The 70407-nt window shown below is 43.7% G+C and overlaps 4 protein-coding genes across 6 annotated transcripts; 3 read left to right on the top strand and 1 right to left on the bottom strand.

The window, feature by feature from the left end:
- Positions 1-441: 441 nt before the first annotated feature.
- On the top strand, positions 442-7887 carry C20H5orf52 (chromosome 20 C5orf52 homolog). The gene is made up of 3 exons (XM_039460681.2): positions 442-845; positions 3876-3984; positions 7505-7887. Exons 1-3 carry the CDS (start codon positions 580-582, stop codon positions 7694-7696), a joined length of 567 nt encoding a protein of 188 aa, XP_039316615.1. The 5' UTR covers positions 442-579; the 3' UTR covers positions 7697-7887.
- Positions 7888-15209: 7322 nt separating this feature from the next.
- LOC120360361 (transcription factor SOX-30-like) lies at positions 15210-16693 on the bottom strand. The gene has a single exon (XM_039460412.2). The coding sequence runs from the start codon at positions 16639-16641 to the stop codon at positions 15649-15651; it is 993 nt and encodes a 330-aa protein (XP_039316346.2). The 5' UTR covers positions 16642-16693; the 3' UTR covers positions 15210-15648.
- Positions 16694-36216: 19523 nt separating this feature from the next.
- On the top strand, positions 36217-45482 carry THG1L (tRNA-histidine guanylyltransferase 1 like). Of its 3 annotated transcripts, none has more exons than XM_010345337.2 (6): positions 36217-36350; positions 38049-38225; positions 39769-39938; positions 41041-41129; positions 43609-43716; positions 45036-45482. In XM_010345337.2, the coding sequence occupies exons 1-6, from the start codon at positions 36244-36246 to the stop codon at positions 45195-45197; spliced, it is 813 nt and encodes a 270-aa protein (XP_010343639.1). In that variant the 5' UTR covers positions 36217-36243; the 3' UTR covers positions 45198-45482. The 3 variants fall into 3 exon arrangements, with proteins under 3 accessions (XP_010343639.1, XP_003934817.1, XP_074246408.1); XM_003934768.3 differs by having other exon boundaries at positions 36217-36434; XM_074390307.1 differs by lacking the exon at positions 43609-43716 and having other exon boundaries at positions 36217-36434.
- Positions 45483-49154: 3672 nt separating this feature from the next.
- On the top strand, positions 49155-66728 carry LSM11 (LSM11, U7 small nuclear RNA associated). Its single transcript, XM_039460502.2, has 4 exons — positions 49155-49625; positions 56799-56938; positions 59726-59809; positions 60547-66728. The coding sequence occupies exons 1-4, from the start codon at positions 49172-49174 to the stop codon at positions 60955-60957; spliced, it is 1089 nt and encodes a 362-aa protein (XP_039316436.1). The 5' UTR covers positions 49155-49171; the 3' UTR covers positions 60958-66728.
- The last annotated feature ends 3679 nt before the right edge of the window (positions 66729-70407 follow it).

Genomic DNA, 70407 nt, shown 5'->3' with positions numbered 1-70407 from the left:
CAGGTAGGTTTCTTGGGGGAGCTGGCATTGGATTAGGCTTCTTCACCTGCTCGGTGTCAAGACCGCGCAGGAGGGTGGCGGATTTGTTCAGGAAGCAGCCGCTCCGCGAAGGCGAGGAGCTTGGGGAGAGAGACCGGTCAAGATGCCGGAGCCTCAATCCCCGCAGGCCTAGCGCTTTGGTTTCCATAGCAATGGTCGCTCATAGCAGAAAGAAATCGCCTGCGGCAGGTCTTCAGAGAAGTCACGCCCCTGAGCAGCCCCACCCAGGCTCAACCCGTTACCCGCCCCGCGAGGAAGCCGGGGTCACTGCCATCCCCGCGGCGAAGCGGGGTCAGCTCCGCTCACCGCACCCCATTACATCCAGCAACGTCCGTCTCCACGGCAAGGCACCTGGTATTACCACGGCGGCCACGGAGGGACAACATTACCGCGTCCGTAGCCGCCGCCGGGCTCCGCGCGCACGTCTGACACCCGGCATCCGGGTCTCCCGGGCCATTATGTGTCTCCCAGGCAACGCGCCGCGCTTGTTCCAGCGCCTCGCCCAGAGACTCACTCCGCTTCAGCTCGCGCCCACTGAGCATGGCTGACAACCAGGCTCCAGTTTCCAACTCTTTTTCCAACAGGGAAGCCGCAATCACACAGCCGACTAAGCCCTTAGTTTCCTGGGACCTGGGATCCTCCAAGATTTACCCGACCGCCTCCCAGGCGACCACCAGTTGCGGCGCCACCTTGGGCTTGAACCGCCTGCGGGAAAGACTCGGCCGCCGCCAAGAAATCGGCCTAGGGAGTCAGCCGCGGATCTGCTTCCCGCGGCCGCGGTCTGCGCAGCCGCCGGTGCTCTTCAGGTGCGGCCCGCAGGCCCAGGGCGTTCGTCAGACCTTCCGACCCGCTAGGCAGCCCAAACTCTTTCGGACTGGCTCCCCTCAGCCGGACCCTGGCCCTTTTTCACACACCAGAGGAGTCGATTTATCGTAGCCCCAGGCCCCAGCTCCTTCTTAGTCTAGCTCTTCGGACTCCCTGGAGCCCGAACTCCCTGACCCTGGAATCCCCATCAGACGTTCTGAGTCGGTCTGGGCCCTCCAGTCCCCTGGCATGACCTCGTGAGGCCGCAGTGCCCGAGGGGGTGAGCCCTGACTCTCCTTAGAGCCTGGAGATGCCCAAGCTCGAACCTATCTCATAAGCTCCTTCTTAGCCTCTGTGTTCCCCAGAGGTCCTGGGGAAAAAAAACCAGTTCCCTCTGCCTCGCCCCGATCCTCACAAACCCTAATTACCCGCTCTCCTTTCCATTCCACAACCCCCTCACTGCATCCTCCAGGCTCAGTCCATGGAGGAATTGAGGTGGAAAGCAATTAGGTTCAAAATAACCCTTTTTACTTGGAATATTTTCAGTCGTTGTCGCCCTCTTTCCCTTCTAGTGTTTTAGGGATTTTTGTGTGTGTGTTACAATTTTGCTTTTGTTGCCCAGGCTGGGGTGCAATGGCGCGATCTAGGCTCACCGCAACCTCCACCCCCAAAGTTCGAGCAATTCTCCTGCCTCAGCCTCCCCTGTAGCCGGGATTACAGGCATGCGCCACCATGCCCAGCTAATTTTGTATTTTTAGTAGAGACGGGGTTTCTCCATGTTGGTCAGACTAGTCTCGAACTTCCGATCTCAGGTGATCCGACCACCTCGGCCTCCCAAAGTGGTGGGATTAGAGGCATGAGCCACCGCATCCAGCATGAATCAGAAAAAAATTCTAGTCCTTCAGAATGTTTTACCCTTCCACAGTTGTCTTTTTTGTCCTCATTATAAAAGTAGCATACACTTATGGATAAATAAGGCCAGGTGCGGTGGCTCACGCCTGTAATCCCACCACGTTGGGAGGCTGAGGCGGGTGGATCGCCTGAGCTCAGGAGTTTGAGACCAGCCTAGGCAACATGTTGAAACCCTGTCTCTAGCAAAAATTAAAAAAAAAAATTAGCCAGGCGTGGTGGCTGGTGACCCCAGTTACTCAGGAGGCTGAGGTGGGAGGATCGCTTGAGCCTGGGAGGCGGAGGTTGCAGTGAGCTGAGATTGTGCCACTGCACTCCAACCTGAGCGACAGAGTGAGACCCCGTCTCAAAAAAATACAAATAAAAGAAAGAAAAATAAGGCAGACCAGCAGCATGAATGTCTAGGGACAATCACTGTTAACATTTTGGTGTATTTTGTTCATGATCCATTCATATATATGTATATGTGTATATATATATATATATATATCAACATGCTTAAAAAACAATACATCACAAAAAAAGTTCACTTTCTAGTAACCTGCTTTCTTCTCCCATCTAATATACCACCTGTGTCTATGTTTCATACACAATTACATGTATTTTATGATATACCAAAATTTATTCAGTTGCTTCCATATTATACATTTTGTTTCCACATTTTAGAAAGAAAATATGAACAGTTTTGTTTTTTTTTTTTTGGAGACCAAGTCTTGCTCTGTTGCCCAGGCTGGAGTACAGTGGCACAATACTCACTGCAAACTCCACCTCCGGGGTTCAAGCAATTCTCCTGCCCCAATCTCCTAAGTAGCTGGGATTATACATGCTCACCACCACACCCAGCAAATTTTTGTATTTTTAGTAGAGATGGGGTTTCACCATGTTGGCCAGGCTGGTCTGGAACTCCTGACCTCAAGTGATTCACCTGCTTCGGCCTCTCCAAGTGTTGGGATTATAGACGTGAACCACCGCGCCGGTCCTGAAGAATTATTTTTAAATGGACAAAACCATTTAAAAGTATATGTTCATAAGACTACTTCATGGTGTAACCAAATTATCAAAAAGTGAAAACTCAGTGCCTAGAAGTATATTAACTTTTCATTGTTTTCCCATTTTGACCAAATTGTATTTTTACCTGGAGTACTCAGCTCCATTCTACCCCACTCCACTCCATCTTTCACCTCTCACCTTTCAGAGTCTCCTAAAACCCTGGTCCATTCCATACCTCCCTCATTTTTCTAAACTCCCCAAACTTTCTTTCAGAATTTCCCTGTTAACCAGCCTAGCATCTGTCCAACCTCTTCATTGTCATTTCTCCCTGCTCTGATCTATACTCCCCTAACCCCCCACCACCCGGATCCCCTTGAGGCATATGCTCTAGAGCAAGTACCCCCCAAGCTAAACACCTCTCAGATTCTTCTGAATCCAACCCTACAACTTTTTACTCCTCTCCTCTAAGACCCCTCTCACCCATTTCATCTTTAAGAAGGATCATCAAAGTGACTGCTTTTGACCAGGTGGGCGTGGTAGTGGCTCATGCCTGTAATCCCAGCACTTCGGGAGGCCTAGGTGGGTATATCTCTTGAGGTCAGGAGTTCGAAATCAGCCTGTCCAACATGGTGAAACCCCATCTCTACTAAAAATACAAAAATTAGCCAGGCATGGTGATGAGTGCCTGTAGTCCCAGCTACTCAGGAGGCTGAAGCAGGAGAATCGTTTGAACCAGAGGCAGATGTTGCAGAGAGCCAAGATTGTGCCACCACACTCCAGCCTAGGAGACAGGGCAAAACTCCGTCTCAAAAAAAAAAAACAAACAAAAAAGATGACTACTTCTGAGGATGGTTCTGAGTTTCTGATAACCCATCCCTTGTGGACTGCACTGGGCCCTTTTACGTTCTCAGAATGGCTTTTCTTCTGTGTATCCGTGAAATACCCCTTTAGAGTACCTTTTCCACCACGAGAAACTGGTTACTCCCTTGCTCCTCCAAAAATTATGGCAGAGCTGCACTTGTCCTAAGACACCTGGGGAAGCCTCAGCCACTCCCCGCAGAACCCCATCAAATCTGCTGTGGCTCTGGCCCCAGCCATCTGTAACCTGTACCACCTTTCCCTCCCTACTCCAGCGTAATGAATTCCAGTGAAGCAGCAGTGAAAAAATTTTTACCCAAGAGCAATTTATCTCGGGTGATTATTCATGATAACCGCATTGCACAACGAATCTATGAGATGGAGGTAAAGTAGCCACAAGCTTTTGCATTAGAGGGTGTTAGTAGCTGGACCCATATTGATTCCATTCTCCCTATATCCAGAGGGATCATAGAGGTGATAGGGAATTATCAAGGTGTTCCAAGGCAGGCCCCATTTGCAGAGAAGTCAACTGAATCTTGGGGTTACTGACTTGCTCAAGGTGTCACACCTGTTTCTGTGCTAAGGGAGCCAGAGAGAAAGACTCCATGTCTCTCGGGTCTTTTTTTTCTGAAAGCACATTATTTCTCTATTTAGGGAGTCCATGAATGGATTCTTATTTTCTCCCATACAAAGTCTTGGAACCTAGGCTGGACGCAGTGGCTTATATCTCTAATCCCAGAACTTTGGGAGTTTGAGGCAGGAGGATCACGTGAGGTAAGGAGTTTGAGACCAGCTTGGCCAACATGGCAAAATCCTGTCTGTACTAAAATAGAAAAATTATCCAGGTGTGGTGGCACATGCCTGTAATCCTAGCTATATGAGAGGCTGAGCCATGAGAATTGCTTGAACCTGGGCAGTGGAGGTTGCAGTAAGCTGAGATTGTGGCACTGCACTCCAGCCTGGTCAACATAGCAAGACTCTGCCTCAAAATAAAAATTAAAAATGTTTTAAAAACACACAAAAAAGAAAATCTTCAGTCCTAGAGTTTGAAGAGGTCTCAACACCATCTTATCAGTTTTTTTCTTTCGGGGATTATCCCCATTTTCCAGATGAGAACTGAGGCTCTTCTCCCACTTTTTGCTTATGTACAGGTAGAGTTTGACCTGCTTACTTGAAAGTCTGAGTGCTATCACCCCGCTGTTCCCACAGATCCTGACTGATGAATTTATTAAACCTGTCCTTATGGCCTGCTTGGGACAGGTACTGTGTTGGGCACTAGGAAGAGACGAACAACATAGACTCCAAGAACATACTCAATTTTTCAAGCAGAGCAGAGTACCCAGGGTTGAGCTGCCGACCCCTTCTTTTCTTTTTTGAGACAGAATTTCATCTTGTTGCCCAGGCTGGAGTACAGTGGCACAATTTCAACTCACTGCAACCTTCACCACCCAGGTTCAAGCGATTCTCTGCCTCAGCCTCCCAAGTAGCTGGGATTACAGGTACCTTTCCACAGCCTACACCTGGATAATTTTGTATTTTTAGTAGAGATGAGTTTCACCATGTTGGCCAGGCTGGTCTCTAACTCCTTAACCATGATCCGCCCACCTTGGCCTCCCAAAGTGCTGGGATTACAGGCGTGAGCCACCGCGCCTGCCCCTATTATTATTATTTCTTTTTTGAAACGGGGTCTCTTTCTGTCACCCAGGCTGGAGTGCAGTGGCACAATCTCAGCTCACCTCAACCTCCACCTCCCAGGTTCAAGCAATTGTTCTGCCTCAGACTCTCAAGTAGCTGGGACTACAAGCATGCGCCACCACGCCCAGCTAATTTTCGTATTTTTAGTAGAGACAGGGTTTCACCGTGTTAGCAGTCTGGTCTCAAACTTCTGACCTCAGGTGATCTGCCCACCTCAGCCCCTTAAAGTGCTAGGATTACAGGCGTGACCCACCGTGCCTGGCCTCGGAAGCTTCCTTTTAAAGCTATATGGAGCCCTTATATATTTTAGGTATCTGACACCTATTATGTATTATTACCCCCATTTAATAGTTCAAAAACGGAGACTCAGAGATGGAGGAACTTCACTAAGATCACACAGCGAGTCACTGCAGAGTTGCAAACCCCAGTCTGGCTGACCATCAAGCAGGATATTCTCCCTAAGGCCAGAGACTGGCATCTCTAGTTTATAGACCCGGTGACTAGCAGAGAGGCCAGCGTGTAGGAACTCAGAGCATTTGAAGGCCTCTGTGACAATGTGGCAGTGTTTCTGTCTCTCTAAAAATGTGATCACATTAGGGGAAGAGGCTGCTTTGGCTAGCTACTGATTTGAAGGAAGACAGTTAGGTTCTAGCATCCCCTGACTATGCTCTGAGAATAGTGAATGAGGGCTGGTATTCCCTCATCTGTGGCTGCGGTCCTCAAGAGGGTTTGCCCCTTGAGGGATATTGGCAACACCTGGAGTCATTTTTGATTATTACAAGTGGGAGAGGGGTGGTGCTACTATTTAGTAGGTAGAGGCCAGGTATGCTGCTGAATATCACACAGTGTACAGGACAGCCCTCCACCACACAGAACTGCCCAGCTCAAAATGTCAGTAGTGTCAAGGTTGAGAAACCCTCAGACTGTCCTGTACACTGTGTGATATTCAGCAGCAGGTAAGAGTCATGCTCAACGTAAAATCACTAGTTGAGAGAAGTCAAAAAACCTGCTGTCATAGGGTGGACTAGAAAATGGTGGTAATAAGGTTGGGCGCGATGGCTCATATCTGTAATCTGAACGCTTTGGGAGGCCAAAGCAGGTGGCTCACTTGAAGTCAGGAGTTTGAGACCAGCCTGGCCAACATGGTGAAACCCTGTCTCTGCTAAAAATATAAAAATTAACTGGGTGTGGGGCTTGTGCCTGTAATCTCAGATACTTGGAAGCCTGAGGCACAAGAATCGCTTAAACCCAGGTGGTGGAGGTTGCAGTGAACCGAGACTGTGCCACTGAACTCTCTCTAGCCTGGGCAATAGCAGCCTGGTAATAGCAGCTGGATCGGGTACATCTCAGGTACATCCAAACCATACTAAGCAAGAATCCTTGGGGCCTATGTTTGTATCAAGCATCTGAAACACCTCTGATGCTCAGCCAGGTTTGGCAAACACGGACTTGAACTATGTCATTTAGTACCCACCCTACCTCTTTAATTCCTCATGTCAAGTAATCACGTCAACACTGGCCATTATGCAGAAGTCCTTTGCTTAACCTCCTGCTAGGTCTTCAGATAAAGTTAGTGCGTATCAGAATCCCCTGGAGGGCTTGTTAAAAATGTACATTTCCAGGATCACCACCCTCCACATTGTTTCTATATGCCCCAAACCACCCCATCCTTCAAAACCCAGCCTCAGTTTATAAGCTGACCTCTCTGTGTAGCTTTCTTCTTTTTTGAGACACTCTCCCTCTGTCAGCCAGGCTGGAGCACAGTGGCACGATCTCGGCTCGGCTCAGTGCAACCTCCGCCTCCTGGGTTCAAATGATTCTCGTGCCTCAGCCTCCTGAGTAACTGGGATTACAGGTGTATGCCATCACACCCAGCTAGGTTTTTTTTGTATTTTTAGTAGAGACAGGGTTTCACCATGTTGGCCAGGCCTCGCCTCAAGTGAGCCACCTGCCTCAGCCTCCCAAAGTTCTGGGATTACAGGTGTAAGGCACTACGTGCAGCCTTGAAGTTATCTAGCTTAATGCCCACTTTTTACAAATAGAGAAATAGGCTCCCTGTGAGGCAAAGTATATGGAATGAATATAGGGTCCAGCTGACACTTTTCCCACCCCCACATTCAGCAGCACAGATGCCTGCCCTGCTGTAAAGTGATCCTAACCTCAGCTCTATTAGGATCTTGATCCTAACCTCACCTCTGTTTTTTGTAAGGTGAGCGCTTTAGAGAAGACCAAGAAAAAGATCAGTCACTACTATGAACACCTGAAAAAAAAGTTCATGACAGAGCAGCTCAGAAAGCTCGGTCGCTGGAGACAGGAATCCACGACCATCAACCAGTACTTAACCTTCGGGTATACCAGGGACAATTTTAAAACTCCAGTCTCCCAAGACCAACCACCCTAGTTCTGGAAAAGAGATCTGCCCCAAGGCCACAATGACACTAGTGTGACCAGAGGAGAACTAGAAACCAGCCAGCCTGCGCAACTGTAGAACAATAAACGGAGACCAGCAGACAGCGGAGCATTAACAAATCCTCAGCAATCCTCATATTCCTTGCCCCATGCATCCCTCTATTCTGGTGATGGAGGTCCTGATAGTCTCGTAGATGCTCAATTCAAAAAGGTGGGATCAAGCCAGCTTCCATGCTAAAGGCAAAGATTGACCTCTCAGTGCCCACATGTCTGAGTGACATGCCAGGCCAGGTGTACTGGGACAGTGGTATCTTAGATGGGAAAGCCTCATTAATGCCACTGCCTCACATTCCAGTGGTAAGGAGGTCGGGGGAGGCATCAGAAGGACCTAGCTTAAGTGCTATTTCTACCACCAGTCAGCTGTGTGACCTTGCCACCTACTTGAACCTCCGTTTCCTTATCTGAAAGAGGCTGGTAGTAGTAAGGGAACCTACCTCCAAGGTCTGACATGAGGATATAAAGTGCTAAGCCCAGGGCTCATCATTTTCAGTGGTTCTCACCATGATGGCTCCAGTAGCCTTCCAGTGGTCCCCACTCCCTGTTCTGCCTGCTCTCTAGGCTACATCCAAATAGTCCCCACATTGTACCTTTATTTATGAAGGCCCTTCATCTGGAATGCCCCTTTAGTCCTCTCTTCATCCTTCAAGGCTTATCCCAATGCCACAGCATTTTCTTTTTTTTTTTTTGAGATGGAGTCTCACTCTATCGCCCAGGCTGGAGTACAATGGCATGATCTCAACTCACTGCAACCTCCATCTCTCAGGTTCAAGTGATTTTCATGCCCCAGCTTCCTGAGTAGCTGGGATTATAAGCATGCACCTCCACATCTGGCTATTTTTTGTACGTTCAGTAGAGAAGGGATCTTCGCAATGTTGGCCATGCTGGTCTTGAACTCCTGACCCCAGGTAATCCTCCCTCCTTGACCTCCCAAAGTGCTGGGATTTCAGGCATGAGCCACTGTGCCTGAATTTCCTTGCCTCCTTGCCCTGCGTTATGGTAAACAACCTTCCAGCCATTCCCAATCTATAACCCACATCCATTCCCAATCTAATCTACATTCGTTCTCAATCTGTAAACTATATCCATTCCCAATCTGTAACCCACATCTGTTCCTTACTTGGTACCCTTAGAAACTGTTCTTCCTGCCACTGCTCTGTTTGAAGTAGCCAACTGGGATCAACTTAGTGTGTGTGGTCAGACCCCAGGCAACAGGGACTGACCGAATTAGGGACAAAAACCCCTTCCCTCCTTTGTTTTGTATGCTCTTATGGTGACCAGAAAAATGAGCAGCACTCTTCTGCAGAAGTAAATTTGCCTTGCTCAGAAATCCTTTATTTGAGTGCTCATTTTATCTGTGACTCTGAGCTCTTATTTCCAAAAGATGGTTGGTTACTGGAGTTCCAATCAAGCCCTCCCCAGTACTTCTGGGGGGCTGAGTACACTCACTCCACAAGAATGAAATGGTCACCAAGAAGAATTGTTCCTTAGCTTTGTCATATTAGAGGGCTGGGAGGACCTGATCCTCTAGAACCTGCCTTTTCAACTTGATTTCCCATACTCCTTCCTATGAGCCAAATTCCATGAATTCTCTCACTTCTAAAAACAGGCTCCTTGATTTTCCACCTTAAAATGCACTTTCTTCCTCCCTTCCTACCTTTCTTCCTTTTGTTCCTTTCTTCCATTCTTCCTTCCTTCTCCTCTCCCATCCTCTTCCTCTCATTGACCAGCACAGAGTACAGTGGCGTGACCATAGCTCCCCAGTTTTGAACTCTTGGCCTCAAGTGACCCTCCCACCTCAGTCTCCTGAGTAGCTAGAACTATAGGCATGTGCCACCATGCCCTACTAATTTTTTTATTTCTTGTAGAGACAGGGCTCTTGCTGTGCTGCCCAGGCTGGTCTTGAACTCCTGGCCTGAAGTGATCCTCTGGCGTGGGCCTCCCAAAGTGCTGGGAATACAAGTGTGAACTGCTATGCCTGGCCCATCTCAGAATTTTTTCTTCTACTTTCACTCTGCAAGAAATACAGACTTCCCGGCCGGGCGCGGTGGCTCAAGCCTGTAATCCCAGCACTTTGGGAGGCCGAGGCGGGTGGATCACGAGGTCGAAAGATCGAGACCATCCTGGTCAACATGGTGAAACCCCGTCTCTACTAAAAATACAAAAAACTAGCTGGGCGTGGTGGTGCATGCCTGTAATCCCAGCTACTTAGGAGGCTGAGGCAGGAGAATTGCCTGAGCCCAGGAGGCAGAGGTTGCAGTGAGCCGAGAACGCGCCATTGCACTCCAGCCTGGGTAACAAGAGCGAAACTCCGTCTCAAAAAAAAAAAAAAAAAGAAATACAGACTTCCCATAATTTCTAACTGAGGAAATTCAGCTCAGACCCTTCAGGGCCTGCCCTGACATGAGCTCTGCCTTCCAAGACTAGACTCTGTCAATCTCCATCAGACTAGGAACTTCCACCAGTCATGAGCTGGACACATCAAGAAAAGAGGGGCTTGGATGGATAACCCTTTCTTTGTAAAAATTGCATTATGCAGAACCAACCATATTTTCTGGAGCTCTCAGGTAATTTCCATGGTGGTCCCCCCAACCCCACACTGAGATTCCGCGTACTTTACTAAGGAATCATTGACTTCTCTGAGAGGTTTTCAGAAAAAACCTGTCACTATCACTCTAAGCCAGGCGTCCCCAAACTACGGCCTGGCCCACGGGCCACATGCGGCCCCCTGAGGCCATTTACCCGGCCCCCTGCCGTACTTCAGGAAGGGGCACCTCTTTCATTGGTGGTCAGTGAGAGGAGCACAGTATGTGGCGGCCCTCCAATGGTCTGAGGGACAGTGAACTGGCCCCCTGTGTAAAAAGTTTGGGGACGCCTGCTCTAAGCAGAGGTCACTAATTAATAGTCCTCCTGGGGCCAATAGCAGGGCATTGATTTGATCAAACACCATGCTTCTTATGGTATGGAATTTAAGTACTTTGGATGTGGGATGCAAGCTGCAGTCAGCTGCAGCTCCCACCACTGCCATCTCCCTAAACCCAAGTGCATTTAATCTCCCTGACCCCTGAAGGCATTTGAGTTTGTGATCACTCCAAAGTGTTAGAACAGCAGTTTATTTAAAATAACTGATTTTTAACAAGTTTAAAATCATAATACATGTGCTATCTATAAAATTCAGGTTAAAAGATATTTAATAAAGAAAAACTCCCCTCCTCCTCTCCAGGGCTACAGCAATAACCATTTCTGTGTATCCTTCCAGAAATGTTCTAAGAGCACAGGCCTTATGAGCTTCATAAATTATATGCAAAACTTTATTTTTTAAATTTAATTTTTTGAGACAGAGCTTCACTCTTGTTGCTAAAAAGAATTGGCCAAGTGTGGTGGCACATGCTTGTAGTCCCAGCTACTTGGGAGGCTGAGGTGGGAGGCTGCAGTGAGCTCTAACTACACCACTGCCCTCCAGTCTGGGTAACAGAGTGAGATCCTATCTCAAAAACAAAACAAAACAAAAAACCACTCACAAAAAAGGAAAAAAAGAAGCCACCCGCAAACATTTTTTTTTTTCTCCAGGAAAAGTCATTGTAAGTGTTTGGCCAAGGGCAAGACCAGCATGTCTTCCAGAAATGACCCTGCTTTAGTATCCCTTCTATACCCAGGAACTAGTGAGAAGGGGCCTGAAGGAAATCTAGTCTTAGCAAAAACATGATGATGGATTTCACAGTGCCAAAGCTGGGAGCCTTCAGTCAATTCTGCTTTCTGTAATTAGAGGTATGTCGAATGCATTCTTATCCACAGAGGGCATTGTGATTCCCATTTTACAGAGTAGTCAAAGCCCAGTGGTCAGGATGAGAATCCACACCTCTCAATACTCATCCCAAGCTCCTTCCTAGGTGATATCGGGCCGAAATCCAGAGGTGGAGGGTAATGGATTCTTAGAACTTCCCCCCCCCCCCATTTTTATTTATTTACTGTAATGAGATCACCATCTCAACAGAGGTCATTCTGAGAAATCCTCAGGGCCAACAGCATGTCCCTGTTTATCTGACAGAGTATTTTAAATATCACAGAAACTTCTAAAACTAAATTTAATTGACTTTGGAAATAAAGTGATTCCTCATTTTTGGAGTGGAAAAGTTAAAGGTTCATGAAATCAAACACAGGCCTAGAATCCCTGTTCCAAGCCAGGCTGTTAGGCTATGGGGGCATTTCATTCTCCCCTACTATAGTACCACATTGAAACCTCAACATGACCTTCTTCCTGGGTTGTCTGAGTAAAAGGCTGCTCTACTCTGAGTCCAAAAGACCAGAATGAACTGTTTAGGAAAAGGACGTGGACCCTCTCAAAAGCCCTCAATCTTAGCCTCTCCCACTTAGGATATGAAATCCTGGTTGCATCATGTCCAATTCTCAATATTTAAAAAGGAACAATGGCCAGGCCCAGTGGCTCACGCCTGTAATCTCAACACTTTGGGAGGCTGAAGTAGGTAGATTATCTGAGGTCAGGAGTTTGAGACCAGCCTAACCAACATGGTAACTGAAACCCCATCTCTACCAAAAATACAGAATTAGCTGGGTGTGGTGGCACATGCCTGTAATCCAGCTACTTGGGAGGCTGAGACAGGAGAATCCCTTGAACCAGGGAGGCAGTGGTTATGGTGAGCCGAGATCATGCCATTGCACTCTAGCCTGAGCAATGAGTAAAACTCCATCTCGGAAAACAAACAAACAAACAAACAAAAAAGGAACAATGGCTGGGCCCAGTGGCTCACGCCTGTAATCCCAACACATTGGGAGGCCAAGGTGGAAGGACCATTTGAGCCCAGGAACTGGAGACGAGCCTGGCCAACATAGCAAAACCCCATCTCTATTTTATATAAAAATATAAATAAAAAGTAACTAAAACTTTAAAAAGGAGGAATGAAAATTGTTTTCTCAACTATGAAAAAAATGCTCAAGAGGAAGGAAATATATCACAATTCTAAGATGTTGACTTGGTTAGGAGGATGGGTATATTGTGCTAGACCATATTTGCTTTCCTTTTTCTACAAATGAGCATGTCAAATAAATTTCTGTCCAAGCATGATGGGTCACCCCTATAATTCCAGCATTTTGGGAGGCTGAGGCAGGTGGATCATTGAGAAATCTGAGACCAGCCTAGGCAACATGGTGAGACATTGTCTCTGCAAAAAATTTTAAAATATATTAAAAATAATAATTAGCTGGGCATGGTGGCTAGTGCCTTTAAGTTCCACCTACTCAGGAGGCAGAGATGGGAGGATCACTTGAGCCTAGGAGGTTGAGGCTGCAGTGGGCAGTGATCACACCACAACATTCTAGCTAGGACGACAGGGTAAGACTATCTTTAAAAAATTGTTTTTTCATTAAAAAAAATACATTTGGGGTCAGGCACGGTGACTCATGCCTGTAATCCCAGCATTTTGGGAGGCTGTGGTGGGTGGATCACCTGAGGTCAGGAGTTCAAGACCAGCCTGACCAACATGACAAAACCCTGTCTCTACTAAATACAAAAAAAAATTAGCAGGGCTTGGTGGTGCATGCCTGTAATCCCAGCTACTTGGGAGGCTGAGGTGGGAGAATCACTTGTGCCTGGGAGGCAGAGCATGCAGTGAGTCCAGAGTGCACTATTGCACTCCAGCCTGGGCAACAGTGAAACTCCATCTCAAAAAAAAAATGTTTTTTTGGTTGATGGTGGTGGCTCCTGCCTGTAATCCGAGAACTTTAGGAGGTCAAGGCGGGCAGATCCCCTGAGGGCAGAAGTTCCAGACCAGCCTGGCCAACATGGTGAAACCTTGTCTCTACTAAAAATACAAAATTAGCCGGGCATGGTGGCGAGCGTCTATAATCCCAGCTACTCGGGAGGCTGAGGCAGGAGAATCGCTTGAACTCAGGAGGCGGAGGTTGCAGTGAGCCAAGATCACACCACTGCACTACAGCCTGGGCAAAAAGAGCAAAATTCTGTCTCTAAATAAATAAATAAATAAATAAATAAATTTCTTGGGGTTCCAGTTCTAAGTAACACAGAGTAAGCATAGTCTGTCTTTCCCACTGGCTGCAACTAAAAGCTGTGAACACAATGCATGAAGCAGCCATCTGAAGACTCTAAAAAAGAAATATTAACAAGGCTGGTGCGGTTCCTCACGTCTGTAATCCCAACACTTTGGGAGGCTGAAGTAGGAGGATCACTTGAGGCCAGGGGTTTGAGATCAGCCTGGGCAACAAAGTGAGATGCTGTCTCTAGAAAAAATATATATATTATTTTGGCTGTGTGCAGTGGCTCAGGCCTGTAATCCCAGCACTTTGGGAGGCAAGGCGGGCGGACACAATGTCAAGAGATCGAGACCATCCTAGCACACTTAGTGAAACTATGTCTCTACTCAAAATACAAAAATTAGCTGGGCATGGTGGCGTGTGCTTGTAATCCCAGCTATCTGGGAGACTGAGGCAGGAGAATTGCTTGAACAAGGGAGCCGAGGATGCAGTGAGCCGAGATCGCGCCACTGCACTCTAGTCTGGAAACAGAGCGAAACTCCGTTTCAAAAAAAAATTTTTTTTGGTAGTAGCAGTGGCAGTCAGAAAAGCACCTAAAACTCTGACAGACCTGCTTTTATCTGACCAAAGATCTGTGATCTGAAAAATGGAAGGAGAATCTCCATTAGCCTTTTTTCTCTCTTCATCCTATCACTTGGCCCAAGAGTACACCACGCCATGGAAACCAGTAACAGAGCAGGGAGACTAAAAGCCCCAATTTCTAGCCAGAGGACCAGGAAACTGTCTTACCAAGAACAGTTCTATTTTTCTGCACAAAAATTAGTCCTATCTAAATACTAGGCCTTAAAATCGATTAAAAAAAAAAAAAAAAAAAACAGAGAATCTTGAAGGTGCTCGTGTATTTTACTGCTATATGTACGAGTCAATCAGAAGTGATACCTGTACTGACTCTGCCCTGAAAACAATCAGTTCCATGACTTTACTTTGTAGTTTAGACTTGGGAACTGCTGACATATTAGCTATGGGGCAACACAGGTGCAGTTTTGAAAACCAGACTCCCCTGCTGTCTAATATCTGCATCTGAGGGTATGTGGGAAGTAGAAAAGTTCCTTTTTAGGCCGGGCGCGGTGGCTCAAGCCTGTAATCCCAGCACTTTGGGAGGCTGAGGCGAGTGGATCACGAGGTCAAGAGATCAAGACCATCCTGGTCAACATGGTGAAACCCTGTCTCTACTAAAAATACAAAAAAGTAGCTGGGCATGGTGGTGCATGCCTGTAATCCCAGCTACTCAGGAGGCTGAGGCAGGAGAATTGCCTGAACCCAGGAGGCGGAGGTTGCGGGAGACTGTGCCATTGCACTCCAGCTTGGGTAACAAGAGTGAAACTCTGTCTTCAAAAAAAAAAAAAGAAAAAAGAAAAGTTCCTTTTTAAAGTTCCCTTTCTTATTAAAAAATAAGTGTGCTAACAACTTTGTTAAGCACTATCCTATATTGCTGTTAAACATGCCATGCTTACAAGCACATAGTGCATTCTATGTCCGTGTACTTTCAATGTCCGTGTACTTTCACCAAGATATCTGTGTTGGACGTGCTCAACAGGCATATCCTAGCTCTCCATTGCTTTTACTTGTTTAGAAAAGTTTTAAGTTGTTAGCTAATCGGGCTTTAAATTGTGAGGTCTGGCTCCAGCCAACGAAGATCAGACACAGCAGTAAGTGTGACCCCAAGTGCCTAAGGGATACATTTGTGTGTTTTCCTTTGTTCATTGTACTCTTGTGGCAAGATCGCTAGCAAGAGTACCCTTCCTGCAGTCCAGAAATAAAAACTGCATTGCTAAAAGATTTTGTCTCCGTGTTAATTTTCTTTCCAGCACAGACCATCTATTTCCAACAGGGCAACACGGTGAGCGAGACATCTTTAGTTTCAATTTTTACGGAAGGCTCCAGTAGGGACTGCATTTTAATAGGCACTGGTGTCAGGGGGACCTTGGTCAATCTTATGAGCTCTGAAGGCGGAGCTCCCTGAAACTGGATCCGGGCCCCAGGGGAAACGGTGTGGAGAGTCAAAGGGATCCTGAGGTCTTGCTGGTGCGGCCCAAAGGCACCGGACGGCGGGGCCAGGATGACCTCCGCGCTGCCGTGAACCAGGCCATTGGACGCGGGCTCGGCGCGGAGCCTGCAGTCCTCCAGGAGTCTCTCGGGTTCCTCGGTTTTGATCCCTCCTTCTAGGGTGGCCGCCGGGCTTTTGCCTTCCCCGCCTTGCATCGCGTCCCGCATGACCTCCTCCGCCTCCAGCTTGCCCTTCTCGTTCCCTCGGAAGTAGTCGAGGGCGGGCCCGGGGCCTTTCACCTTGACTGCCCTGGAGGCTCTCGGGCCGGTCTCCACCGCCCCCTGAGGCCCCACGGACGGGTCCAGGCCAGGCCCCAGCTCCTGCTTCTCAGCCGTGACATGCAGCACCCGCGGCTGCACCGGGTGCAAGTCGGGCCTGAACGGGGCGCCCTCGGACGCGGCCGGCGACGGCAGGAGCAGCAGGTCGGGCCTGAACTGCAGCAGCCGCGCCTGCGCGGGCGAGGTAGCGATGCACTTCTCCCGAGCCTGGGGCTGTGGTAGCAGCAACACCTGCTCCGGGTTCACCTGCAGCAGCCCCCGCGCCGCTGGCTGTAAACCGAACGACGCGGCCTCCCCGCACGCAGAAACCACAGTCGCAATGGCGGCCGCGTATGGCGTAGCCGGCGACAGAGGGGTTTCCACGGCCGCTGCCCAAAAGGAAGTGGCCTCGACCGGCGGTGGCGACGAAGCGGGACACAAAGGGCGCGGCTGAGGCGGCCGCTCTGGGCTGGCTCTCTCCACGGTGGAGGGGAACGCCCGGCCCATCCCGGACTGTGAGCTCAGCCGTTTGTTGGCGCCCTTCTCCTCCCGCTTTCGGTAAGACCTTTCGAAGGCCTTTGCTACCCAGAACCCTACGCGGTTCAAAACGCGGCTCTCAGTCGCGGCTTCACCCAATCACAAGCGACTGATAGTCCCGGCCCGCCAATCACAGCAGCTTTCCCGGCTCTTCTCTCTCTCTCTCTCTACTCTGGCCTCGTGCTGAGTCCTCCGATCAGCCGCGATGGCTCACCCGCGGTGGCAGGAGCTGCGGTAGGTGTTGCCCATTCCCTGCCCTCCCCCAGACACTCTTACTTTTTTCCAGCGTTCTCTTCCGGCCATTGTTCTTAGTTACTGTTCTCCTGACGGGAGCTGCGACAATGGCGTTGCCCAGGAAACGTTGCACTTCCATTCCGCTGACCTCCAGGGAATGAAGTACACTGTCTGCCCTAAGTATCACCAGGGCTTTTGAATTTTTGCCAAGGGACTATAGGGGAGCTTTTCAACTTACCAGTAACCCATTAGGCTGATCTTGCTGAAAAGGGTCTTTGGCTTTGTGTGGTTCTTGTGCCAGTAAAGCTTTCAATTAAACACCAAGCCCCGTGGCCTTCCAAAATATACATCCCGAATTGATTCACTTCTTTGGGTTTCTACTGCCATGACCCCGTTCCAGGCTCCCACCGTGTTCACTTGGTTACTGCCATAGCGTTGCAGATAGTCTGTCAGCCTTCCCCTCTACACTCTGGCTACCAGTGATCTTTTGAAAATACAAATCTAAGGTTGTCACACTTTTCCTAAAGCTTTCCATGGCTCCCCACTCATCATGTGATAAAAGTTTAAAATTCTTGGCAAAGCCTTAAAAATCCCCCAATGGCCTGGGCTCTAACCTACCACTACTAGTAGTACTACTGCTACTATTAGGTTGATGTAAAAGTAATTGCGGTTTTTGCCGTTAAACGGTTGTCACTCTGGCCCTGACTCTTTGGGTTTCAGCCACATTGGCCCCTGCATCATTCTCTTTCTACTACAGTGTGTTTAAACATGCTCAACCTGCTACTCTTTCCTTTGTGTCTCTTTAATTCCTCCTGCCCATTTTTCAAATTGCAGCTCCACTGAGACTTCTTCAGAGGAGCTTTTACTGACTGAAAATTGGGTCAAATCTTGGTCTACTTACACGTCTGTCACTTCTCTTGCTTACCAAAGTTTATAATTAGAATTTTTATGTCATGATTCTGCTGCCTCTCCCATTTGACTATAAAGTCTTTCAAGGCAGAATTGTTTGTGTTTTACCCATCATTAAGTCCCCAGTTCAGACCATTGAGCCTGGCATATAGCACTCAATAAATGCTTGTTGAATAAATAAATGAATAGCACTGTAATAGGGTCATAATGAAGTGGTAGTAATCACTGCCTATGTTAAGGGCTTACTCTTATGCTACACTCTGTTCCAAATCCTTTCCGTGTTTATGCCTCTCCTTTTAGCTAGGATTTTGCTTATTTCCATTACACATCACCAAGAAGAACAAAAATCCTGTATTAACATTTGCTGCATTTCTAAATGATATTCTGGCCCAAAGCTGTAGTTTATCTTAAGGTAGATGATTTTTGCAATCAAGACAAGTTATCACTCAGAAAAGACCAACTCCAATTCATTGTCTAATACTGTGATATCAAATGTAGTCAATAGGAGTTCTTATACCCGGCAGATAGACAAGGGCAATGGTTTTCAAACTCTTTTTATCTCAAAAACTCTTGGCCAGTGCAGTGGCTCATGCCTGTAATCCCAGCTCTTTCCAAGGCCGATGCAGGCGGATCATCTGAGGTCAGTAGTTTGAGACCAGCCTGACCAACGTGCAGAATCCCCTTCTCTACTAAAAAAATACAAAAAATTAGCCAGGCGTGGTGGGGCATGCCTGTAATCTTAGCTACTCAGGAGGCTGAGGCAGGAGACTCGCTTGAACCTGGGTAGTAGAGGTTGTGGTGAGCCAAGATCGTGCCATTGTACTCCAGCCTGGGCAACAGAAAGTGAAACTTTGTCTCAAAAAAAAACCCCTTCATACCCGTAAAAAGTACTGAAGATCCCAAAAGAGCTTTTGTTCATGTGGATTTTATCTATCAATATTTACCATGTTATAAATAAAAACTGAAGTTTTAAAAATAGTTATCAATTCATTTAAAAGATCAATAATAAACCATTATGTGGTAATGCATTTTCATGGGGAAAAAAACTATATTTTCCTCCACATTACACTCATGAGAGAATAAAGTGAAAGAGCAAATATTGCGTTAGGATTATTATGAAAATGGTTTTAACCTAGCCGACTCAGAGTGTCAGTCCTTGTACCATACTTTACGAACCACTGTATTAAGGTTTAAATTGAAGAGGCAACTGTGTGCACAAGTAAAAGATGATAAAAGAGGCAGACAAATAAGTCAAGTCGTCAGAGGTTTATGAACCAGAGCAATTCCATCAGAGTAGGGGCTGGGTAAAATGAGGCTTACAACCTACTGGGCTGCACTCTCAGAAGGTTAAGGCATTCTAAGTCACAGAATGAGATAGGAGGCTGGCACAAATACATGTAAAATCCTTGCTGTTAAAACGGGTTGCAATGAAGCCGGCTAAAACCCACTAAAACCAAGATGGTGACTAGAGTGACCTCTTGTCATCGTCGCTGCTACACTCCCACCAGTGCCATGACAGTTTACAGATGCCATGGCAATGTCAGGGAGTTATCCTATGTGGTCTAGAAAGGGGATGCACGAATAATTCTCCCCCTTGATTAGCATATCAATGAGCAATAACCATAAAAATGGGCAACCAGCAGCCCTTGGGACTGCTCTGTCTGTGGAGTAGCCATTATTTTATTCCTTTACTAATAAACTTGCTTTCACTTTGCGGACTTGCCCTGAATTTTTTTTTTTTTTTTTTTTTTTTTTTTTTTTGAGATGGATTTTCGTACTTGTTACCCAGGCTGGAGTGCAATGATGCAATTTTAGCTCACTACAACCTCTGCCTCCTGGGTTCAAGCAATTCTCTTGCCTCACCCTCCTAAGGAGCTGGGATTACAGGCATCCACCACCATGCCCAGCTCATTTTTGTATTTTTGGTAGAGATGGGTTTCACCATGTTGGCCAGACTGGTCTCGAAATACTGACCTGAGGCTATCCACCTGCCTTGGCCTCCCAAAATGCTGAGATTACATGTGTGAGCCACCTTGCCCAGCCCTTTCTATGTATTTACATGTTTATATATAAAAGAGCTTTGATTCATTGGCTTCAAAAAAATTAAGTGCACCAGGCGCCATGGCTCATGCCTGCAATCCCAGCACTTTGGGAGGCCGAGGTGGCTGGATTAAGAGGTCAGGAGTTTGAGACCAGCCTGGCCAACATGATAAAACCTCATCTCTACTAAAAATACAAAAAATTAGCCGGGCATGGTGGTGCCCACTTATAATCTCAGCTACTCAGTAGGCTGAGGCAGGAGAATCACTTCAACCCAGGAAGTGGAGGTTGTGGTGAGCACAGATCAAGCCATTGCTTTCCAGCCTGGGTGACAGAGCAAGACTCTGTCTGAAAAAATAATAATTATTATTAAGTGCTTACATCAAATATTTTGTGAGAAAAGTAAAAAGTGTAATGACTTTTATTTAGTTCATATGACTTAAGTAATCTTTCAGAAATAAATACAGCTTTAAAGATTATTAGTAAAATAAAAATATCTTCAAAAATGTAAACAGTTGGTCTAAATTATGCAGGTCAGATATTATTAGCTTTGCTAAATGCTTTAAGGTCATAAATTGCTTCGACTTTTGAAAACTGTTCAATTTACCTACCTTAGAGACATTATATTCTAGATAAGGCCTAGGGCTATGTAATGTTAGCCATATCCCCAGCAATGCTAGAAAAAGTCAGACCTTATCTGCACTTCTGTGTCAGTCCTAGGTTCCACACCTAGTACATGATTGAAAGTGCTTACTAACCATGGGTTTCACCAAAAGTCAAAATTACTAAAAGTTGTCATTGTAACATGTAATTAGGACACGAAAGAAACAGTGCTACATGTAAGGTGTGTAGGGAAAGTGAAATTTTTTTAAGACTTGTTTGTTTTTTTCTCAAGACAAAGTCTTACCTGTCCACCCAGGCTGGAGTGCAATGGTTCGATCTCAGCTGAACTGCATCCTCCACTTCCTGGCTTCAAGTGGTTCTTCCACCTCAGCCTCCAGAGTAGCTGGGATGTCAGGCATGTGCCACCATGCCTGGCTAATTTTTTATATTTTTAATAGAAACAGGGTTTCACCCCGTCGGCCAGGCTGGTCTTGAACTCCTGACCTTGTGTTAAACCCAACTTAGCCTCCCAAAGTACTGGGATTACAGGCGTGAGCCACCGCGCTTGGCCTGAAATATGTATTTTGGGTAAAAGATTATAAGAAGTCCTGAGACTTCTTATAATTTTCTTGCCTAGATTAAAGGGTTAAAGGATTGTTTTAAGTTAGAATAATGCCGAAGGTTTAAGTGAGTTGTGAAAGATTGTGGAAAATTAATTGTAATAGATTCTATGTGTGAACATATTGGTTAAAGTTAAAGGGGTATTCAGTTTTTCTGTAAATTAAACATTGGAATAAAAGCACAACAGATTTTTTTTTTTTGGAGACTGAGTCTCTCTGTGTCACCAGGCTGGAGTGCAGTGACATTATCTCGGCTTACTGTAACGTCTGCCTCCCGGGTTCAAGTGATTCTAGTGTCTCAGCCTCCTGAGTAGCTGAAACTATAGACGCATGCCACCACGGCCAGCTAATTTTTTTGTATTTTTAGTAGAGACTGAGTTTCACTATGTTCTTAGAACAAAAATCTGCTTATGATCTGCTCTTTAGTAAAAATTTGTAAAGGGTTATAAAAGGTTTGTGAGAATCTTACTTTGTGGTCGAACTGATTAAGATTGAATACATTTGTCTATAAGGTTTTATAAAGAATCGGATTTGACATCAAAAATGCACTAATGCAACAGTGACTTTTGTCTTCTTTGATATAAAAATCATTAAGGAAGCATTATCAAATATAAAATCATGTTTGGATTTCTTTGGACTGTGTTTATGTAAATGTGTTATTGGGTGTGTTCCATAATTATAAAAAAACTCATAATTCTGATATGACAGTATATGTTATGAATAATTATAATTATTATATAAAATCATTATTTGCTGCAGAAGGAACCAAATTTCCTTATCAATTGTGACTTTAATAGTGGCTATCCTAGGACTTTTTGTCATCCACACGCAATTGTTGTCTTGTTTTAATCCTCTTCAAAAGATAGTTTGTTATCAACTCTAGAACTCTAACAGGTGTTCTTAAATTCAGGTTTCTGATAACTTTGGAAATTGTGACAGTAAAATAAAAGAAAACAATTTTAGAACTCTTATGGAGAGCTGAAATGTTCATGAATATCAAGCAGAACAGGGGTTTCACCGTGTTCCCCAGGCTGGTCTCAAACTCCTGAGCTCACTTGAGGTCAGGAGTTCAAGACCAGGCTGGCTAACATGGTGAAACCCTGTCTCTACTAGAAATACAAAATTTAGCCAGGCCTTGTAGTGGACACCTATAATCCCATCTACTTGGGAGGCTGAGGCAGGACAATCACTTGAACCTGTGAGGCAGAGGTTGCAGTGAACTGAGATCAATCCACTGCACTTGTACACTTCAGGCTAGGTGACAGCAAGACTCTTTCTCAAAAAAAAAAAAAAAAAAAAGACAACAGGCCAGTTCTCTATGAAATGTGCACACTGTGCCTTCACAGGTCCAGGGAGTGTAACCTGTCCCTAGGTAGACAACTCTTTATCAGAAAGGCAATTAGTTGGCTAGTCTCAATTTTTATTTCTGGTTTGTATTTGGTATAGAACTTTGGGCCTCAGATGTTCCAGAGGACGTAGTTCAGGGTCTCAAGCTTATATTGAAGTGGGGAGCATCCCCTTTTAAGGGAGAAAGGTGGAAATTGCAAGGGTCTTGAGCACCTCTCCAAAGAAAATTTTTCTTTCTTTGACTCTTTGAGAACCTTGAGGGGCTGAGCATGGTGGCTCATGCCTGTAATCCCAGCACTTTGGGAGGCCAAGGTGGGTGGATCACTTGAGGTCCAGAGTTTGAGACCAGCCTGACCAACATGGTGAAACCCCATCTCTACTAAAAAAAAAAATACAAAAATTAGCTGGGCGTGGTGGCATATGCCTGTAATCACAGCTACTTGGGAGGCTGTGGCAGGAGAATTGCTTAAATCCAGGAGGCTGAGGTTGCGGTGAGCCAAGATCACGCCATTGCACTCCAGCCTGGGTAACAAGAGCAAAACTCCGTCTCAAAAAAATTGTATTTGCAAAAAGAAGAGTCATGCCAGATTTGGTCTAGGGACTATAGTTTGTTGACCACTTCTTTATTCTATTAATACGTGTATTATACTAATTGATATTCAGACGTTAAGCTAAAGTGTCTTCCTGTAATAAACCGACTGCATTTGGTAATAGTGTGTAATCCTTTTTGTACATTGCTAGATCTAATTTGCTGTTACTTAAAGAATTTTAGCATTTACATTCATGGGCAGTATTGGCCTATAGTTTTCTTGTGATATCTTTGTGGCTTCCAGTAGGGTAAAATGAGGTGTAAAGTGTTCCTTTCTATTCTATTTATGAAAAGAATTGTGTTGGATTGGTATTATTAATTAGTTAGATGTTGATAGCATTCTCAGTAAAACCATCTAGGCCAGGACTTTGTAGAATATTTTAAAATAATTTATTAAATATTTTAATGGTTTTCATTTATATATATGTATGCAAATTTTATAGTTTCATTTGAGTCTACTTTGATCATTTCTGTTTATGAATTTGCCCATTTCATCTAAGTTGACAAATTGTTGGCATAAGGTTGTTTTCAAAATACTCATTTATAAGCCTTTTACTTTCTCTAGGGCTCAGAATGCTTCCTCTTTTATTCCCAATTTTGGTAATTTCTTTTTTTTTTTTAAAGGCGGGATTTCACCATGTTGGCCAGGCTGGTCTCGAACTCTTGACCTCAGGTGATCTGCATGCCTTGGCCTCCAAAGTGCTTGGATTACTGGTGTGAGCCACCACACCCAGCCTCTAAATAAAACGTATCTAATGAGAATTTATGATTTGTAGGGAATGACTCCTCAGAACCTTTGGATAGGAATTTAAACAAGATGAAAAAAATCAGAGTTTAGCCCTCATTAGCCACAAATTTGCCATTTCCCACATTGTTCTTTCCTCCTTTTATATCCAAGTTACTGTCCAGTGTCATTTCTTTAATATTTCTTGGAAGACAGTTCTCCTAGCAGCAAATTATCTCATTTTTTATCTGCACGTATCTTTATTTTACCTTCATTATCAAAGGCTTAGCTTTACTCGATATAAAATTCATGGTTGACTTATTTTTCTTTTTTCTTACAGCATGTTAAATGTTATTCCACTACCCTCTTTTCTTTCTGAGGATACCTCAGCCATAATTGTACTATCATTTCTTTCATACATAATGAATCATGTTATATTTATAGCCTTCAGAATTTTCTCTTTGTTTTTGTCTTTTAGCAGTTTGGTTATGATGTGTCCAGGTATAATTCTCTTTATGTTTATCCTACCAGGGGTTTGTTGAGGTTCTTGCATCTGTGAATTGTACTTTAGCTTGATTGTTTTGATTTTGCTTTGTGTTTTTCGGGGGGTGTGTGTGTGTGTGTGTGTGCACGCGTGCACACGTGTGTGTGTGTGTGAGAGAGAGAGAGTGTGAGAATGAGTCTTACTCTGTTACTCAGGCTGGAGTTTAGTGGGGCATAATCCAGCTCACTGCAGCCTCGACTTCTTTGGCTTTGGGGATCCTCCCACGTCAGCCACCAGAGCAGCTGGAACTACAGGTGCATGTCACCATTCCTAGCGAATTATTAATTTTTTTGTAGAGACAGGTTATCCCTATGTTGCCCAGGCTGGTCTTGAACTCCTGGTCTCAAACAATCTGCCCACCTCAGCCTCCCAAAATCTTGCAGTTACAGGCATGAGCTTCCACACCTGGCCACTTTGTGGTTTTTAAATCAAATTTGAAAAGTTTTCAGCCATTATTTCTTCAAATATTTTTTCCATCCACTTTTCTTTCTCTTCTTATGGGACTCTCATTAACATTTGTTGGAATCCTTGTCATTGCTTTGCAAGTCTCTGATGCTCTGTTCATTTTTCTTTGATCCTTTTTAACCTCTGCTCTTTTGATTAGAGGCTTTCTACTGATAACTCTTTAAGCTTGCTTATTCTCTCACTATCTCAATTCTGCTATTGAGTTTATCTAGTGAAATTTTCATTTCAGTTATTTACTTTTCAACTCTAGAATTTCAACTTTGAATATTTCTACTTATTAAGATTTGCTATTTTAATTTTTTGTTATATTTTCCTTAATTCTTTGAACATATTTATAATAGTTTCTTAAAGTTTTTGCATTGTAAATCCAACATCAGGGCCCCATTCAGAATAAATTTCTATTCACAGAAGGCTGTATCTTTTGATGGATTTTTTTTTTTTTTTTTTTTTGAGACAGAGTCTTACTCTGTCACTCAGGCTGGGGTGCAGTGGTGTAATCTCAGCTAACTGCAACCTCCGACTCCCAGGCTCAAGCGATTCTTCTGCCTCAGCCTCCCAAGTAGATGGGACTACAGGTGCCCATCACCACACCTGGCTAATTTTTGTATTTTTAGTAGAGATGGGGTTTCACCATATTGGCCAGGCTGGTCTCGAACTCCTGACCTCATGATCCACCCACCTCAGCCTCCCAAAGTGCTGGGATTACAGGTGTGAGTCATCACACCCAGCCAGATTTTTGCTCTCTTCTTTCATCCCTAATGGAAGGGCATCAATGATAATTGTTGAATAACATAAGGTATATATTTCAGTATTTGCTTCCTTGGTAATTTACATAAATAAGAGCAAGAGTTGTTATTAATTTGTTTCTGTGCTTAAGATGAAAACCTGCCTGCAATCATCATTTTCGTCAGATTCCTTGTAGTGCGTTGAGTAGTGTCCCCAGAAATTCATACTCAGAACATTAGAATGTGACCTTGTTTTTAAATAGGATCTCTGAAGATGTAATTATTTAAGAATCCCAGTGGGATCATACTGGATTTGAACAGACACTAAAGCCAATGATGAGTGCCCTTATAAGAAGAAGAGAGGATACAGCAGAAAAGATGACGTAAAGATGGAAGCAGAGATTGGAGTGATGTGTCTACTATGAGCCAAGGAATGCCAAGAATTTCAAGAGTCACCAGAAGTTAGGAAAGAAGCAATGAAGACATTTTTCCTCAGAGCCTCCAGAAAGAGCCAACCTGCCTACACCTTGATTTCAAACTGCTGGTCTCGGTCAGGCCTCCATGTGCAAGCCCGTACCCAGAAAGTCTAAAGCCCTGCCTGCCTCGGCTGATTACCCGCAACTCCTCCACCTGCCTTCGCCATTATCCCTGATCACCCAGCTGAGCTTCCCCTAGATATAAACTTTCCCTCCCCCACCCTGCCATCTTAACTGTTAAAATGTGAGTACTCCTCACCCCACCCTGCCATTTCAACTACTCTTATGCCTTACCCCACCTGCCATTGTAACTGAGCTTATGGTAATGCATACTCCTTGCCCCTACCCCCACCACTGTAACTGACCTTACTCCATAACACCCCTGCCCCCTCCCCAAAAGATTTGCCCCAACCTATAAAACCAACTCCTATCCCAGCGCCTTTCACTAACACCCTTTTTGGCCTTAGCCCACCTGCACCCAGGTGAATAAAACAGCTATGTTGCTCGCACAAAGCCTGTTTGGGGAGTCTCTTCATTCAAAGTGCATGTTTTTAACAGTCTCCAGAACTTTGGGAGAGTGAATTTCTGTCATTTTAGGCCCTCCAGTTTGTGGTACTTTGTTACAGAAGCCCTAGGAAATGAATACATTCTGTTTTCTCTCACTCTTTAATAGAAATATGCAGCAAAGAGTTCTGGGATTATTAGTTCTTTCTATGACTGCACAATGTCGTTTACCAAGGCCTGGAAGAGAGTTCTCATTCACTGATTTATTCATTTACTCATTCAGTAAATGTTTACTGAACCCTTAAAATGTGTCAAGCCTTGTACTAGGCTCTAGGAATACAACGGTCACTAGGATAAATGAGGCCTCTTTTCTTTTATTTGAGACAGAGTTTCACTCTTGTTACCAGGCTGGAGTGCAATGGCGCGATCTCGGCTCACCACAACCTCCGCCTCCTGGGTTCAGGCAATTCTCCTGCCTCAGCCTCCTGAGTAGCTGGAATTACAGGCACACGCCACCATGCCCAGCTAATTTTTTTGTATTTTAAGTAGAGACGGGGTTTCACCATGTTGAACAGGATGGTCTCGATCTCTTGACCTCGTGATCCACCCGCCTCAGCCTCCCAAAGTGCTGGGATTACAGGCTTGAGCCACCATGCCCGGCCCCCTAAATACTTCTTAATGGATCTCCTAAGATTAGGCTTTTACACACGACATTAACATTATTGTACCTGTAAAATTAACAATTCCCTAGTATCAACTAATAAACAGTTGCAGTAGATTGTATTATTACTCAAAATTTTTCACTTTTCTCTTCCCTATAGGAAGATAATACACTATACACTCCTGCCCAATAATCTTAGCGCTTGGCCATATTGCTTCAGTAAACATATGGTGAGCAGCAAGATGCACACTGCAGAGTACAGAAGCTTTTCTAATTATTTCCTGGGTGTTGGAATGAGAAGACACAGGGATCAAAAGAGCTCTCTGGAATATAACCGAAGTCACCTGGCAGTACAAATGACTTGAAAAAGAAATAAACTTCTGTTTTACAAACCACTAAAACCTAGGGTTGTTTGTAACTGCAGATTTCCCCAGTGAATTTGGAGCTGATTTTAATGGTTTTTAGTCCAGTATCCAGTCAAGAGTCTACGTCGTATTTGGTTAAATCTTAAATCTCTTAAATCTCTTATTCTGGGCCGGGCGTTGTGGCTCACGCCTGTAATCCAAGCACTTTGGAGGCCAAGGCGGGCAGATCACCTGAGGTCAGGAGTTCAAGACTAGCCTGACCAACATGGTGAAACCCTGTCTTTAAAAATAAATAAATAAATAAATAAATCTCTTATTCTGGAACAGTGCCTTTTCTTTCTTTTGTTTTTTGTTGTTGTTATTGTTTGTTTGTTTGTTTTTTGTTTTGTTTTAAGACAGAGTCTTGCTCTGTTGCCCAGGCTGGAGTGCAGTGTCACGATCTCGGGTCACTGCAACCTGTGAGTCCCAGGTTCAACTGATTCTCCTGCCTCAGCCTCCAGAGTAGCTGGGATTACAGACGTGATCCACCATGCTGGCTAATTTTTGTATTTTTAGTGGAGATGGGGTTTCACCACGATGGCCAGGCTTGCCTCGAACTCCTGACCTCAAGTGATCTGCTCACCTTGGCCTCCCAAAGTGCTGGAATTACAGACATGGTGGCTCATGCCCAGCCTCCCACTTAACTTTTCTTTCCTTCCTTGTTTCTTCTCCTTTTTCATTTTCTTACTTTTTTTCTCCTAGGAAACATGTTCAAAGATATTGTTCTTCTTGATAAAATTTACTTTTTAAAGAAGCCAAGTCAGTAATCATATATAATATCCCATATTCTGAATATATCTGATTATGTTCTTTTGTCGTGTTTTAACATTTTCCTCTAAGCCAATACTCAATCTTGGTTGCACCTTGACATCACTTTGGGAGCTTGAAAAAACACAAATGCCTAGATCCCACCTGAAGAGGTTCTAATGTAATTAGTCTGGGAATGGGGAGCTTTAAAAGGCCCTGAGTTGATTTTGATGTGAGGGGAAGGTTGTGACTCATGGATCTAACGGTTAGATCAGTCTTAACCCAGGATTCTGTACATGCCAAACTGCAGTACATCAGGTGCTCTGTAGACTTAGGTTCTATCACTGTTCATGATGCTAAATTTGATGACTAGCTGAAAGTGGTGACAGAGCTCTCCTTGTAACTGTATGTTTTTCTCTCCGTAAATTAGCAAATAATCTGTGGCGCAATGTCATAACATTTTGGGAATATCCTGTTTCCCATAAATTTTTAAGTACAGTTTTTGGCATCCATTAGTGATCCTTGCTAGAATCGATTATTTCATATTTACAACAAGCTGACTTTCTATCATTCTACATTTTCAAGCAGCCAGCATTCTTTTTTGTTTTGTTTTTGTTTGTCTTCGAGACTGCGTTTTGCTCTTTCACCCAGGCTGAAGGGCAGTGGTGCGATCAGGGATAACTGCAACTTCCACTTCCCAGGTTCAAGCAATTCTCCTGCCTCAGTCTCCCTAGTAGCTATGATTGTGGGTGCCTGCCACCACACCCTGCTAATTTTTGTATTTTTAGTAGAGATGGGGTTTCGCCATGTTGGCCAGAGTGGTCTTGAACTCCTGACCTCATGTGATTCACCCACCTTAGCCTCCCAAAGTGCTGAGATTACAGGCATGAGCCACCACACCTGGCTGCCAGCATGCTTGTGTACAGAGTTTCCTTAATTAATTGACAACTATAGTTCTCCATAAAAAGTTAAGGTGTGCCAAGCATGCTGGGTGGCTCACACCTGTAATATCAGCACTTTGGGAGGCGGAAGCGAGTGAATCACTTGACGTCAGGAGTTTGAGACCAGCCTCACTAATGTGGTGAAACCCTTGTCTTTACTAAAAACACATAAAAAATCAGTCAGGTGTGGTGGAAAGGGCCTGTAATCCCAGATACTCGGGATTATTTATTCGATGTATTGCAATCAATTACTGTTATTATCTTTATTGATGCTCAAATTAACTCATATTTGGCCAGTGGGAACCCCTTTAAGCTGGTTTATCTTTTTTGACATGCCCTCTTTTGTCTGAGCATCTCCTTCCTTTCTGGGACAACACAATGTCCCAGGCTCACCTAGAATTTTCTCTGCCACAATGTGGAGCCAGTCATTTCTTCAAAGAGTTTATTTTCATTTTCATGGGGAATGGTAATTACAAGTTAAGGTCTAGATGCTTATTGCTTTTGGAGTGTCATTTCATCCCCACCCAATGGACAGAGCTGGGAAATACACTTTTATTTATTTATTTTTTTTGAGACATCTGGATCTGTGGCCCTGGCTGGAGTGCAGTGGTGGGATCTCAGCTCACTGCAACCTCCGCCTCCCGGGTTCAACCGATTCTCATGCCTCAGTCTCCCGAGTAGCTGGGATTTACAAGCATGTCCCACTATACTTAGCTAATTTTTGTATTTTTAATGGAGTCAGGGTTTCGCCTTGTTGGCCAGGATGGTCTCCATCTCTTGGCCTCATGCAATCTGCCCACCTCGGCCTCCCAAAGTGCTGAGGTTGCAGGTGTGAGCCACTGCACTGGGCCTGGGAAATGCATTTTTAAAAATCATGAATTCAGGGCCAGGTGCAGTGGCTCACACCTGTAATCCCAGCACTTTGGCAGGCAGATTGTGTAAGCCCACGAGTTGAAGACCAGCCTGGTCAACATAAGGAAACTCTGTTTCTTTTTGGTTTTAAGAAGCAGAGAGTTTAGTAGGCAAGAAGGAAAAGAGAACACATACAGAAGAAGCTCCCCGTACAGAGACAGAGGAAGGGGGCTCCAAAGCCAAAAGAAGAGGTCCCCACCTGCCAAGGATACCAGCCAGGTAAATATGCAGAGGCTGGAGGAGGCAATGTTTGATTTGCAAAGGGCTCAGGGGTTTGACTAGGCATGTCATTCATGTAGCTGGAGAAAAAGCTGTTCCTACCACTCTAGCCTTCTAATATGCAAATATAGGATGCCATGATGTTCTACACAAGTAGGAATATGTGGGGGTGGCCATGTTGCCGGGAATATGTGGGGAAAGGACAAGAAGGCCAGGAATCTCTGAGTTTGGGTTTTGCATATCAAATCATTTGCATATCAATGGTTGCTGGCCTGGCTCTAAGAGCCGGGTCTTTACAAGAAACTTTTCCAAAGATGCTTTAAAGAATGAAAACTTCCCAAGGACCCTTTTTCCTACATTTCCAGCTGTGGAGATGCCACACTAACTGCTGTTAGCAGGTTTTGGACGAGGACTCTTTCTGGCTACTTTCTGCTGAAAAGGGATGTCCTTCCAAGGATGTCCTTGGAAGAACGGTGTGTCCATGTGCGGTTCAGTTTACAGCACCATTTGGAGTTTGATTGCTTTTAGGCAAGAAGAAACAATTTGAGTTGTAGTATTGAGTATATGGGGTCCAAATCTCAATACAAGACATATAAGCAAGAGAGTGTTTAATAAAGGGGTTAACCAATTCCATAAGTAAGACTGGAATTTGTTAAAGAGGGATCTTAGCCACTTGTCACTAAAGCCGGCATTTTCCCTGATCCTGTCAATAATTTTGACTGGATTTTTTTTTCTTTTCTGAGATGGAGTCACTTGTTGCCCAGGCTGGAGTGCAATGGTGCGATCTCTGCTCACTGCAATCTCTGCCTCCCGGGTTCAAGCGATTCTCGTGCCTCAGCCTCCCGAGTAGTGGGGATTACATGCGTGTGCTACCATGCTTGCCTAAATTTCTATATTTTTAGTAGAGACGGGGTTTTGCCATGTTGGCCAGGCTGGTCTTGATCTCCTGACCTCAAGTGATGCGCCCACCTGGAGCCTCCCAAACTGTTGGGATTACAGGTGGGAACCATGGTGCCTGGCTGATTTGATTTTTAAGTAGCTGTAAATTTTTCTCTACTTTACTAGAAGTGTTAATCCAAAAGTAGCATGTTTCATTTAAAACTACATTACTAAACCCAATAACAAGTACTAGCAGATGGCTGGGCATGGTGGCTCACGCCTGTAATCCCAGCACTTTGAGAGGCCAAGGTGGGCAGATCACCTGAGGTCTGGAGTTTGAGACCAGCCTGACCAATATGGAGAAACCCTATCTCTACTGAAAATACAAAATTAGCTGGGTGTGGTGGTGCATGCCTGTAATGCCAGCTACTTGGGAGGCAGAGTCAGGTGAACCTGAAAGGTAGAGGTTGCGGTTAGCTGAGATCGCACCATGGCACTCCAGCCCAGGCAACAGGCACAACCCTCCATCTCAAAAAAAAAAAAAAAAAAGTCCTAGCAGACTCAGCGATACTAAAACTTTCATGCTTCGTTTTTGTCAACTATTATCCCTGTTATAAGGCTATTAATTAAGCCAAATACTAAAGCAATGGAAGCTCCGTCCAATATTTCGGTTAGAAGATGCCACCGTGTATAACCCTATTGCAAATAGTGGAGTGAGGACAGCAGTTCCCACAAGTGTGGTGTGGTAGGTAATTTCCATCTAAAATTTTACTTGCCAAGATACAGAATTCCCCATTGGGGGTCTATGAAGTTCCTTGGTTTTATTTTCCCCAACAAAGAAACCTCTGGGTTATGGGCACCTTACTCACTTTCATTACCTGGCAGCATATAATTGCCCAGAACTAGCAGGTTGGTTTACACTTTTACATTACCCATCCCTTTTTTTTTTTCCCAAGCTGCAGAAGATCACCACTTGATTCATAGGAATAAGCAGGATTAGTCTAAAATGTAGGCAAAAACTTAAAAACAATTAATCAGAGTAGGATTCAATGACAAATGTATGATAAGCTTTGGAGCAAAATTTTTCTCTCCAGTCATCGTTTTTGGTAAAAATTAATTATGAATAAACTTTAGTTTTATACTTGGCCTGATTATTTGCATAAATTCAGCAAGAATGGTTACTTTTATATAGGCCTTTTAGATTGGCTTTGATGAAACTCTGTTCCACAAGAAATTTCAGATAAGACTTTTAAAGCCAAGTCCAGCCATGGTTTATATACTCTTAACACCTGTGAGTTGGGTGATCCTCTCCTCTTAAGATCCCAAGATAAACTCGGAGCTTCCAGACCTGTTAGAAAGTGACATTCTTTACTGACCACAGATTAGGAACCCTGTGCAGGGACTGTGCAGACAAGGTATGAGGCCAGTTTTCCCCAAGGGGTTTTTATTGGCTCTGCAGGTCAAGCTTGATTCCTTAAAGGGAAACATACCCTTTCAGTCAGAGCCTTGGTAAAATAACCAGTTTTTCCAATTGTGTCCTGTTGACAAAGAAAAATGATGCTTAAGGCACTGATGCAAACAACTATATTGCTATAAGTTAAGAGTACTCACAGTTTCCAAATTCTAGAGGAACAAGGCAGAGAAAAATACACGTTCCAAATTTTGTTCACAATAATATGCCTTACTCAATTATTAAAGGCCATAAATAGTTTGAAATAACTTTCCTTGACTCTGAAAATCACAACAGGGAGCAGCAATATTCCAAGAAAAAGCTAAAAAGGTTGCTTTAACTTTCTGAGTGTAGTCCACTTAGTTGACTTTTATTTTGCTTGATATTTGTCAACATGTCAGTTCCATATGAGTCTTGTACATTCTTTATTTCAATGTTATAATCTTTAAGTCTATTAAAAACTTGCATTTGGTGCGGGGCTTGGTGGCTCATGCCTGTGATCCCAGCACTTTGGGAGGCCGAGGTGGGCAGATCATGAGGTCAGGAGATTGAGACCATCCTGACCAACACTGTGAAATCCCATCTCTACTAAAAATACAAACAATTAGCCAGGCGTAGTGGCATCTACCTGTAGTCCCAGTTATTCTGGAGGCTGAGGCAGGAGAATCACTGGAACCTGGAGGCAGAGGTTGCAGTGAGCCAAAATCACGCCACTGTACTCCGGCCTGGGTGACAAAGCATGACTCTATCTCAAAAAAAACAAAACAAAAAACCTGCACTTGAGAACACTTGAGATGGGAGGTTTGCCTGAACTTTGTTAAAGTCCTTAATATAGCTTGATTATAAACCATCTTTTGAGAAGGAACAAAGCAGGACAACAATTGTCTGCGAATGACAAATTTCTGGGATGGCTATGGTTAAAAATATGACTGACAAGTTTATTTATCTTTGTGGTTTACAATAACTTTACCCTTAATTATGATTGATAGCATATACTTAGACATTAGAAATCCCATACAATTTTAGAACATATATTAGTATTATTCACCAAAATATAACTTAAAGAAGATTGGACATCATTTTTGCAATCTCATGTGACTAAACATGTCAAATGATCTTGTTTTCCTCTGAGCATTTCAGGGGCCCTCTGAACCATCCCAAAAGCCAGGCATCCAGAAAGACAATTTCCAGACTGCCATAAATTAATTTGCCAAAATAATGACTTAAAAGGCAAAAACCTTTCATCAGCCTTTACTACAACATGAAAATTTTATCCAAAGAAAAATTTTGCCCTTGTATTAGTTTATTAATGTTAACTCCAATTTGTTTACATGAAACCTTATAGATTATTCCATCTAATCCTAAGCAATTTGACCATGAGGTGAAATCTTAACAAACGTTTTATAACCCTTTTACTAAAGGGCAGATTGGTGTCTTAAGACCTCCTTCCTATGCTTTTATTTTAATTCTTAATTTATGAAAAGACCATAGAGATGCTATGGAGAAGATGGTGCAGTGCTTCTACCATGCATTTTATTGCAAGGCAACCCAAAGGGAACTGGCTTATTTTGCAATCAGCCCATCTCTGATAGGAGTCTCATCTCCGTGGAGGATAGGAATGGGGAAACCCTGTTTCTAGAAAAAAATACAAAAATTAGCCGGGTGTGGTGGCATGCAACTGTAGTCCCAGCTATGAGGAAAGCTGAGATGGGAGGGAGGTTTGCCTGAACCTATGAGGTCTAGGCTGCAGTGAGCTGAGATCATTCCATTGCACTCCAGCCTGGGTGACAGAGCTAGACTCTGTCTCGAAAACATACAAATAAAAAAAATTAAAAATTATGAATTCATATTGATACATAATTTTGAAAAATTTACCTAATGAAAGTAAGGCTCCTAGAGGAGGTAAGATTTGGTTATCTCCTGGTCAGCTTGGAAAGAGGAGTTTGCAGAAGTAGAAGGTGAGGAATGATAACCTACAGAAAACTCACTTCACAGCAACAGAAACAAAAGATAGAGGATGTCATGATTTATGTCTTGGCCCTGCCACATATGTGACCTTATGTAAATTACTTTTTTCCCTTTGAGTCTCAGATTTCCCCTTTGTAAAGGTGAAATCCCAGTTCCTCTTCTGAGACCCTCTGACGTTACTGTAAGCATCAAAGGAGATGATGATTACCATTTGTGGTACTATTATGAGGATATACACACATACTGATATATAGATCCCTGCACAGATACACAAAAAAACTGGTAACAGTAACTGCCTAAAGTATGTGAAGTTAGGAGTCAGTGAGAGACTTTTCACTACATGTAAAAGTATTTATATTAGAGTCAGATTCTCGCTCTGTTGCCCGGGCTGAAGTAGAGTGGCTTAATCCTGGGTCACTGCAGTCTCAAACTCCTGGCCTCAAGCAATCTTCCTATCTCATCCTCCCCTAGCTAGGACTACAGGCATGGGCTACCACTCCTGGATAATTTTTTTCTTTTTTGTAGGAAGTGGGGTCTTGCCACATTGTCAAGACTGGCATCAAACTCCTGAGCTCAAGCAACCCCCCTGCCTCCACCTCCCAAAGTGCTGGGATTACAGGCGTGAGCCACCACGCCCGGATAATTTTGTATTTTTTTAGTAGAGAGGAGGTTTCTCCATGTTGGTCAGGCTGGTCTTGAACTCCCGCTCAGGTGATCCACCGGCCTCGGGCCTCCCAAAGTGCTGGGGATTACAGGCATGAGTCACCTTGCCCAGCTATGAATACCTTTCTTGAGAATGGAAAAAAAAATGTAAGTAGGTAATGAATTTGAAAGAGCTTTGTAAATCATCAAGTATGACACAAATATTAGGATTTTATTGTTACTATTATCCACCAGCAGCAATGCATCAAACGCTGGTTCTGTGATTATTTATTGGTGAAAAAGTTGAATAAATCAATGTATTATACCCATATGTTGGAATATTGAATTCATTTTCTTTTACAAATAACACTTTGGAATAATTGATGATACTGGCAAATGCTCAAGATGAGTGGAAAAATATATAAGCACTGTATAGGTGAATAATTCTACTCTTGTGCATTCCCTGTGTCAACATACACAAAAAGAAAAAAGACTGTTAGGAACCATCCACAATGGTTTGAGGGGGAAGATGGAGACATAAAGTATTCATTTTATTGACTATATTTTCGGTATATTCCAGATTTTCTACGAGTTAGTAAATGCCACTAAAAAAGAGCCAAAGAACATCACAGCTACACCTTCAAAGACGGTCAGAAAAATAATTTTTGGGGGTGTGTTTTCGATCTGGACACTAACAGGGACGCTGATTGCTCCCGCCAGTAAGTCAAGCCCAGCAGATAAAAAATAATTTTTAAAAACCTTGTGAGAGTGATGTGCCGCAGGAAGGGAGGAGGAAGAAGCAAGCGTGGGCGGCACTAAAGGAGGAACCTAAACCTCCATCTGCTACCCCCGGAGATTAAGAACTACAGGGAGAGGCGAGAGAGACTACGACCGCCCTACGGCTAGAGCGGCCACGAAGAAAACACTTCCGGGGTGGGGCTATCTGGCTCTTTCCCTTCCGCGTGGGGAATGTGGACCGCCTGCAAAGTTAAGGTTCAGGATTCCTTGGCCACCGCTTCCATCACTCTAAGACGGTGCCTGAGATTGGGGGCAACCATGGCAAAAAGCAAGTTCGAGTACGTGAGGGACTTCGAGGCTGATGACACCTGCTTGGCTCACTGCTGGGTGGTAGTGCGGCTGGACGGCAGGAATTTCCATCGGTGAGGGAGCTCTGCTCTGGGCGTCGCATTACGCCAGCGCTTCTGGGGAATCCAGTTCCTACCCTTGCCAATTCTTCTTGCCCCCGACCCTTTGCGTTACCAGGGTAACGCGGTAGCCAATGAATGCGCAGCATGGAGCATCGCCCCGCCCTGCGTGTTAGCTAGGACTCTGCCTGAACCCGGGCTGTTAGCGTAATTAAATGGGCGACGGGCTCCCCTGATGAGGATCTTACATGGAGTGCCCGTGTTAAGTGAACAGAGACCTGTTAGCAAGGACGTGGTATTAAAAGTCACTCTTATGCGCAGTACTTAAGCTCTTAAGCCAATTGCCCAGCTATTCTGTTAGATATCTTTGAATGCTCACTGTTTCAGAGATCTGTGTAAGCGTTGCTTGTGGGCAATACTTAGGTCTATGCTTCATTATCAAGAACAGGCCACATGGACTAGATTCAAGAGAGAGTCAGAAAAAAAAGAGGCGGCCAGGTGCGGGAGGCGGGAGGCTAACTTAAGGCCAGGAGTTGGAGACCAGGTTTTTTGGGTTTTGTTCTTTTTTTGTTTTTTTTTTTTCCAAAACACGCCTCTACAAAAAAAAAATCAATAAATAAATAAATAAAATAAAGAGAGAGAGACAGGGAGAGAGAAAGAAAAGAGAGAGGCCGGGCGCGGTGGCTCACGCCTGTAATCCCAGCACTTTGGGAGGCCGAGGCGGGTGGATCATAAGGTCAGGAGTTCGAAACCAGTCTGGCCAAAATGGTGAAACCCCATCTCTACTTAAAAAAAAAAAAAAATTATATATATATATATATATATATATATATATATATATATATATAAAATAAAATTAAAAATACAAAAAATTACCTGGGTGTAGCAGCCACCGCCTGTAATCCCAGATACTCCGGAGGCTGAGGCAAAGAATTGATTGAACCGGGTGGGCGGTGGTTGCAGTGAGCCGAGATCACGCCACTGCACTCCAGCCTGGGTGATAGAGCGACACTCCGTCTCAAAAAAAAAAAGAAAAGAGAAAGAAAAAAAAACAATTTGCCGGGCACAGCGGTGCATACCTATAGTCACAGCTACTCGGGAGGTTGAGGTGGGAGAATCCCTTGAGCCTGAGAGGTCAAGGCTGCAGCGAGCGGTAATTGGGCCGCTGCACTCCAGCGTGGGTGACAGAGCAAGACTGTGTCTCAGAAAAAGGGGAAGAGGGCGAACGAAATATAACAGAAAAATGGGAATTTAATTTTTTAAAATGGCTGCATTATTAATAATGATCATTATAACTAACATTAATTGAGCACTTACTAGGAGCTAGGTATGATTACTTTTATCTTTCCCCTAATCTTTAGGACAACCCAGTGAGATAAATATTCTTTTATTCCCATTTCACGGAAAGGAGAGTTGAGGCTTAGCATTTATGTCTGGTTTTCTCAATTTCAGGGCAGGAAAAAAACTAAGTTCTTAAGGAAATGGATCAGGTTGTGGCTAGCTGAGCATTTGGGTTCACAGTGCTATCACATTATCGTCTCCAAACAGCCTTTGTTATCTAGCAACAGGGCCTCTTGTTAATGAGGCTTCCATCCATGTCTTCTTCCTTTTTCTCTTTCCCCTATGAAGGTTTGCCGAGAAGCACAACTTTGCAAAACCTAATGACAGCCGTGCTCTCCACCTGATGACCAAATGTGCCCAGACCGTGATGGAAGAACTAGAGGATATTGTGATTGCATATGGACAGAGTGATGAGTACAGCTTTGTGTTCAAGCGGAAAACCAATTGGTTTAAAAGAAGAGCCAGGTAATTCCATGACCTTCTTCTTTTCTTCAGAGTATTTCCTACCAGCATCTGGTTTTCTGTTTATCTTAATCACAGACTTACAGACTATAGATGATGTCTGCAGTATTTGTAACTCCAGAGTGCATGTATATTTCCTAGATTGCTGTACTTCCATCTGATAGCCGAGCATTCTGTATGCTTCTTTATCCGATTCTTACCCCGACATGTCCCTTAGGATTAGTTTCTAGACTGACCTAGCATTGAACATTAAAACTAGAAGCATAGACCATAAAATTGTAATATTAACAATTCATAGGTTGGCTTTAGCCAGTGACAGTCTCTACATGCATTGTATTTTTATTTACACTGTTGATTAAGGGGGATCTTAGCATAAAATAGACACAAATCGGATATTTGACTTGGCAATATTTTAAAACTCTGCATGGGAAACAAATCATATACTGAATTGGTTTTTCCTTTCCTTTTCTTTTTCCTTTCCTTCCTTTTCTTTCTTTCAATATGGGGTCTCCCTGTGTTGCCCAGGCAGGTCTCAAACTCCTGGCCTCAAGCAATTCTTCTGCCTTGGCCTCTCGAAGTGCCAGGATTACAGGTGTCAGCCACTAGACCCAGCCTGAACTGGCATTTTTAAAAAAACAATGGTTTCCCCTCTTCTATGGCTGAAAACACAAATAGGTCAGGCATGGTGGCTCACACCTGTAATCCCAACACTTTGGGAGGGCAAGGGAGAGGATACTTGAGTGCAGAAGTTTGAGGCCAGCCTGGGCAAGATGGTGAAACCCTGTCTCTACAAAAAATGTAAACGTTAGCCAGGCACAGTGGTATACACCTGTAGTCCCAACTACTCAGGAGGCAGGAGGATCCCTTGAGCCAAGGAATTTGAGGCAGCAATGAGCTATGATCATACCAATGCACCCCAGCCTGGGGGACAGAGAGATACTAACTTTAAAAAAAATTTTTTTAAGTAATTCTTGAATCATAAATTCATATCACATCCTGTAGGGAAAAATTTAGTATTAGTAGGTTACTTAATAGAAGTGGAAAGAGAGGCAGGCTGCATTTAAAATACGTAACTGGCCAGGTATGATGACTCATGCCTTTAATCCCAGCACTTTGGGAGGCCAAGGCGGGTGGATCACTTGAGGTCAGCAGTTCGAGACCAACCTGGTCAACATGGTAAAACCCCATCTCTACTAAAAATACAAAAATTAGCTGGGCATGGTGGCTTGCGCCTGTAATCCCAGCTACTCGGAAGTCTGTGGCAGGAGAATCACTTGAACCTGGGAGGTGGAGGTTGTAGTGGACTGAGATGGCGCCACTGCATTCCAACCTGGGCAACAGAACAAGACTCCGTCTCAAAAAAAAAAAAAAAAAATGGGACCAAGGTATTAAAATGGTGTTTCTTAGCCAAATGCATTTTGTCTCCTGGCTATCTGGGCAGTTTTCGTAACCTCTCTGTGGCACTCACAGGTCTTAGCATGGTATTGAATTAATTCCGTGTATTTTTCCTTTTCTTGCTCCACCCAATGTGCCTTACATCTGCAAGTAAGTTCATGACTCACGTGGCCTCCCAGTTCGCCTCCAGCTATGTGTTTTATTGGCGGAATTACTTTGAGGACCAGCCCCTTCTGTATCCCCCAGGCTTTGATGGAAGAGTCGTGGTGTATCCTAGCAACCAGACCTTAAAGGACTACCTCAGCTGGCGACAAGCAGATTGTGAGTGGCACCAAATAAACACCTGTAGTTAAACCACCAATTCCATGCCTTACAAGTGTTGATCTGATGCAGGATTGGTTCACATATACTTTGTTTTGTATACATTTTATATAGAATGCAGTAGTTAAATATTTTTTCAATTAGTTAAAAGTATTGATAAATTTATCTCTATTTTTGTTTGTTCGTTTGAGATGGAGTTTTGCTCTTGTTGCCCAAGCTGGAGTGCAGTGGCGCAATCTTGGCTCACCACAACCTACACCTCCCCAGTTCCAGCGATTCTCCTGCCTCAGCCTCCTGAGTAGCTGGGATCATAGGCATGCGCCACCACACCCAGCTACTTTTTTGTATTTTTAGTAGAGACAGCGTTTCTCCATGTTGGTCAGGCTAGTCTTGAACTCCCAGCCTCAGGTGATTCACCTGCCTCAGCTTCCCAAAGTGCTGGGATTACAGGTGTGAGCTACCACACCCAGCCTCCTTATCTGTATTAAAAAAAAAAATAGTCAGATATAGTAATACTGAAATCTACATTCCAACTCAGTACTGGACAGAGCCTCTGCAGTGGTAGCCACCTTTACACACACACACACACACACACACACACACACACACACACACACATACACGGCAGGGTGCCATAGTCTCTGCCTTTTCCTGTTGCTCCTCTGGGGTCACCCACTGTTTTACACATTTATGTTCATGCCAGCCTCAGTGGGTATTTGAATTGTGACCCCTGCCTTATGTGACTCTGATGTTTGTGAGACTTTTACTTGCTTGTTCTGTTTTGGTTTTTCCCGACGAACTGGAAAGAGATTGGAATAATAGAAATCAAATAACGTCTAAAGTATTCCTAAGATCAACACACAAATTAACAGCTTTGTATAATGTATAACTGAAATGACCAAATAAAACTGGTGTTGGGAATAAGGGTTTGTTCCTCCGACTCCTTCCCTCCATGTTCCCTGTGTAAGACTTCCGGCAAGTCACTAGATGTCTCTGAGATCTCTCTAAAGAGGAGTGAGACGGGGCTCTAGTATTCCTTGAAGCATGAATATTGAATAAAGATTTTCTGTATATAAACATTACTATTTTGTTCTCCTTACAGGTCACATCAATAATCTTTATAATACAGTTTTCTGGGCACTTATACAACAATCTGGACTAACACCAGTAGAAGCCCAAGGGAGATTACAGGTATAAAGATTTTACTATGTTAATATTTAATGGGATGGTTTGCTGTAGGCTCTCCCATAACTTTTTTTATGTTAATGTTACTTTTTTTTTTTTTTAAGATCCCTTTACAGCTTTGTTTTGAAAGAATATAAAAATCATAATAGGAGCAGCTCTGCTGCCTGCTTGGTCTGTAATCCTGGATGAGTTACTGCTTCTCCGTGTCCTCGGCATTGGCTCTGCCTTCCCATGTGCTAACATTTGCCTGAAGCTATGTGTGACTGCCGTCTTCAGCACTGCCTTTTTTTTTTTTTTTTTTTTAAAGTTTCACTCTGTCACCCAGGCTAGAGTGCAGTGGTGTGATCTCAGCTCACTGCAACTTCTGCCTCCTGTGTTCAAGCGATTCTCGTGCCTCAGCCTCCCAGGTAGCTGGGATTACAGGCACATGCTACCAGGTCTGGCTAATTTTTGTATTTTTAGTAGAGACGGGGTTTTACCATGTTGGCCTGGCTGGTCTCGAACTCCTGACCTCAGGCAATCTGCCTGCCTTGGCCTCCCAGAGTGCTAGGATTATAGGCATGAGCCACTGCACCTGGCCGGCACTGACTTTGTCCATGACACCAGGCCTCTTCCATCATTCCCATTCCCTGCTGGGCACCTGTAGTTTCTTGGATTTTTGACCCCTGTGTATGGGAAGAATACACGCTCGGGGGGTCAGATAAGTACTCATATCATGCTTCTGTGTAGTTTTATCCTCTCTGCCTCAGTTCTTTATAGGTGAAATGTAGAAAATAGTTTCTACCTCATAGGTTTATGGTGAGAATTAAATAGCATGATGCATGTAAAACACAGAATAGTATGAAGCATATTGTAAGTGCTTAATAAATACTGGTTTTTATTATTAGATAACAGTGCTACTTGTAGGAAGACTAACTGTGAAATGAGGTAATGTGTTGTAACAGTTCTTTTATTTGTATTTTATTTTTTTTAGACGGAGTCTTACTCTGTCACCTAGGCTGGAATGGTGCAGTGGCATGATCTCAGCTCACTGCAACCTCCACCTCCCAGGTTCAAGCAGTTCTCTGCCTCAGCCTCCCGAGTAGCTGGGATTACAAGCATCCACCACCACACCTGGCTAATTTTTGTGTTTTTAGTAGAGACGGGGTTTCGCCATCTTGGCCAGGCTGGTCTTGAACTCTTGTCCTCATGATTCACCTTGGCTTCCCAAAGTGCTGGGATTATAGGCGTGAGCCATCGTGCCTGGCCTATTTGCTTTTTTATTTTATCTATTTATTTATTTTTTGAGATGGAGTCTCACTATTTTCCCCAGGCTGATCTTGAACTCCTGGGCTCCAGCAATCCTCCCACTTAGCCTCCCAAGTAGCTGGGATTACAGGTGCAGGCCGCTGTGCCCAGCTGTAACAGTTACTAATACAATGCCTGATACATTATAATTGCTCAGGAAATGGTTGTCATTTTTAATAATACTAATGATAGAGATTTATATGTAGCAATAATAGGAATACTGGGGCCACATGTGGTTCATGCCTGTAATCCCAGCACTTTGGGGAGGCTAAGGTGGGCAGATCACCTGAAGTCAGGCGTTTGAGACCAGCCTGGCCAACGTGGTGAGACCCTGTCTCTACAAAAATTAGCCCGGTATCGGGCACATGCCTGTAATCCCAGCTACTCAGGAGGCTGAGGCATGAGAATCGCTTGAACCTAGGAGGTGGAGATTGCAGTGAGCCGCGATTATGCTACTGCACTCCAGCCTGGGTGACAGAGTGAGACTCCGTCTCAAAAAAGGGAATACTGGTAGGTATATCCAGTTTTGAAAGAATCAAGTTCAGATTTTGAATATTTGTAGAAGAGTAAGGACAACCTTTTAATACTGGGCAATTTATATAACCTTTCTAAGTTTTACTTGACCAAATACATAATATATACTCAGTTAGTATTAATTCCCCTTGTTCTCTTTCAGTCTTGATTTGTGACGCCATTGTTTGGTATAGAGAGAATTTTATCTAAATAAGATCTAATTGTTCTTAAGATGAAAATTTACTAGTAACTCTAAGATGTTTGATCAAATCCTTCCATTTCTTGATTGTGGAAGTTCAGGTGGCAGACTGAATGGATAGAGTAGCATTAGCAGAGAAAGACCTCCAGGCCGGGCGCGGTGGCTCACACCTGTAATCCTAGCACTTTGGGAGGCCGAGGCAGGTGGATTGCCTGAGCTCAGGAGTTCGAGACCAGCCTGGGCAACACAGTGAAACCCCGTCTCTACTAAAAGTCAAAAAAATTAGCCGGCCATGGCAGTGTGCACTTGTAGTCCCAGCTACTCAGGAGGCTGAGGCAGGAGAATTGCTTGAACCCGGGAGGCAGAGGTTGCAGTGAGCCAAGATTGCACCACTGCACTCCAGCCTGGGAGATAGAGTGAGACTCCATCTCCATAGAAAAAAAAAAAGACATGCAGAGCTTTTAATATATGTTTTTATTTCCTCAGGGAACCCTTGCAGCAGACAAGAATGAGATTTTGTTTTCTGAATTCAATATCAACTATAATAATGAACCGCTGATATATAGGAAGGGGACGGTGCTGATATGGCAGAAGGTAATGCTGTTATGTTCAAAGAAAAATGGAAGTCAGGAAAAAAGAGAGCCCGTGCCCATTCCAAGCTGTGTCCTGCCTGCTGCCTGTATGCTGATGCGACTCCAGTCGCTAACGCAAACCAGATCCTTTCCTACAGGGGATGCCATAGATTCTTCTTATTTTGGATGTGCATTTTGTCAGTTAGTAGTGGTCCAAAATCTCCCATACATAAGTTGAATTACAGAATTTTAGAATTAATGCCCTTATTTTTCTGTTTTGTAAGCTTCCCTGTATTAAATAAAATCCTTTTAAACGGATATAGTACAGGTATCAGGATTTGGGCATTCGTAAAATACTTACAAAGTACTTTCTCTCACACTGGATAATACCATTAAATGGTTTCTCCATCCCATGACAACTATAATATGATGAGGCACTAAGAGAAGATGTATATGAGGGTTTGTTTTTTCCTAAATGTCATGAGATTCTCTTGACACCAATATTTCACCAATATTTCCTCTCTGTTGGGCATAATGATTTCTCTAAACTTATTTCCTCCCATGTAAAGTTGTTTTTTTCCTGAAATGAATGTTTTCGAGTACCAAGGAGTACCCTGAGAGCTAGTCATTCACTGGCAGCTCCAGCTCTTTTAGTATTTCAAAGCATTTGTTCTTTGGTACAGACTTGGATATTTCTTAATGAAGATGGAAGGTAAGAAATACCTTTAATTCTGTAGTTATTGCTAATGAGGAACATGGAATCCTTTCTTTGTTCCTAAGATCTCTTCAGAATATTATAATATTATAACTCTTGTTTTTCTTTTTTTTTTTTTTGAGATGGCGTCTTGCTCTGTCATTCAGGCTGGAGTGCAGTGGTATCATCTCGGCTCACTCCACCTCTGCCTCCTGGGTTCAAGTGATTTCCAGCTAATTTTTGTAGTTTTAGTAGAGGCAAGTTCTCACCATATTGGCCAGGCTGGTCTTGAACTCCTGACCTCAAGTGATCTGCACACCTTGGCCTCCCAAAGTGCTGGGATTACAGGCATGAGCTACCATGCCCTGCTAACATAACCTTTTAAAAATTATTTCTAATTATAAAGAACTTCATGCATAGTGAGATTTTATATATATATATATATATATATATATACACACACACACACACACATACACATACACGTACACATGTGCATATATATGCACATACATATATCTATATATATCTCAAATATGGCAGTCAGAAGTATTTGAAGATAAAAAGTGAACTATCCCCACATCTTTCTTTTCTCTCCCAAACCCACTCCTGAGTTAACAATGTCCCTGCTTTATTTTTACCTGTAGGTTGATGAAGTTATGACAAAAGAAATTAAGCTGCCAACAGAAATGGAAGGAAAAAAGATGGCAGTGACCCGAACCAGGACCAAACCAGTGCCCTTGCACTGCGATATCATTGGTGATGCTTTCTGGAAGGAACATCCAGAGATTCTAGATGAAGACAGCTGACCCTTTGCTCTTCAGTTCTGGTGTACTTAACCATGCTAGCCCTCCCACCTCCCAGGGCTCCCTGCCTTAGGTGGCCATAGCATCCCTACCACCCAGAACACTGGCACAAATGATACGACTCAAGTTGGGAGGGGGACAGGCAAGGAAGGATGGATGGGGGTGGTGGATTTTATTCTGTTTAAGCAGAACACCTTGTTTGCAATGTGGGAACATGGTTCCTTTGGCAGAAGTGCTTTTTTTTTTAAATTGCAGTACTATTTTTATAAAGCAAGAACTATTTCATGCCTTGCAGAGTGAATCATTTTTAGATTGTGACATACATCTTATAAAAACCTGTCAGTTCTTTTCACCTATGAGAGAAGAGGAGCCCAAACTCTCGCCCACCTGTTCTTAACCGGAAAACCCACTGACTTTGAAAATCTCACCTCTGCTACCCATCTACTTGCATTCATCTTTGCCAGACCTGAAGATAAATATGGGTTAATGCCTGCATGATGCCTCTGGATTCAGGAATTGCAGGGAATATGCAGGGCTTTGTGCCAGTCTCCATGTTGGCAACTTTGGCTGAACAAATGAGGAGTGGTTTCAGTGTCCTTGTGTACACATTCTGTGGATTGATTTAATGGAGTTGTCAGCATGATCATCATCATCTAGCCAGGGGCATAGTTTCTCAGGCCATTTACCTCTTTCTAAGAAGAAACAGAATTATGTGTATATATGAGAAAGAAAAACAAGAATGAGTGAATGAGGATGGAGAAACATTTACTCCGTCTACTCAAGATATTAGTTTTAAAAGTCCCTTTCCTGTTGTACTTCCTGAAAAAGATTCTCAGGTAGCTTCTGTGTAATCAGAAACATGACGTGAGTTTAAGAGCAGAGGGGTAATTGACACCTGCTGTCAATTAGCAGATAATGCTTCTGCTAATTGACAGGTAGCAGGTGTCAGAAGAGTCATAATATTAATAGCTCCACCTTCTGCTGGGCTATTGGAGATGGGTGAGAAGCAGAGAGAAGAAGGCATTATACGTAGCCAAATTTGACCTCTGAAAGGGGAAGCTATTGGGAATAGGTGATGAGAAAACTCACATTTTTCTTTTGTCCTGGTTTTATATTTTGGAGGGAAAGGATGATTTGGGCCTATTAAAGAGGCCTGGCACGGTGGCTCATGCCTATAATCCCAGCACTTTCGGAGGCTGAGGAAGGCAGATCACCTGAGGTCGGGAGTTCGAGACCAGCCTGACCAACATGGAGGAATCTTGTCTCTACTAAAAGCACAAAAAATGAGCTGGGCACGGTGGGGGCATGCCTGTAATCCTAGCTACTCAGGAGGCTGAGGCAGAAGAATCACTTGAACGCAGGAGATGGAGGTTGCAGTGAGCTGACATTGCACTATTGCACTCCAGCCTGAGTGACTAGCGAAACTGTCTTCCCCCAAAAAAGACATGGCTGGGCATAGTGGCTCACATCTGTAATACAAGCACTTTGGGAGGCTGAGGTGAGTAGATCACTTGAGGCCAGGAGTTTGAGACCAGCATGGCCAACATGGCAAAACTCCATGTGTACTAAAAATACAAAAATTAACCTGGTGTGGTGGCACATGCCTGTAATTCCAGCTCCTCGGGAGGCTGAAGCAGGATAATTGCTTGAACCTGGTAGCTGGAGGTTGCAGTGAGCTGAGATCATGCCACTGCACTCCAGACAGCAAAACTCTGTCTTAAAAAAAAAAAAGGGAGACAGCCCATGTCCCAGTGCCTCGTCTTGCATTGCAGAATTTACAGTCAGGAATAAAATGTATTTTTGAAAGGGTGATGGCTGGACTCATCCCTCACTAATTGACACCCCATCTGTCAATGCCAGTTTTTCCCTTCCTGTTCTCACTCCACAGAAAGAGGAGATATGGCTCTTGTTTGGTAATTGCTAAAATCTCTTTGAGGAAAGAAATAAAGATGTTAACTCCTTTGGCCTTTTTCATTTATTTTTCTTAGACAAATAGACTATATGAAATCTGACTTTCGTGTATATCTCTGGGTAGGCCAGGAAACACATACCCTCATCACAGTAGTGGTTCACAAAATTCTGGATGGAAAAAAAACGTTACTTGGAATGCTTGTTTAAAATGCACAGTTTCAGGTCCCCCCAGCCTCCAGGAAGGTTTGAAGCTCAGCAATCTGATTTTTTTTTCTCTTTTGAGATGGAGTGTCACTCTGTTGCCCAGGCCAGAGTGCAGTGGTGTGATCTCGGCTCACTGCAAACTTCGCCTTCCAGGTTCAAGTGATTCTCCTGCCTCAGCCTCCTGAGTAGCTGGGACTATGCGCAACACCACACCTGGCTAATTTTTGTAGTTTTAGTAGAGACGGGGTTTTACCATATTGGCCAGGCTCGTCTAGAACCCCTGACCTCAGGATACACTCACCTCAGCCTCCCAAAGTGCTGAAATTACAGGCGTGAGCCACCACACCCAGCCAGCAATCTGATTTTTAACCCCAAAGGCTTCTGATGTGTATGGTTGTCAATATACAGCACCTTGGGCAGCAAGGCCCTCGGTGTACTGTGATAGGCTGGGTGGGAAGTAAGACAATGTAGCTCTTGATTAGTAATTTTAATTTAATGGTAAGTTAACAGCATTTTATATCAAAATACAGACAAGTCGGCATTAGAGCACAAATTTTCAAGAAAACCACCCAGAGAAATCTGCTTTCTGTAGGTCTTAAGTGATATTATAAAGGCTATCATTCAGTTTTGTCATATAATGGATGAGCACTTATTTGAATTGCCCCCAGTTCTGCAGCTTTGAGTTGTTTATTCAGGCAGGGGGTTTTGAACAAAGTGATAAGCCGGGTTTAATACCTGTGCCATAAAGAAACCTGTACTGCTACTAATTAGGAGCCACTGCTTGATGGTTTTATCTTTGCTTTAGTATGCATTCATCCCAAGGTATATTTCACAGTTGTATATTAATTTTCGTCTTGCTCTCTAAGGTACTCTCCAGTATTCTCTTGGAGTTCCTCTTTAAGTTTTAAGGAAACTAAAATATACACAAAGCAACTAGTACAGAGAATACTAGTTGATGGCAGTTCGAGAATGTGGTGATGGGAAGTGATGTGTGGTGGAAACATTTTGGCTCTGCTGGATGGAAGGTAGTATCTAGGCCTTCAGTGTAAAGTAGACTTACCATTTTCGAATCAACCAAAAAATATTTTGCCGAATTAAGGCTACAATGTAACAAGTGGTATGATTAGGTCTTGTGAATTTTCCATAGTTTCCTACAAGAGCTGGATCCTTGTTTCTTCCAATTGCTTAGTAATACGTAGAAAGTCAGTGATATAATGAATTTTCGTTGATACTAACGTCTCTCCAGCCTTAGCGGAAATTTGTTTATGCATAGGGTATAGGAAATGGAGGGCTGACACTTACCCAGTATTGGTTCATATGCATTTATGATGTGCTCTGTAGGCAGTAACTCTCCATCTTGAGGTCAGTTCTATAAGGTAGGTACTATTTATATCATATTTCAGATGAGAAAGACGCTAAATATGAGCCCAGGTAGGCTACTCCCCGCCCCGCCACCATCACTCGTACTCAGCATGGAAGCAAATTGAGGCATTCACTGCCTTTCTCCAGGCCTTTCCTGCCAGCTCAAGCTAGGATGCGATCCCGAGCTCACCCCCGGGAAACCCGGAGTATTAACAAACACCCCGAATGATAATGACACAGACGAGAGGCTGCCGAGGGAGCAGGTCGACAGCGTTAACCTGTTACCTGTGGGCGGAGGCGGTGGAGGCGCCCGCTGGTCGGAACCGCGGGCTGGTCTGATCCGCGCACCACGCCCCCTCGGCCCGGGCGGAACGCGGACAAGTGCTGCCCTCCGGCGGCCGCGTCGGCGCAGTGCGACTCCGCGCCGCGGCTGCGCAGTGCCGCCCTCTGGCGGCTCCGCGCCTTCTTCCCATCGGCCTCGGCTTGCGGGCCTTTCAAACATGGAGGAGCCGGAGCGGGGGGCGAGGTCGGCTCGCGCCGGGAGCCCCGTGCGCCCGCCCAGTCCGCGGCTGGATGTCAGCTCTGACAGCTTCGACCCGCTGCTGGCTCTGTACGCGCCCCGCCTGCCTCCCATACCCTACCCCAACGCCCCCTGCTTCAACAACGTGGCCGAATACGAGAGCTTCCTCAGGACCGGGGTCCGGGGCGGCGGGCGCGGGCGCGGGCGCGGGCGGGCTCGGGGCGCGGCCGCGGGCTCGGGGGTTCCCGCCGCTCCCGGGCCCTCGGGCAGGACTCGCCGCCGTCCGGACGCGCCCGCCCCGGACCCCGAGCGCATCCAGCGCCTCCGCCGTCTCATGGTGACCAAAGAGGAAGGGGACGGGGCCGCCGGAGCGGGCCGGAGGGGTCCGGGTCGGAGCAGGAAGGCGCCGCGCAACGTGCTCACGCGAATGCCCTGTGAGTCCGCGGGCCGGGCGGGAAGCGGGGCCGCCGCCGTCCGGAAGCTGGCGGCCGTGGCGGGGCGCGGGTCTGCACGCACTGGGGAGCGCCTCGGTGAAGATCTGCGGGAATCCGCGGCTGTGGGGAGGATCTACTTGAGTAATGTGGGTATGAGGGCGTGGGGAGGTCGCCTTGAGTAAGGAAGGGGCTGTTGGAGCAACAGAGGGAGAGTGGTCAGGCCGTAGTGGTGATAAGCCGGAAAGGTCTGCAGAGGTCATCGGGACCCACGGAAGGGTGACACAGGTGACGAGCCTCTGGAGAGGGTCTGCAGGGTTGATGGAGGACCTGCAGAGGTGGCGGGGGCCTGGAATCGGCTACAGAGTTTGGGGGACATCAGAGGGACGTCTACAGAGGTGATGAGACGCCTTAGAGACCACAGTGAGAGGGAAGGTGGGGCGGAATACGGGAGACGTTGGGGAGAGCACAGCCAATACTAGGGGAAGGAGAGTATTTGGTCAATGGGATTTGAGGATGATCGGATGGACTGTGGGGAGATCTGTTCAGATAGCACAGGCGCGTAATCCCATAACCTCTGTACATTAGTGACAGCTCCTTCTCGAGTGCGATAAGCAGAAGAGCTGCAGGGTCTTGATACATGTATGTTCACATTAAGTCACAAGTGCTGAAATGTAGCAGGCACAAAATACCACTAAAACACAGACACTGTTTTACAGCCATTCTGCCTGGAGGGGTGCAGGAGTGTGTCTGTCAGGCTCATATTACCATATGCGCAGGTTATTTTAAAGTTCTAAAGGTGTAAATGGCACAAGGGAATTTCTTGGAGCCTCCTAATATATCCTTAGAGTAAAGCCGTAAACAGCAGAGGCTTTAATGTGTGAGTTAGGTCTTGTATAAATGAATAAAAACAGCCTAGGGTTGTATCTCTTGTCTTCTGGCAAGCAGTTCTGACATCTGCCCTGTGAGCACAATGACCTACTTAGCCATTCAAAGCATCTGTATCCTGATAATTAAATTGTTACATTGTTAAATCACTGTCTTTTGGATGGAGAGGTGTGCTAAGCAAGGGACTGTTTGTTTCATTCCTAGAAATTCGTTTATTAAGAGAGAAACATCCTGAAACCCTGTGTGCTGCTACGTGTGCCTTTATTGGATGTCTTACCATGCCATAGCATCCCTGCCCAAGCTAGGATTTACCCTGGCTTGCTTGCCCGACTGTAGCACAAAGACAGTTATGTGTGTTCCCAAAATGAGCACAGTTTGGGGGATCTTAATTTGCCTATGCAATTTGCTGCCATAGGTAGTTGAAATGCACTCCTAGGCTCATTGCAACATTTATTTCTGTTTTACCAGTTATTGCTTTGCTACCAAGATTGTCAAGGGAAAGGAATATTCCTGTGTATTCCTGTGGTGGGTGGTTTTAGCTTTCCCTCTAGAGCACTTTAATGTATGACAGTGTGTGAAGACCAGCTTTATCAACTTCTTATGATTAAATATACCCCTGGAATCAAGATCTCAGAGGATGTACCCTACATATTGAAATTCACCATGGCACTGTAGACAGTTGGATGTACATGAGAGAAAGGTGATGACGTCACACAAAGTTGATGACCTTCAGAAAGCAAGAAAACAACAGAAACATGGGTGAGGATTGGATTTATTCAAGAAGAAATTCCTACTTGAGGGTGAAAGGTGGGAGGAGGGTAAGAATCAGAAAACACTATCAGGTACTATGCTCACTACCTGAATGATAAAATAATTTGTGCACCAAACACCAGTGACACACGATTTACACATGTAATAAACCTTTCATTTACCTCCTGATCCAAAAACAAAAGTTGAAAGGAAAAAAAAAATTAAGTATGTTTTATATGTATGCCACAGTTTTAATTAAAATATAATATACCTATTCTAAACTCTGATCGGATACAGTTGCTCAGGAATATCAAAATATAGATACTAGTAAGATAATACTGTTGTGGGCATATACAAATGCTTTCTGGAAAAACTGCCTATGCATTTAAGAAAGCATAATCCTTTGCAAAATATTTACATAAAATGTAAGTTACATCAGGCTGTAACAGCAAACAGACGGTTTGTTAGGTCTTATCATCAATGAAACATAATGAAGAGGAACTACATTTTGTTGCTCACTTTAAAATTATGTATTTTATCAGTTCAGACTCTAGTTGCCCATCCAAGTTCACAGACAGGACAGTGTGGAATGCTTACGAAAAACACAAGGAGTGCAAAATTAAGTATAATGGTGTTTTAACTGTAAAATATTTCACTTTGTGTCTCTCTCATAGAATGTCTTTGAATTCTCTTGTGGAATAGTCCTGTTCTTTACCTTTCGGTAATAACATTTTACAAGTAGCCAGGCTCAGTGGCTCACACCTGTAATCCCAGTACTTTGGGAGGCCCAGGTGGGTGGATCACTTGAGGCCAGGAGTTCAAGACCAGCCTAGCCAACATGGTGAAACCCTGTCTCTACTAAAAATACAAAAATTAGTTTGCCATGGCAGCATCCACTTCTAGTTCCAGCTGCTCAGGAGGCTGAGGCATGAGAATCGCTTGAACCCTGGAGGTAGAAGCTGCAGTGAGCTAAGATCACACCACTGCACTCCAGCCTGGGTCACAGAACGGAACTCTGTCTCAAAAAAAAAAAAAGAAAAGAGAAAGAAAGAAAAGTATAGGAGGCTGTTGCAATACTCAGAATACTAAAGAAAAAAAAAACATAGGAGGAAAGGTTTTCATAATCATTAAGCCCAAGCCATCGTTAACACATTTTTTCCTGCTATAGAACTCAGGCACAAGTTCTACTTGGAAGTGGAACGTAATTGCTTTTCCTCTGTTTTAATATTGAGGTGCCTATGGAGACAGTAAGACAAGATTAAAAAGCATTATCCTCTTTTCCACACAATTCTAGTGTCTCTATTTCTCCTTAGTATCGCAGCACCATGCCTGGCCCACAGTGGCTCTGTGGGTTTATAATTATGCTTCAAGTAAGCTTTTTCTAGCTGTATCTTTCACTATGAAACGAACTGGTATGTTCAAGCGCACGTCCTGACATTATAAAGCTTTAAGAAAAAGTGTTATATAACTTTATATATAAATATAAATAAATAAATGTAAAACTGTTTTAGTTAGGGGTGTGTTGGTGTGCAGCGTGTGCTGGTGTGAACAAGTGTGTGTGGTCAGTCCAAAATGCATGTGACGTGCAGGGTTTGGCTCCTATACCATTCTCTAGGTGAATGGCTTGTTTCCAGTTCCAAATTCAGTTCTCCTGCGGGGAGCCTACACAGTCCTTTTACTCACACACATCATGCTGAGAAGGATTTCAAAACAAACCTGATTTATTGGGCCTCTGACATGATATCACGATTGAAAATTCGTTAGAGTCCTGTTGTAGTTTACTTTGATTGCTGAAATAATTTCTCACAATATGGTTTCTTGATGTTTTCATTTTAATGAAGTGATATTCTTTGGATAACTTAGATTTTACTACCTGCAAATAAAGAGCAAGAAAATAGACAGAATCAAGAACATATGAGCCCTGTATGCAGCAGTAAAAGGAACTCTCAAATTTGAACAGCATCTCTGTTGCACAGATGTTGCCAAAAGGGCATGAGTGTGACTTACATAAAACCAAGAACAGGGGGACTTATGCTTCAAAAAAGGCCAAGGTTCAGATTCAACCTCGTCACTTTTCTTAGTTCATTGCAGCTATCTCCAGTGCAACTAAGGCACAATCTCAGATGATTTCTGCACCACACTGCTCTGTGTGTCTGTGTGTGTGTTTAGGCCAGTTTAACATAGCATCACAATAGAGGAGATACCGGTGTGCCTTTGCCTGGTCACTGATTCAAACATTGTGCTTTAAACCTGTCATGGCACCCTTCTATAGAATTGCAACTAAAACTCTTTTCAGAAAAAAGAAAAAATACTTTTCCATTGCAGACTCATAAGGTGATTGTAACAGTTAGTGGTTTCATTTCTCTGGGCCCTTGGTAGGTTACAGAATCTGGGGAGCTGCCTATGCCCTAATGAGCTGATAACTTTGTATATTTGAAGATATATATGTAGATATAGATTTATCCTTAAAAAAATTTTTTTTTGACTAGTTGGTTGTGAAGGGTAAAGCAACTCCATCTTGAATGTCAGTCCACCATATTGACTTCTGATTAAACCGTTCTGGGAAGGCCTCTAAGATTTCCAATTTATCTGTTGTTCCTTGTGTAAGAGCATGTACTATAAATCCTGTCCTTCTGTCAGAACAACCTTGATGTTCTTTTACTTCAGTTGTCCTACACATCCCTTCTGAATCAGCCTTTCCCTGTGGTATATAAGCCCTGCATCTGGGGATCGTGGCACGGGGATCCATCATCTTGTCTTGCCGCCACCAGAGACACAGACACGGCTTCTATTCATACATTCCTGTTAAATATTTCTTTGTAAAGAAAACAGGAGTTCCTGTAAGAGGTAAGTTTTAGGTCTTTAAAGAAGGGCATAATTGAGGACAGTTATTTTAAAGTCAGGCTACTATGGTATAATTTACATGTAGCAGGAGACAGAAGAGTGGAGCTGAAAATGATCTGGATTTGGAAGGGCATGGCAGCAAAGGGGATTGAAAGAGTAACTTTCTCCAAGGATAAGGCATGTGCTTTTTTTGGTCATATTTTGTCATAGAAACCTGACTCTCATCCATTTGGAGTTTGCCACAGAGGTGGCTGGAAAGAATGTGCACTGTCATTCAGTTTGCCGTGGTGCTTTGCTCTAACAGGTAGTGCTAGTGTTGCGCTTTTGATCACACAAGGATCCAAGGAGAGCAGTGCTCCCTGCAATTACACCTTGTTAAATCTTTGGAAGAAAAAAATTCAAGATACACATTTGAGAAAGACCAATTGAAAGACCTGAATTTGGCATCTATTTAACTGGCATAAGAGACTATTGCTAAGATACCTGCTTGCTATTTCTGTTTTAGAGGTGTGGGAAAGAAGTAATGTCCCTGTTTTTTTCCAAGTTAGAAAAAGAATCGTCTTTCCATTCTTTATGTAAACATACACATCTGTAGGGCGAGGACAGTATATATGTATGTGTAGGAAAGAAAATAATGCAGGCATATGATCAGTTTCTAAGAAATTGAATTATTGGGACTTAGTCCTGAAATCTACGAGTTAACTATTTAACCTCATTTTATGAATGAGGAAATTTGGACCTTAAAGAAAAAGTTATTCACCAGGGTCACAAAACTAGTTATAATGACCTGAAAGTTGTTTATAGTATTTGATTTTTTAAATATGTCCTATAACACATATGCAGATATTTGTATATGTGCCTATGTGCATGCACACACACACACACACACACACACACACACCCTTATCTAGCAGATGTACAAAGGACTTTAAAATACTGCTAGAAAAGAGGTAAATGATGATGGTCAGACTAAGGTTCTCATGGTCTTTTCCAAGATCAATATTTCATGTTGCTTCTAACTCCAGCTTATTGCCACACCTTTAATATGACATAAACTACTCCTGTTCATCTGCTAAGTCGTTTTCTTCTAAGAATCTTATTAATCTTATTAATTTATTAATTTATCACAGCCATCATTTATAAGCCAATTCATGACAGAGAGATAAGGTGGCCTCAGGAAGAACCAAATTCGTTATCCAAATGGAAGTGTAGGGCTGTTGTTCTCCTTTATGCCACTAGAAACAAAGCAGGAGAGCTTTTTGATTTGTTTACTGTCAATGGCAAATATTCTCTATACCAGACTTCTAAGACTTGATTAAAAAAAAAAAAACTTTCTACAGAATTTTGCCTTGCAAACTTGGGAAAGTCCAACACTGTGTACACATGAGAAAGAGAGAGATTAGTGGGGCGTGGGGCGTGCCTGTAGTTCCAGCTACTCAGTAGGCTGAGGTAGGAGAATCGCTGGAACCAGGCATGTCAAAGCTGCAGTGAGTGTGATCGTGCCACTACACTCTAGCCTGGGTGACACAGTGAGACCCTGTCTCAGGAAAAAAGAATGTGTATGGTTTTCTTTTGGGAGGTTTTATATACCATAGCCAGCATATTGTGAGAGAGAAGTTAACATGAAATAAAAATTCATCTTTGCTCCCACGCTCTGAGAATAGAATCCTTCATAATAAATGCTGAAATTTATAGTCCCAATATTCTTCCCATAAGTCGTTTTCCTGCTCTTTTCACATGATGCTTATTAGTAGTGTTCCAGAAGCCAGATACTCAGCAGATACACCATCAGGGCTTGGGCTCCAACCAGTGCTTTTCCTCCCAGAAACACTAGTGACCCCAGAGAGCTTCTGCATGGAGTAGCTTTGGTGGGGTCAGAGGCCTTTCTTTCTAACAGGTTTGCACATGTTTAAGGGCAGAGTGCACAGTTTGTTTCCTTTGAACATGTGAACAAGGTTTTTGGTTTTTTGGGAGACTCAAGCTGGATATGTGATTCATGAGTTGTCTTAAGGCACAGAATTGAGAAGAATCTTGGCTGTTAATGTATACATTTAATGTGTGATTTTTTTTTTTCCCAAAAAAGTTTTTTTTTTCTTTTAAAGACAAAGTCATCCTTTGCCACCCAGGCTGGAGTGCAGTGGCAGGATCTCAGCTGACTGCCACCTCTGCCTCCTGGGTTAAAGACATTCTCCTGCCTCAGCCTCCTGGGTAGCTGGGATTACAGGCATGGGCCACCATGTCCCGAAAATTTTTGTATTTTTAGTAGGGGGAATATTCACCATGTTGGCTAGGCTGATCTTGAACTTCTGATCTCAGGTGATCGCCCACCTCAGCGTCCCAAAGTGCTGAGATTACAGGCGTGAGCCACTGTGCCTGGCCAACCCAAAAAGTTTTTAAATGATAGTACATCTTAGAATTAGTGACATCATAGAATAAAAGATATACCGGTAGTGAAACATTTGGCTAATATCCATATATATGGTTTATCCACATTCTGTTGGAATCTAGTCTCCTTACCGTGTGTGTTGGCTGTATGAGCCATGTTGCCCGTTGGACCTTCCTGTTCCCGACAGTGAGATCGTCATTCCACCACGTGGCCTCGTATTGCTGGCTGAAGTTGGGTGGTCTTGGCTGTTAATTCTGGGAATGAGGGCAGGTGTTCATACTGCCCTGACTGTTCTTTTCTTGTTTCAGTGCATGAAGGCAGCCCTCTGGGTGAACTCCATCGCTGTATCCGGGAGGGGGTGAAGGTGAATGTTCACATCCGCACTTTCAAGGGACTTCGGGGCGTCTGTACAGGCTTCCTTGTTGCATTCGACAAGTTCTGGAATATGGTAATTAAGCCTTTCTCAAGGGGCTGGAGAACCTCCCACAGATTACATCTATATATTTAAAGGACCTGAGTAACCAGATTAAGTAAAACCCAAAAAATAGCTTCTCAGAAGAACTAGAATTTTGGCATACTTTTGGGCAACAACAAATAAAGGCCTTTTCATTGCTTCCTTCTCCAGGCAGTGGCTCTTCACTGGAGTGATTTTGTTCTTCCTTCACTCCCAGGAACATTTGTCAATGTCTGGGGACATTTTATTGTCACCACTGTAGGAGGGGGTATTACTGACATCTAATAGGTGGAGGCCAGGGTTGCTGCTTAACAGTCTACAATACACAAGATAGTCCTTCAACAACAAAGAATTATTCAATCTGAAAGTCATTAGTGCCAAGGTTGAGAAACCCAGGCTTAAGGACCAATTATTTATTTTATTGGTTTAGTAATTTTAAACTGATTTTCTACCAACCATTCTTATTGACTTCCCACTTTGATTGAACCCCATGCTAGGTGCAAAAGTTTCAGAAAGGAACTTTCACTCTACAGTACATGGGAAGATAAATAAGGATAGAGATGAAGCAGACATCAATAAGAAAAGCATTTTGCGTGGTGGGTTTTTTGTTTTGTTTCTTTGAGAAGGAGTTTTGCTCTTGTCACCTGGGCTGGAGTGCAGTGGTACAATCTTGGCTCACTGCAACTTCTGCCTCTCGAGTATCTGGGATTACAGGCATGCGCCACCACGCCCAGCTGATTTTTGTATTTTTAGTAGAGGCAGAGTTTCCCCATGTTGGCCAGGCTGGTCTTGAACTCCTGACATCAGGTGGTCCATCTGTCTCCACCTCCCAAAGTGCTGGGATTACAGGAATGAGCCACCATGCCCAGCCATATACTAGTTTTATAATGAGGGAGTGTGCCACACTTACTAGCCTTCTAGAGGCTGTCTCTTTTCTAGACATTTGTAGGAGAGAAGGGATATGTAAGAGCACAACTATAATTTGAGGTAGTTAAGAACCACTAGGTCGGGCCCAGTGGCTCATGCCTGTAATCCCAGCACCTTGGAAGATTGAGGCAGGCAGATCACCTGAGGTCAGGAGTTTGAGAACAGCCTGGCCAACATAGTGAAACTGTATCTCTACTAAAAATACAAAAATTGAGCCGGGCACTGTGGCTCACGCCTGTAATCCCAGCACTTTGGGAGGCCAAGGTGGGTGGATCACAAGGTCAAGAGATCGAGACCATCCTGGTCAAGATGGTGAAACCCCGTCTCTACTAAAAACAAAAAATTAGCTGGGCATGGTGGCCCATGCCTGTAATCCCAGCTACTCAGGAGGCTGAGGCAGGAGAATTGCCTGAACCCAGGAGGCGGAGGTTGCGGTGACCCGAGATCGCGCCATTGCACTCCAGCCTGGGTAACAAGAGTGAAACTCCATCTCAAAAAAAAAAAAAAAAAAAAAAAAAACAAAAAAACAAAAATTAGCTGGGACTGGTGGTGCATGCCTGTAATCCGGGTACTCAGAAGGCTGAGGCAGCAGAACCTCTCAAAGCCAGGAGGCAGAGGTTGCAGTGAGCCAAGCTCGTGCCACTGCATTCCAGCCTGGGTGACAGAGCAAGACTCTATCTCAAAAAACAAAACACCAGAACTTTCTAGTGTTTCTTTTCCATATGTTCTTCTGTCTCCAACTTTCCCTTTCCCCGTGCTTTATCCCCATCCTCCTGGATAAGAGCAGTCATTGCTAACGTAATATTGAGTACCTGCTATGTGCCAGATACTGTACTGAGGGCTTCGTATATTATCTCAATGAATGAGTTGTGGGTACTGTCATGTTCCATTTCACAAATGAAGAAACTGTGTCTAGAGAGACTAAAATATTGGTCCCAGATCACACTGTTAGTAAGTGGAAGTATCAAACTTTTTCCTTAGTCTTTCTAACTCCTAACACCATGTTTTCAACCATTATGGAATTTGAATCCTAGCTTCAAATCCTGGACTAGGATTTGAGTCCTAGCTTCACCACTTGGTAACTGTGTGACTGTAAGCAAGATGATTTCTCTGAGCCTCAGTTTTCTCATTTCCAAAATGTAGGGGAAAATGTTTTATTATGATAATTTTACCTTTGAAGGAAAGAATTGAAGAGAATGTATTAGACGATAGTGGTGATTATAACAATACTGTAAGATTATATTTATAGGGTGATTTATATTTTTCAAAGGAATTCATCTTACATACTCATTTGGTCCTAACAGCTGGTCCTGTGAGGTTGCTTTCAGTGATGAGAACTCACCAGTAATTCTGTGTGTAACCCTAGTTAATCTCTGTTAGTTGCTTTCATAAGACACAAACTGAGGAGGGTAAAGAAGCAGTAGTGTTCCTCAGAGTGTGGTCTAAAGCCATCCTGCATCAGAATCACCTGGGGTTTCTGGTCAAAGCAAAAGGTTCCTGGGCTTCATCCCAGACCTACCAAAACAGAGTCTCCAGTAGAATAGCCTTGAGTTTGTATTTTAATAAACTTCCTAGATATTCTTGCACACTGAAATTTAAGAGCTTCTATCATGCAGTCATCAGGGCCCTTACCATTCATAGGAGAAACCCATCTTACTTGGTGATAGCAGCTTCAAAATACATGGAAGGTACCAGATTATCACCGTTTTCTTCTGCCCAAGAGTCACCTGTTAAGTTTAGTTCTGCTCTGAATGGATGTTATTCTGCCTCTTTTTTTTTAACCCTAAAAAAGCTATACAAATAATATGTTTAATTCTGTCTCTTTTTTTTTCCCCTTTTGGGCTGTTCCTCTAGGCACTTACTGATGTCGACGAGACCTACCGAAAACCTGTACTTGGCAAAGCATATGAACGCGATTCTTCACTAACTCTCACTAGGGTAGGCAGTTTCCCCCTGACGTCCTGAGTAGCCGTCATGCTTAGGAATTAGGATCCCTGAGCCCAGTGACCAGGATTTCCTAGAGTGAAATCTCTGTGGCTATAAAACAGCTGTGCCTGTACCAAGGTCTTCATTAGTCTCTCTTCATGCTTCCAGTGAATCTCAAATGATTCATTCTGTACTTGTAACCTGCATATTATTTGAGCAGCAAGTTTTCTCTTACAACACTTTAAAGTCTTTCAGCTTTATACCACAGAAATAAGCCTTTTCACTTGACATATGTATTACCTGCGTTATGGCTAGAAATAGGAAATTTATTACTGACTTTTAAAAAATTGCAAAGCAGGCTGGGTACAGTGGCTCACACCTGAAATCCCAGCACTTTGGGAGGCCGAGGTGGGTGGATCACAAGGTCAAGAGATCAAGACCATCCTGGCCAATATGGTGAAACCTCATCTCTACTAAAAATACAAAAAAAAGTAGCTGGGCCACTGTAATCCCAGCTACTCGGGAGGCTGAGGCAGGAGAATCACTTGAACCCAGGAGGTGGAGGTTGCAGTGAGCCCAGGTTGCACCATTGCACTCCAGCCTGGCAACAGAGCGAGACTCTGTCTCCAAAAAAAAAAAAAAAAACACTTGCAAAGTAAGGAGTCCACATAACATAATTAAAGAATTTGGTCTTTTTCTGCATATTGAAAGAGGGTGGAAGGCTAATATTTATTATTTTTTCTTTATAGTTATTTGATCGGCTGAAACTTCAAGATTCCTCCAAGAAGGAAGCAGATTCTAAGTCCGCAGTTGAAGATTCCACTCTGTCCAGATATTCACAGACATCCACTTGGAAGTTGGCTTCAGTGTGGGGAAGAGGAGACACTGACCGGGGCTCACACAAGCGTTCCCGCTCTGTCCCTTCTTCCCTGCAGGCCTCTGCAAGGGAGGAGTCCAGGTCAGAGTTGTCAGGGAGGACTACACGGACAGAAGGCTCCAGTGTGGGAGGTACCTTTTCCAGGGCTACCACCCTTTCCAGAAGCCAGTCCCGTAAGAAAAAGCGAAAGCCCAAAGTGGATTACCAGCAGGTGTTCACTCGACACATAAATCAGATTTTCATTCGAGGCGAGAATGTCCTGCTGGTTCATCTTGCACAGTGAACAGCTCAGCCTGAGCTTTGGTTTTTAGAAATAAAGTGCATGAGTTGCTGCTGTATCCTAGTATCCCAGTGACATCTGAGTTGGAATGGTTCCCTCTGGTCCTGCCTATGCAGAGGATAGAGCAGGCTCAGCCCTCTAGAAGGTGAGCTGAAGGGGAGGACAGGCCTTGGGAGGGCAGGTGTATGCATTCAGATCAAGGCGAAAAGCATACATAGATACATGCATCTGATTTGGTGTCCTGAATTACTTCAGACCCTGAAGCCAAATAGCTGATCTTCCATTGGGGTGACAATATGAGTACAATTTACTTTTCAGAGACTATAGGGGAAAAAACAGTCTCAAAAAGAAGTATTGCATGTCTGAAAGCTAGTGCCCTGAGTACTCATGAATTAAATTCTAAGAGTAGTGGTGTAAATTGCCTTGGAGCTCTGCATACACATCTTCTAACCAACCTTTGAATTTTGCCCAACATGTTTCTCTCTTGATGAAGAAATGAAATGTATTATCTTTGAATATCTACAAGATCTAGGAAAATCACCAACTTATGTAGGGGTGAAATTTGGATAGGTGTTATGCTCAAAGAAGCCAGCAGTGAGTGCTCTGTTTTGATCCGTCTTATGATGGAAAGGAATATAGGACTTCTCAGTCTTCCCCTTACCAGAGGTAGCCTCTGCAAATGGCATACCAGATGGGACTCTAAGATTCTTGTGTGGTGGCTTCTTGTCCTTCTCTCTTGACTTCTGTGGCATGGTGCTAGCGCATGTACCCTGTGGTGTTGGCCCTCTGTCCATAGCGTGAACTGTCCTGTGAGCTTTATGTCAGGAGACTGTAACCTTCATGTCCATCTTCAAAGAGTTCTGCATGAACTGGTAATATACATCGCACGGCTGAGAGTCCCCTTTCCCGGCAGGGCCAGCCTTGTGTACAATATCTTTCAGAATACGGTTTTACCATGAAACAGGGGTGGTAGATTTATTCCCTGTGTCAGGCCAAAGAAGTTCTTACAAAGTACAGTGGGTAGTGTCTAAAGGGACACTTTACTCACAGCCTGGCTTGAGTAACCACAGCACCCACAAATACTTCTACTTGAATCACAGTCTATGCTTTTCAATCATTAGTGCAGAATAGGCTACATCTTGACACAGACTGTTAGGCAATATTGATTTTTTTGTTTTGTTTTTATTTGGTTTTATCTGAGATAACTTTTGTTCAAGGTGAGAATAAGAAATAGCCAACTAATTAAAATGTATGAAAAGAAAACATTCCCCTGCTGTATTTGTTGTGTAACATAAATAAGCCTTCTGAGAAGCAGGGTAAATAAAGTTTAGGGAGCTGGGACACCTGGTCCTTCTGCTAGCTGGACCACTGGCTCATCCTGAAATGAAGGGTGAGCAGACTTAACCCCTCTGTGCCTCAGCTTTTTCCCCACAGACACCTACCTCACAGGGGCATTGAGACAAAAAAATAAAGGAGAGCATTTTACAGTCTCTGAACATGTTTAAGTGCCATGAATAATTTTTCCCGACTCTATTTCATAGCTTTGTAAGAATTCTATGTCTTATGAGCAAGGCAGGTGCAACATAAAAAAGTAATCTTAGATGTCATAGTTATGGCCCTGTTGTAACTATCTTCAGAAGGCAGCGATATCTTCTGGAACTGTTCCATATTCCATACCTTCTTCCTGAGGGACAATGGAAGTTCTCAGAAGAGTATCTTCAGTAAGAGGAGAGTAACCTTTTTTTTTTTTTTTTTTTTTTTTGCTGCTCCTGCTATATCCCAGGTCTCACCCTTTTCTAATCATTATCAGAAAGAATCCCCTAAATTTTTCAAGGAGTTTATATGATTGCACCAAATGGAGAATGAGCATCTAAAAATCACATATCCCCAAAGGGAAATCTGTGGATGTTTGTTGTTTGTTTACTTGTTTTTATTTTTAAATGCATTGTAAAGTATACTCTAGAGCCAGATCAGATGCACTAAAGTTTATAGAGGTTCCAGGTTACAAACTTAAGTGAACAATAATCTTTGGAATCTGCCAGTCTAAATTCTAAATAGTGTAGCTGAAATCTCAGTTCCCAAAATAGTTGTCTTGTTTAATCATCAGGCAACGCTGCGTATACCTGTGTGGCTATCCTCATCTGCCTGCCCTCTCATCCCTCAGCTAGAATGATGTACTCTTATTTTCCCAGTAAGATAGAAATTTGGAATCAAAAGGAATATAATCAGTTTTCATTCATTCCAGTGCCTAGTTAAATCTAACCTGATTTATTTTAAACCTATGGCTGTTTTTATGTTTACATATAATTTTCATATAGCTGTATAAGGATTGATTTACTATTTTCTGCCCAACATGACAATTCTGGCTATGAAAATTATGTTTAAACTGTGTATGATCTGTTTTATGTGCTGTGTGTTCCCATTTATTTGTTTGATCTGAACAGTGGTTCTGGAATGAATTCTGTCTAATAAATGTGCTATTTTGTATAAAGCATGATAATTTTTTAACAAGTTTTTTTTTTTTTTTTTAAATTGTACCCTTTTTCTTTCTTTCTTTCTTTTTTTTTTTTTGAGACAGAGTTTTCATTCTTGTTGCCCAGGCTGGAGTGCAATGGTGCAATCTCGGCTCACTGCAACCTCTGCCTCCTGGGTTCACATGATTCTCCTGCTTCAGCCTCCCGAGTAGCTGGGATTACAGGCATGTGCCACCACACCTGGCTAATTTTGTATTTTTAGTAGAGATGGGGTTTCTCCATGTTGGTCAGGCTGGTCTCGAACTGCCGACCTCAGGTGATCCACCTGCCTTGACCTCCCAAAGTGCTAGGATTACAGGTGTGAGCCACTGCACCTGGCCCTTTTTCTTTTCTTTTCTTTTCTTTTCTTTTTGAGACAGAATTTCACTCTTGTTGCCCAGATTGGAGTGCGGCTTAATCTTGGCTCACTGCAACCTCTGCCTCCCAGGTTCAAGTGATTCTTCTGCCTCAGCTTCCTCAGTAGCTGGGATTACAGGTGCCCGCCACCATGCCTGGCTAATTTTTTGTATTTTTAGTGGAGACTGGGTTTCACCATGTTGACCAGGCTGGTCTCAAAGTCCTGACCTCAGGTGATCCACTGCCTTGGCCTCCCAAAGTGCTGGGATTACAGGTGTGAGCCATCGAACTTGGCTCCCTTTTCTTTATCATTGAAGATATTGTTTAAAAGAAAGAAAAAAATAGGTCCTAACAATATATGTGCTACCCAAAAAATGTGAACATTTAGGACATTATCATAAGTTGCTATGGAAATAACGGAAATCTTCCTCAGGAGAAGGAAAGAAAATTAGGGAAGTAATGGTGGATTCCGGTAACTCCCACCAACTCACCTGAGGGGGACTCTGTGCAGCTAAAATGCCACCGAACTGGTTTCTAGTATTCTCCAGGGATTCAGGCTAGGGAAACTTGTTAAGAAGTGTATTTATTTTTAAACATGCAACTTTGGTTCTTCAAAGTAATCTTTAAACATGAGAATATGTTTTCAAGATAGTTCACAGGATATAACTTAATGTACTTGGTGAGGTCTTTTCAGGAGTATCCAGCTTTGTTAAATAGTAACAAGTGATTAAGAAAGGGGAGATACAGTTTTGTACTAAGAACAGTTTCATGTGCCATTTTTGTACACAGAGGTGATTCTTGTGCTCTACCATTAGTAGAACTTCCACATTAGGCTGTCTGTCATAGTATTTGGGAAGTGTTTATGCTTCCTTCCAGGGACCATTTTATGACCAGATGCAGGCTGTCTGTGAGATGGTTAGCCAGAGTGATCAGTGTCTGGAAAGAGTGGCTTTTGACTAGTCAGTACCTTGCTCTTTGTGCATGGTGCATGTCAAGTCAGGAAGCCAGGAAACTGTTGGCATTAAAATCTAGATGCATAGAGATCCTTGCTATGAGTTGTGGATAAGGAGTGGCTTCATCTATCCTCTTGGTGAAAAAGTCCAGGAGCTCCTTTAGAGATTGTCAAGTCATAAGCTATGAGCTGCCCTTAATCCTCAGAAGCCTTACAAAAGTTGAAATGTACCACTTCTACCCTTTGAGAAAAAAGAAATAGAAACTCACTTGATGCAGAATGGATATTTATGTTTCTGCTTGCACCATTTCCATAGCAGCTGATTAAGGCAAAATCATGAAATAGAATCAGTTCTATAAATTGCTTCTTTAAGTTTTCTCTAAATTGGCCAGGCACGGTGGCTCACGCCTGTAATCCCAGCACGTTGGGAGGCCAAGGTAGGCGGATCACGAGGTCAGGTAATCGAGACCATCCTGGGTAGCACGGTGAAACCCTGTCTCTACTAAAAATACAAGAAATTAGCCAGGTATGGTGGCACGCGCCTGTAGTCCCAGCTACTCAGGAGGCTGAGGCAGGAGAATCACTTGAACCCAGGAGGCAGAGGTTGCAGTGACCCGAGATTGTACCACTGCACTCCAGCCTGGGCGACAGAGCGAGATTCCATCTGAAAAAAAAATAAAATAAATAAATAAATAAAAATAAATATTTCTCTAAATTTTGCCTTTAGGAAAAAATAAAACTATTCAATGACAGCTAGCTGTCACTGGTGCTACCCCAAAGCTTTCCAATCTTTTATGTATTTTTTATGAATGAAGCTGTTGAGGTAGGAAAGTCAAGGTTCATGTAAGAGTATCATGGTGTAAATATAACGGTTTCACAGCTGTTTGAATTTTTCTTTTCCTGTGCCAGATATAGAATGCAGTCAACCCTTTTTTAGTAACTTATGTTCACCAGTCTGTACTTTTCTCCCAGAAGGCTTTTCTTAGTGGTTATACATGCAAGAAACCTGGGCCCTGTGTTGCAAAGGTGGGTGGTCTGTCAGCACTTTCTGGCAAATTGAGTTGATGGATTTAAGATAAGCCTTTGGGGTTCCTGTCAGTTTTCTGGGCTCTGAGGAAGGGTTGGGACTCCTTTACTCTCAGTGTTTTGAGTATTTTTCAAATGTTTGTAAGTTATCTTGCACTGCTCTAATAAAAATGAAAGCTCTCAAGAATTGGCTTTGGATGGTTTGAAGATCTAGGGGAAGAAAAACAAGTACACCTGAGACCTTCAGTTGGGCTTTTATTTATTTAGAATAAAAAGTAGTTTGATAACCTACCAGAGTTAGTGCTTCTTTAAAAACACTCCCTGAAAAGATGGGGATTCTCCCTTAGGAAAGCCATAAAAGTGATTTCCAATACATTGCTATTGCTTTTGATTTTTAGTCCTTTGGAACAGATGTCTGATGTCTGATGTTGTGTTTTTAGAGCTGTGAAAAAAAGTGTGAAAAAATTTAAGGGATATTACTTAAATGATGATTATCTGGCTGAATTATGTGTGGGCTAGAATCTAGGGTAGCTATCCACTTCTTTTCTGTTGTCCTGACAGTAAAGCAAATAGTAAGCCATGTCTTGAAAGTGATTTGCTTATTTCATACTGACATCTAAAGACATCAGCCTTCTCTCTGGCAACCCTGGGGATACCCCTCTGCATCATAACTTATTAATTTTTTTTTAGACAAGGCTAAACCTGAATGACTCTATGTATCTCTAGTTTCACTGCTCATATACCAGCTGCTACAAGAAAAACCATGACTTGTAAGTTTGTCTTTAAATTACTCCTAATTGTTAAATTTACTGAAACCTTTCCTGTCTAGGGAGGATTGCTGCTAGTAACGTCAGTTTGCAATGTTCAGCTTTAGATATGTGTCGTATGGGAGTCTGAAAACTGTAATAAACTGTATTCATATCCTGGCTGCTTTGTCTGCTGATTTTGGGGGGTGGCAGACAGGAGGCAGGGGAGTGTATTACCAAGTGAAGACACTTGTCTAGAAAGCTAAAATATCTGAAGCCTTATGTATTTGCATTATTGTAACCTTGTACCTTTTCTTTACCAAAGCACACACATCTAAATCACCACTCTTGCCAGGCACAGTGGATCACACCTGTAATCCCAGCACTTTGGGAGGCTGAGGCGGGTGGATCACCTGAGGTTGGGAGTTCAAGACCAGCCTGGCCAACATGGTGAAACACCCTGTCTCTACAAAAAATACAAATATTAGCCAGGCATGGTGGTGGGTGCCTCTAATCCCAGCTACTTAAGAGGCTGAGGCAGGAGAATCACTTGAACCTGGGAGGCAGAGGTTGCAGTGAGCTGAGGTCATGCCACTGCACCCCAGCTTGGGCCACAATGCAAGACTCTGTCTCAAAAAGCAAACAAACAAACAAAAAATAGCTGGGCATGGTGGCACATGCCTATAGTCCCAGCTACTCGGGAGGCTGAGGCAGGAAAATCACTTGAACCAGGGAGGTGGAGATTTCAGTGAGCTGCGATTGTGCCACTGCACTCCAGCCTGGCTGATAGAGCAAGGCTCCGTCTCAAAAAATAAATAAATCACCACTCTTGAAGTAGCTTTTTTTCTTCAAGTATACTTGAAGTTCATGCTTAGGAAAGAAACTTCTGAATTATCTCTTCTAAGCTGCAAGCAGTGGTAATTGCCCTGTGAATTTATTCTACCTAATAGCTCATTGGTATTAGTCCATTCTGTTTACAGTCTGCTGAAATTACCATTCATTCTGCTCCCTTCCAAGTGTTTACCGCATTTGGCAAGTAGATCTTCACACTCGTCCAAAAATATTTGAATTTGCCACCAGCTTTCCACTGCGCATGTACAGGAAGCTGAGCTGCCACATTGATTACTTGATCTCTTCTGTGTGCTTCCAGAAGTGAATCACCTGGTAACGCAGACAATAAAAGTCACATTTATTCTTAGAGGGGAAAACCGCAAGTTAACTGTCAAGACCCAGTTGCTCACTTTAAAGGATCCATTAACTTGAGCCCAGCTGACACACATGAAATTTCTAACTGCTGGAGTGGAGAGGGAGGTAAGACCCATGTGTTCTATATCTGGTCCTTGCTTGTTTGTTTTGAATCTCAGATACTTCTGATTAAATGAGAATGTCCTCATTAATAAAAATAATTGCAGAAGAGTCAGCTAGCTTGACATTGTAAATATACAGTGACAGTTAAATGTTGGCAGGGAGTGGAGGCCAGTAGAAAGAGACACATCGATCACTCTCCCTGTGCTTCCAAGATAGGAGTGGCAAGGAGAAAAATGCCAACCATTCTCTCCTTGGATATAGAGGAAGCGTTTTTCAGTCTGCTCCATTGCCACTAGGTGGCAGTGGGTTAAAGAAAACTGCTTACCTAGAGGTCCCAGAAGGACCTGAGTCTCTAGGTCTCCAGTCACAGCTACAATTTATCGTTAAATGCTCACCAGTCGGGACTGAGTTAATTAAGGAAAAACAAGCTATAATCAACCCAAGTGGCATTATAAAGGTTTCTTTTCAATATTGAATTTACCTAATTCGAAGCTCGGGAAGCCTGACTGATGGTGTTCAGGTAGTGAATGTGCTTGGGGAAGAGGGGTGAAGAGGGATTTCTCAGTGTCTGCTGTTCTAGGGGCTCTCTCACTCCTCTTCCATCCTGGGACTCCTGAGCAGAAACTATCAACACCATCCAGCCTCTTCCCACCTGCTGGCAGGGGACTGCCCTGGGAAATCTTTCTTAAAGCCCTTGTTTCTCAGCAACTGTCTCACTTTGAAACAATTCACTTCTACACAGTGTTGCCTAAAAACCCATTTGTGAGAAAGTTTGCAGCTCTCTTATGATTCTATGGCCAGAATTGAGCCTCTGCTCCAAGTTCGTAAGCAAATATACTCTTGAGTCAGAGGGAACTTTATAATAAACAGAGGAAAGCCTGTTTTAGATTGAGATGGGGGGGCAAACGGGGTGGGGTGGGCAATGCTAATCAGGCTCCTTGCACATCATGCCAAGACCTTCAAAAAGCTGTTCCCTCTCTACTTCAAGCTTAATTTTTCAGCAGCCTGTTCCTGTGGTGAAGAGAAATACAGTATGTGAGCTAATAAGATACTGGCCTTCAAATGTATAACTAAAACTAAGGTTATAATAAAGAGCCATTTTGATCCTTGGCAACTTATACCACATTTCACTCACTCTATCTGAAGGGGCAAAAAAACAGATCATGCAATAAGAGATACTGTCAGTTGATAACATTTCAGCCCTGCATTAAGCATATTACATGTGTTACCTTGTTCACATACCCCATGAGAGGAAGACTATCCCCTTGATATATGTGAGGAAACTAAAGCTCAGAGAGGTTATGTAGCTTGCCAGTGTCTCTCTGCTAATAAATAGTGAATTGAGGGTTCTATCTAGGTCTCACTGACTCTTAGGTTTATTGCTAGCCAATTGCACCTTTAAAATATTAAATTTCTCAGACATTAACCAGAAAAATTTGAGAGTAAGCTAGCCTTCTCCCTAAGCTAAACAAAAATCAGAGAACTGAATTAAAATGCAGTGTGGCCGGGTGCAGTGGCCTATACCTGTAATCCCAGCACTTTGGGAGGCCGAGGCAGGTGGATCACAAGGTCAGGAGTTCGAAGCCAGCCTGACCAACATGGTGAAACTCCATCTCTACTTAAAAAATACAAAAAAAAAAAAAAAAAAAAAAAAAAAAAAAAATGCTGGGCCTGGTGGCCTGGGCCTGTAGTCCTAGCTACTCAGGAAGCTGAGGCAGGAGAATTGCCTGAACTCAGGAATTGGAGGTTGCAGTGAGCTGAGATTGTGCCTCTGTACTCTAGCCTGGGTGATGGAGCAAGACTCCATCTTGGAAAATAAAATAAAATAAAATGCAGTGTGGTGGGTTACTACAAGTGTCCAGTCCCTTCTGATTCATGCTGCTGTTTGGCTGGGAGTGGACACATGCACTCAGGGATTCCTGCCTTCTAGAGAGAACCAGGGAGGTGGGCACCCCCAGAGGCAGCAGGCAAGCTGTGGCTCTAGGAAGTGTGGCTGCCAAGTGAGTGGTAGGAGGCCTTTGCCCACTAGTTAGTTTGGTCCTGGAAGGGGTATTGATCCCATAGCATTGTTGAAAAGAAGATGGAGTGACTGGTGGTCTTCCCAGCTCTTCAGTATGCATTGAGAAAGTTCACCATCCCTTTCCAATATTAGGGAAGGATGCTTTGTCTCAGCCTTGACTACAAAATCATCTAATTAATGAAACTCTTCTCAAGGCTAAACTATGGAAGTACCTAAGCTACAGAAAAAAATATATATATATATATTTATTTATTTATTTATTTATATGTGTGTATATTTTCTGTTATATATATGTATGTATTACTTGATGGGCTGTATCTTTCTCCTGAGAGCTAAAGGAGGCATAAGTCAAAAGGTTTGGAAAGCTGTCTGTTCAGCTAATAAAATTGCCTTTCAACTTGTATTAATTTCCATAGGACGGCAGCCCTCAGCTCGCTCACTCACTACCTCAGGAAACTCCTAGGGTAATACCACCTATAGGGATAATACCACCTGCTTCATAGGATTGTCAGTGTAAAGTGCTCAGCCCAT

The sequence above is a fragment of the Saimiri boliviensis genome, chromosome 20 (assembly GCF_048565385.1).
Source record: "Saimiri boliviensis isolate mSaiBol1 chromosome 20, mSaiBol1.pri, whole genome shotgun sequence".
Taxonomy (NCBI): domain Eukaryota; kingdom Metazoa; phylum Chordata; class Mammalia; order Primates; family Cebidae; genus Saimiri; species Saimiri boliviensis.
The sequence above is the reverse complement of the archived record's forward strand: the minus strand, read 5'-3'. Positions and strand labels throughout refer to the sequence as shown.

Excerpts from the sequence above, each read along its gene's own strand:
- C20H5orf52 (XM_039460681.2), top strand. The coding sequence starts at position 580 with ATGGCTGACAACCAGGCTCCAGTTTCCAACTCTTTTTCCAACAGGGAA. Across the intron at positions 846-3,875 it reads CAGCCGCCGGTGCTCTTCAG|CGTAATGAATTCCAGTGAAG; the intron begins GTGCGGCCCGCA and ends TCCCTACTCCAG. Across the intron at positions 3,985-7,504 it reads AACGAATCTATGAGATGGAG|GTGAGCGCTTTAGAGAAGAC; the intron begins GTAAAGTAGCCA and ends GTTTTTTGTAAG.
- LOC120360361 (XM_039460412.2), bottom strand. The coding sequence starts at position 16,641 with ATGGGCCGGGCGTTCCCCTCCACCGTGGAGAGAGCCAGCCCAGAGCGG.
- THG1L (XM_003934768.3), top strand. The coding sequence starts at position 36,244 with ATGTGGACCGCCTGCAAAGTTAAGGTTCAGGATTCCTTGGCCACCGCT. Across the intron at positions 36,435-38,048 it reads GACGGCAGGAATTTCCATCG|GTTTGCCGAGAAGCACAACT; the intron begins GTGAGGGAGCTC and ends TCCCCTATGAAG. Across the intron at positions 38,226-39,768 it reads TGGTTTAAAAGAAGAGCCAG|TAAGTTCATGACTCACGTGG; the intron begins GTAATTCCATGA and ends TACATCTGCAAG.
- LSM11 (XM_039460502.2), top strand. The coding sequence starts at position 49,172 with ATGGAGGAGCCGGAGCGGGGGGCGAGGTCGGCTCGCGCCGGGAGCCCC. Across the intron at positions 49,626-56,798 it reads CGTGCTCACGCGAATGCCCT|TGCATGAAGGCAGCCCTCTG; the intron begins GTGAGTCCGCGG and ends TTCTTGTTTCAG. Across the intron at positions 59,810-60,546 it reads CTTCACTAACTCTCACTAGG|TTATTTGATCGGCTGAAACT; the intron begins GTAGGCAGTTTC and ends TTTTCTTTATAG.